Source organism: Neopsephotus bourkii, unplaced genomic scaffold (genome assembly GCF_033783945.1).
Source record: "Neopsephotus bourkii isolate Nb327-2 ecotype Australia unplaced genomic scaffold, CSIRO-AGI_Nbou_v1 NB_716, whole genome shotgun sequence".
In the NCBI taxonomy this organism is placed as follows: Eukaryota; Metazoa; Chordata; class Aves; order Psittaciformes; family Psittacidae; genus Neopsephotus; species Neopsephotus bourkii.
In genome coordinates, this window is record NW_026901215.1 from 2,397,411 (window position 1) to 2,469,499 (window position 72,089).

General features: G+C 37.0%; 1 protein-coding gene across 3 annotated transcripts; it reads right to left on the reverse strand.

Annotated features, from left to right (window-relative positions):
- Window positions 1–8,800: 8,800 nt before the first annotated feature.
- GABRA1 (gamma-aminobutyric acid type A receptor subunit alpha1) lies at window positions 8,801–51,991 on the reverse strand. Of its 3 annotated transcripts, none has more exons than XM_061354079.1 (10): window positions 51,793–51,991; window positions 49,269–49,350; window positions 45,395–45,507; window positions 35,627–35,694; window positions 29,711–29,931; window positions 27,994–28,076; window positions 23,506–23,649; window positions 17,932–18,084; window positions 14,764–14,966; window positions 8,801–11,617 (listed from the first exon to the last, which is right to left on the reverse strand). In XM_061354079.1, exons 1-10 carry the CDS (start codon window positions 51,848–51,850, stop codon window positions 11,309–11,311), a joined length of 1,434 nt encoding a protein of 477 aa, XP_061210063.1. In that variant the 5' UTR covers window positions 51,851–51,991; the 3' UTR covers window positions 8,801–11,308. The 3 variants fall into 3 exon arrangements, with proteins under 3 accessions (XP_061210063.1, XP_061210064.1, XP_061210065.1); XM_061354080.1 differs by having other exon boundaries at window positions 51,602–51,930; XM_061354081.1 differs by lacking the exon at window positions 51,793–51,991 and adding an exon at window positions 51,458–51,595.
- Between the last annotated feature and the right edge of the window lie 20,098 nt (window positions 51,992–72,089).

Sequence of the window (72,089 nt, forward strand, 5' to 3'; positions counted from 1 at the left end):
CAGGTAGTTTAGTTTAGCAAAATAGAGGGAATCTGCAAGGAAATTCTATTTCAAATATTTTGTTAACATCGCAGAAAAATGTACTTACATGACTTATTTTTCTTTAACAAGGTATGTCAAGAGTGAAAAATCAATACATTTCAGCCTACATGGTTCAAGACCTGAACTCATTTGGAGGCCCACATTCCACGGGTTACTCACAGTTAAGGAAGAGACAACTGGCCATCACGTGCCCAGTCATCATATTTAGCCACCTTAATTTTCCTGGTTCACATGATGACTCTGTCTAGGTGAGTACAGCTTGAAACCTAGGCTTGTAGAAAAGCACAACAAATGCATTAAACCAAATATGCACATATAATGATACAGTTACTTCGTGGAGGAAGGAGAAGAAAAGATGGCAAATCAGTGTAATGAAGCAGAATACAGACTTCTGCACATATCACAAGTCGAAATATCCATTTAGAATCAGACTTCCAAGTTAGGTATGTAATTGCCATTCGCACATTTGAATAGTTCGTCATTTATCTCCATAGGAAATTGGAACAAAGTTTTGGGGGTTATTGAAACGTGTATCACTCATGGAGTGCTCACTCTGGCTTGTTTAAAATTGTGATTATATCTCCAGTCACAGATACAGAGATTGATTCATCCCAACTGTGCTGAAGCTCACAGCTTGCTTTCAGCTAAAGGCATTCACAGCAAATCAGAGGTGTACTCCAGCTGGGTAGATGAAATAGTGTTAGAAGGCACACTGGCAACAGCAGTTGTCATGCCTAGGTCTCAGTGGCACTGAGCAGTAATACTCGAGCATGCTGTTTTCAGGTACTGAAGATGTTAAAACATGATAGTCAAGGTTAAATATTGTATCAGAAAAAATACTTTCAGAGGGTCTTGTACTTTGTTATCAGAATGCTAATAATTACAGGGAGGAAAATAAGGGATTTTTTCAGGTGATAAGTCTACGAAAGTCTACAAAAAGAGATTAATAAACTTAAACTAAATATAGAAAATCAAAGCTCATCATCTTAGCAGATGGTGCAGCCATTGAGTAGTGGGATGTTGTACCTGAGCTTCTAACACATTTCACTCCTTTGAGAAAAAAGCAAAATTTGACGTGGGTGTCAAACCCCAAACTTTGCATTGATTTCCACAGAGTTTAGGAGGAATTGTGGCAATGTTCACACTTCTCAGGAAATTATGTAATATGGCATTCTCTACATGAATCCTGCTATTATTTGACTAGACAACAAAGTTTAAGTACAAATTAACAATGAAACTATGGCAGAAAGAGCCACCATGTGAAGTTGGAAAGAAAAGTCATGATATATGTGTATATAAATTTATCTACATTAAAAATATCTATTAATAGAATTCTAATAATTTGATTACAGACTTAGAACTGTTTCATTAGGGCTGAGAGATCTCCTTTAATTATCCCACAATTTAAGCTCTAAATATATCTATTTAATACATACTATTTTTCTCCAAGGACATTCTGCCCTTGGCAGAGTCCCCACAGGTGATGCAAATTTGTCTAAGGGTTAACAGATTTCGCACCCTTTCTGTAATGTTAGCCAAGGCAGTATTTTAATGTATTTTATTCAGACATATACTCTCCTATTTCCCCCCAAGCAAATAGTAATTAGAAGCAATGGAAAAAAAGAAAAAAATCTTATTCACGTTGACTTGCCATAGGACTTGATTTTATATTTACTGAAGATCAGTCTCAGAGTGTCCTCCTTGGAAGATTCAAGTGCCATAAGGCAACTGGTTGTATTTAGCAATCTTCTGCATCAGTACTTTTGCCTTTTGGGCTCCAGAATTGATTCTTTATGACTATGCCACTTGACCTAGTGCACTGCACTGGCCAGCAGTGGCATGAGTGGCAGAAGAAATGTTAGTTAGACTGGTGATTTCTGGGACATCAGAAGTGACAGCTTCATGAGTAAAGGGAGTTGAGACAGGTATTTTAAAATATATTGCAGCTGGGAATCAGTCACCACAGAGGTTATTCAGACTTAGGAAACTTTCTTCTTTATGAAGAAATCGCCTGCAAGACAGGAAATGTGTCTGTGCTGTAAGTACACAACCCAGAGTTCTTTTTAACACATTATAGACTTCTGCTAAGATTTTCTTAAAACTGTGTGAGAGCTGTTTATCTCAAAATTCTTAGATTTATTTTATATTTAGGAACATGCTGGATTAAAAAGGCTTCCATAAAATGTGTTCTTGCTTTATTTAAAATTCCCTTTTAAAATTGCCTTAGATATTCCTGTAAATATCTCGGATAAAACTGCCACAATATTCTTGTACACTGTTGTCTAGGATAGGCTAGACTTTTGGCTATCAATAGCACATTCCACAGCTGAGACTTCTAATGTACATAAATGTAACCATTACTATGGTGAGATTTCCACCTTTTCCCTCTGTCTGCCTCGTCCCTCTCTGTACAACAGTCACTGCTGAGAAGTCCCAGTCACTGAGGATTCTAGTTGCAGTTATAGCTGATAGCAACAATACCTAGCTGATAGATGTAAATTTTTTTTTCCTCAGCAGAACCTAATGGTAATACAAGAAGTCTTTGAGACCAGAGTGGATCCTTGCCTGATCTCTTTAAATCTAGTGAACTGCAAGATAATTCTTCCTCTTAACCTTCATTTGTTTAAAGAAGGAAATAAGTATTCCAAGTGTTTATTTGCATTCACTCAGAAAAACAGTAATTTAGGTCTTTGGAGAGTTAAACCACACCTAAACCTGAGTTGTGGTGGTGTGACTGTGGTGAATATTTTTCTTTTGATAGTGTGGAAGTCGACAGAAAGTTCCGTTTAGATGAGCAGTTTCTTAAATCCCAGACGTCATGAGTTAGCAGAAGGTTGTGGTCTGGTCTGCCCTTTTTTCTCAACTATGGAAGTCTGTTTAGTTTCTTGGACAGAGAAGTGATCTCTGCATACATCCAATGTTAACGGTTTCTTGGGCTTTCTGAAGCACATTGGTTTAACTGTGGAAATTATCAAATGAATACAGCACACTTTTAATGAGAATTTTTCACTCGTAGAGAATAATGATTTTGGTGGGGTCTGCTCGTCCCCCTTTGCAGCAGAGTGGATGAGGACAACCTTCTGCAGCCCTTTTCAGCCTTATTGCTCAGTGGTGCCCCAATGCCCATTCTAGGGAGACCACAGAGACAATCCCATGCTAAGGCTTTGGGTTTTCCGCAGAAACCTGTTCAGCTTCCTTCTCAGTGTCAGGTCACTCAAGCAGGGATATCTATTTGGGCTGTGGCCAGGCGTGGTCAAGGGAAGCCAGGCAGTTCAGTGTGAAGGGGAATGCTACCCAGGATGCTGGGACACAGAGTCACTGGCTCCTGCCAAAGCCTGGCCTGACCAGGAATGGCAGCTGTGGCATTGCCTCCTCCCCCGTGATACAAATGCACATGTTCACTGTTTGCTAGCCTCCCCTAGCCTTCTCTTAAGCTGCTTTACCTCTGGCTTCACAGCCCTCTTGCCTTCAATTCCTTCTGTTGTGCTATAGGCAAGGTTTCTTTGTGTCTGTACTTTTCCTCCATGTGTGCTAATGAGAACAGTGTGTCCATTCTAACTAAGCCAAGGGCTGGCACTCTTTGGGTAATGCCCAAGCAGTGGAACAGAAATCTTCGGCAGTTCTCTGATACTATACAGAAACTAAAAATAGTAGATATGTTTTTAATCTGGGATTGGGGTTGTGCTGTGTTGATTTCTGTTCAAGGCCGTTCGTTGCATTGACCTTGAAGCAAGTTTTCTTTAGTGAAGCACACTATCCAGCCACAGTTATGATGACAAGAGAAATGGGTGATTATTTGCCATTTGCACTGACCATAGCTTCCGATATCATCAGTCTTTTTATCTTTTAAACGTGCATTCACAGCCATTAAGTACTAGATATAATAAAATAATAGCTAATAATCTGTATAGCTTGCTTGCAATACAGAGGTGTAATAGCTTGTCTGACATGTTTTAGAGCTAATATTTACCTTTATCACTGGTAAGTGCCTCCTGAGACTCATTATTCATGTAATTCCAATTAAGAGGCAGTAGTAAAACAGCCTGTTGTCTTACAACTCGTGTTGTTAAGTACACTAGTAATAAATACGTCAGCTTGTGCTACACCAGAGAATTATTATTTATCTCTAGACATTTATAAATAAATTAATCATGTTTATTTATAGACTTCTTTCCATTTACTTCTTGCAGTAGCCAGATAAAACTGCTTTTCTTTAGGTATATGGACATATTTTTTGAATCTTGATACTCCCTTTGAACCTAAGGCTGTATCAAAATTAATATTCTTGCCTTTTATATTTTTGCAATTAACCAATAATGATACATAGGAGTAAAAGTTTTATCTAAAGATAAATTAGTCCATTCTAGAATAATGTGGTAGAAATACTTCACAGAATTGAGTTACTTGAACTTCTGTTATTTCCCCTGCTATTACTAAGGCCTGTTATGGGAAGGTAATAATTAACTTGTGCCTCTAATTTGCTTGATCAATGGCTCCATACAGATCTATGACAAACCTCAATATAAATTTCAAGCTCTGTTATATAATTTAGAAAATCTTTTATGACTGTAACTGGGAATTCTTTTTCTCTTTTAAATACTTACATCGTTCTAAACATGGCTAGAAATTTTGGGTGAGCTTTTCAAATGCACCAAGCACTCATTTAATTCTGCTCAAAGGGTTTTTTTGTTGTTCTATTAACTTATTTTCTAGGAAAAGGCCAGGCTGTCTCGGGTGGGCGACTGGATGATGGATGGTTAATCATCAGAACTAAAGCTAACATGTGGAAGTGAACTTTCTGGTTTACCAGTTCTCTGTGTTATCCATAATGTTTTTTTTCTCTTCTGTCTGTGGACCTAAAATTCATATTCTCAATTGTTATACTTTTTGGAGTTGCACTCAAAAAATCTTTCATTCAAAACCTATTAAATGGAAATGCACATTTTCATCCCTGCCACATTTTTTGGAGAAGATGACTTAGGTTAGAGTCATTTACAAATGTTCATAACCATTGAGATCCAGTAACCCAATGACCAGAACACAACTCCTCTGCATTCTTAGACAGCTTCTACTGAAGTAATGGCTGGGATCCTATTTAACTGCAGAAAGGTTTACCTTCTCCGGAAATCTGGCTGTTTTTTAGGGGAGGAGATTACATACGAAAGAGAATAGAAAGAGAAGTACATTCAGGTGTGAAAATTTTGGCTTTGCAGCCAGTTAAACATTCTGTCATACATGTATTACTCTCATAATATGCAGTGTGTGTCCTTTTAAGCTGTTGAAATGGGATATTGTGCTATTGCTTTATTTCTTTGCCTTCCCATAGATAAATTAGGAGAGAATAGTCATTAACAAGCTGGGAAAGGCCCTAATGAACCCAAGGCTCCATTTTTCCTGGTCTAAATTAGCCCACTTCTTTACAAATCAAGTGCTAGTAAGAAAATCAGCAGGCTGATTGACAGTAAGGATTGTCTTTTGAATAGCTGTAAGGAGCAGTTGTCTTTTGAAAAAGAAATTTGATTTAGCTTTCTCACATAAATGAAGCAATGAAATCCTATCAAGCCTACAAAGTTTTACATTAATCTGCATACTATTTTGTTGTGTCTGTGAGGCTTAGCTGATCATTACGTGTCATTATAAAAATGTTTCACATTGTCATATTGAAACTCGTATTTGATCTGAGACTCCCATGCTGTTATTTCCTGTGATATGCACTGTTACCTTTGAGACCTATCCCCCTCGCCTCTTTATGTCTGCTGTAGCCACTCAGGCAAGAAAAAGATGAAAACTGATGCTTTCATGGGTTTTTTTGTAGAAAAACAAAATCAGAGCAAAACCCCATATCTAAAACACCTCCTGAAGGTATTAAAATTAACAATTTTCTCCAAAAAGCAGATGGCCTTTTAGTTTATTATGGTTAACTGAAAAATGTTATTCTTTCTTAAATTCATGTTTCTACAGCAGGTCTTAACAACTGGCAGAGATTTTTACTGTGGCCTCTGTTTTTCTCTTATTCCAAAGTATATTAATTTAAAAGATTCTTGGCTGAAATCCACCTTTCTGGTTTTTGTAAAGTATTTCATTTTAAAAAAAAAAAAAAAAAGAAAGCTATTTCTATTGTAACTTTGTCAGGTTTTATTTTTTATTTTAAATGACCATAAAAGTTTTTCTTCTGGTTTGTTTTTTTTTTCTGGAATTTTTCATACTCTTGCAATAAATCTGTTGCTACACTACAATGCAGAGCAAACCTAGAAGCTTACAAACCACTTGTTTGGAAGTGTGGTTCTGCTGCTACAGACAGCAGTAGAATAGGACCTCTTAGTGTGGAGTTTTTAAAGAAATTTGCATGAATCCTATAGCAGCTGAATTATTCTTTTTCCCAGGAGGCACTCAAGTCACCCAGTATTAAGCAAATGATGCATGTATGTAAAATTATAGCATAGCAAAGATTATGCATTCTGGGCAACCGTTAACAAACCACTTCTAAAGAAATTTAGTATCCATGCCTGCTTCAGATCCTTAGACTTGTACAACTTGAGGTTAATTAAATACTTCATATGTAAGAACACTTACAAACACAGATGAATTTCTTTGCATTCAATTGTCCTTGATTGTAGAGAGTTCAGCAAACGCATTTTTCCTCCCTTGATGGCACATTCAGAAAAGCAATGCCCTTTGTTGGTCTATCTGTCTGTCTGCAGGTTTTTGAAGGGAAATGTCTCTAGTCTTTGGGTGAAATCTATGTAACAGCTGTGCTGGAAGTGCGAAATCCACTCAAAGCATCTTCAAATGCCCTGAAGCAGTTTAGTCGAGTAAGTTTATCAGCAGCTGTGAAGTCATCCTGCCTGTTTGGATGGGCCTATAGCCCAAGTGGAGGAGCCTATGGAAACTTGTCGTTTCAAGACTTTTAACTATGTTGTTGTATTTGACGTAGTTTGTAATCAGATGCAACATGACAGCAACAGCTTGACAAGCTGATAATACACTTCACTTGCAAAATTCATGTGCTAAGACTACAAACACATTTTTATTTAGGCTATGTCAAGTTTATGCATAGTAGGAGGATTTATTTTTTTCTTCTGTGCATCTGCTATAGAAAGTCTGAGGAGATCTTGAGGTTTTTATCTCTTAAAATATGAGTGATATTTTTACAACCCCTAAGAAAAAGTTTGACTTTCCCCAGTCACACTAATTTATTCGGACAGTCATTCAGATACAACGCATATATCTACAAAGCTGAAAGAGTTTCTCTTATTATTTGCTTCCTGAAGCATGTGTGCCCCATTTCCTAACCATTAGGGTGTTTCATAAGCTTTTATTATTTACCGTAGTGGTGAAAAATAGGAGATAGAGAGAAAATAAAATCAGAGAATTTCTTTTTTTTTGGTCAGTCTGAGAGAAATAATATAATCCATCAAGTCATTGGTGGGTTTAAACCACAACAGTGGCGTATAAAAAGTTCTTGGTCATGAAGAAAGTCCCACAGTAGCTTCTAGGGATGATCCAAGTGAAACTGAAGGAGTTTCTCCTACTGATGGAGTATCAGAGAAAACACAGCAATGCTGTGTTAGGGTGTCATGCTGGACTGCCTGGTATCTGTGAATGTGTCATCTGACAAGGCTGTTCTTCCACTCTGTGAAGCTGAATAATGCGGTATGTTTTTCTCCGAGTCAAATCCTGTTGCATATAGCCCATTTTACTTGAGTAAAATTCTGCCTAAAACCATCTGAGCAGTGACAAGGGAGATTTGAGAATCCCCATGTGTGCTCTGTATCTGGCATGTGAACACAGGATGTGGGTGTTCAGATGGTGTCACTCACCAGTTTCTTTACCATACTCCTCCAGAAAATCCTGTGTGGGTTTCCATAGGGATTCATCTCTGTGTATTTAGTAATAGGAGGCAAAGAACAGGGATTCAGACTGCATTATTTTCACCCAAAATAGAGGAAAGCATAATAAGTTAATAAAATCTGAGTCTGTATTAAGACATTCTTTCCTTCTGTTTTGAAGAATATGTCTGTAGGAGTCATGCTTGAGAACACTACAAATATTGTTATATACTGATATACACTTAAACCAGATTTTCCTGCTTTGGAAGCAGGAACTGTGCCTGCAGTCAGTTGTCTCCCACTACATAAAAGCACAATACTTGCTTTTCAAGAAGTTTTCCAAGAAAATTTGAGGGCTGAATGCACTGGAGTGACTTCTCCTGTCTCTATATTTTTCTGTGTGGGAAATAAGGAAGAGCTGAGATTTCAACATACATGTATGCTTGTTTGAATGCTACCCCAAAACTCGATAAATAAGTGAAATAATATTACTTTACATAGCCTGAGGTACTCTTCTAACAGTCTTTCTTAGATATGTGCATTTATTTAAACAATGAAATCTGTAAAATAAATAGCCACATTTTTACTCTCTCACTCTCCCATTTTACCTCTGAGACAAAACATTTCTGTTCTGACCCTATATTGTATTTGCTGTTGTGGTACTAAACATTAACAGTTGTTCATCTGATTCAGTTGTTTTATGGGATACACATTGTGTAGACTGAATTATCTTTTTTGAATGTCAAATGAGATTTTGGAAACATTCCTGTTATATTTGTGCCTAGAAAACACTGGAAAAAAAAATTACATTTATTAAAACTGCATTCATTACCAAATCCACAGAAGCTAAGGTATTGGATGAATAGCAGTTTATCAAACAATGTGTCGTAAAAGGCAGTAACTAAAGAAAACCAAAGTAAAACATTCACTTTCATTATTGAACATTTTTAGCTTTATTATTATAATAGAATTACAATCTGACATAAAATAAAGAGCTTTTGCTAAACTCTGTAAAGCAATACATGCTTCTGCCATAAACAACCTCTGTTAGATTTAGGTTTTATTGCCACATCACTGCACTGAGGTGCAATAAACATTCAATGTCATCTTTTTAAAATTATCCCAGGAGTAAACAGAAACTGTCCTCTATAAGAGTGTATCATTATTTTCAAGGAAGACTTACTATTATTACATGGTTTAGCAAAGCATTGTAAAAAAGCTACATAGAGAATACCTTGTCTTTGATAAACTGTGCAATCAAGTTTATACAGTATAATACTATTGGCATAGACTAACTAAGAGGTGATATAATGCAATCATTGCATAGCAAAAAGCAGACTAGGTAAGTAATATTCACATCTAATGTGCAAAATGCAGACCAAAAGGTAGCTATGGATTGCTGGAAAGTTAAAATGCCCTAAATGAACACACTAGTTTAACGCCAAAAATAACAAGATAAACAAGTACACAGAAGTTAAAGAGCCATAGTTTATTTTTTTCTATACATATATCTACACGATACCAGAAGATGAAACATCCCCTTTAAATAAGGTCCAATCAGATAACTTATCAAGTTTAGACAGGACTAAATGTTAGACAATGAAGCATTATTAAAGAAAAAAAAATCTTCCCTAAATAAAACATTAACTATTTCCTTTTGTAGGTAGAGAATGTCAACTTTTTATTGACAGAGTTTAGAAAACATTGCCTAGGAAATTTGACTCACAGTAGCTGTTTCTCTGGCGGCTCATGTAGCATTGTTTTAAAATTCATTCAATACCGTATAGTACTTTTTTTTTTTAATTGATGTTTGCAAATATCTACAGTTTTTCCCATCTCTTTGAAAAACCCTTATCTGCATTTTTATTTTTAAGAATCAGCAGTAAAGATACTAGAATTTTTTTAAAGGGGCATGATAACCTGCAAAATGGAGATCTTGTATTTAAAGCCCTTACATATTGTTCCTACAAATATATTGCTACAGTAAAAATGAAATGTAGTAAGTTTACTCAATAAAATCTATTTTCCTGTACATTCTTTTATGTATGACTTCTTTGTATTTAATGCTACATATATTACATCACTTATTGTAACAGTTATGTATCAGCAAATATAGCAGTAATATACAGATGAACTTCTGTCTTAACAAATATTTCACCATTTTTACCTACCAAATATAATCCCATACTTCAGTATTTCTGCATGACCTGAGCAGACCAGTCATTAATCTAATAGTATACATTGGATGACTTTGTCAAATTGCAAGCTACTGTACGCTTAACCACTTTACAAATGGAATTAATTCCAAGCACTTTCTGCGTATTTTTTAGGCTTTCCAGGACTGCTGATTTATTTATTTATCATTTATTTTTCTTCAGGCTCTAAATATGTTTTATTGAGCATTTAGCAACATATTAAGAGCTAAGAGGTGAATCCTACATGATGTTTTAAGAACACAACTTTAAAAAAGTAAAAAATGTACAATCTCATGCTGCGTATTTACATATATTATTTAAATATTATATTTTCTTTCTGCTATCCATAAATCTCAGTCTAAAGCTTCTTTTTAATGTATTATTTTATAAAAGAATACATTCAACATATCTAGAGCTTGCAAAAATTTTGTTTTGTTTTAACTCTCTAAAATATACTGATGAGTAAAAGCTATCTGTAAAAGCATTCAGGAGTTGTTTGGATTACACAGGTGATAGAGGGAATTTTGGGTCTGGACTTGATTGTGCAACTGGCTTGAAATCTAGTCTAGTGACAACTTAATGCTTAGAACAAGGCTGCAATAAGACAGCAGATTAAAGCATTTGTTACCATTAGATCTTATGTGCTATACAGTGACAAACTGTACCTACAGTGAGTAGATTTCCTTTTTCTTTAAACACCATTTAATGTTATAATTCAGGTGTTTTGAATATAGAAGGGAAAAGGGATTAGGAAAATAACATCTCTTATTTGATTCAGCAAATGGAAAGCTTTACATCCTTGAAAAGATTATAAACAGTGGTTGAAGAAATGGTACAATATAGAATGTGCATCAGGAATATCATAAAGAGTATTTTCCCACTCCCTACAATCCTTAGAATAAAAATATCCTTTTCATGTACATATACAATACCTCTTGGGGATGTTCAGTACTAAGCTACCTACAAATAGTTCCTTTTTTTTTTTTTTTTTACCTTTTTTTTCATTACTCTACAACTCTTTCCCACTTTCAGACTCACTTTTCCAAAGTATATAGCTTATATTGTTCTCTCCCTCACCCACAGGTTTTTAAAATATACTGATATATTTTACCTTTTGTTAAATAAAGAAACCTTTATTTTTTTTAAGACAGAGGCAATGAAGCAGATGGGAATTACTGTATGTGAAAACGGGAAGCAATTCCCAGAGCAAATGACAAAACAGAACTGTACAAATAAATGAGGTTATTGGTGTGGAGTTGGTGCTTTTAACTGGGGCTCCCGATTTAAATAGGTAGCCCAATAGACTAAGTTGAAGATTCCAAAAAGCAATGGAAAGGCTATTCTTGATAGTCGATCAATTTTACTGACGCTGTTAAAAGTTTTCTTGGGTTCTGCAGGTTTTGTTTCTGGCTTAACTTCTTTGGGCTCAATCGTTGCACTTTTAGCTATGGTTGCCAGCCCAGGGTCCCTTGCAATATTAGGGGTGTAGCTTGTAGCTGCAGCTGTGTATGTGTTATTTTTCTTAATGAGAGGATCCTTCACTTTCTTTGGCTGAAGAAGAAAGAAATGTTTTATTCTCACTGTCTTCTCAAAACATACGATTATGAAAAAGTATAATAAAATTTTCCAATTAATCAAATTCGTACCAAATACTGTAATAATCTGTAAGAAAGAAGTTAGGGTCTGGATACATGACTTATACAAAATATTTAGGTGAAGACAAAATAAAAATCATTAGTCTGCATTACTTGCATTAGTTAAACCAAATTAGATGATGGATAAACTGTAATGAGGGCTTCTACTGATAGCTAGGCTCACTGATCAACAAAATTACCCTTAATGTTAATCATCAGTGACTCATAATTCAATATTCCTTTAATCAACAGGACCGAAAGTTTAAAAGGCACTGAATTTCTTATTGTAGCTTTTCGATATTAAGGTAAATAATGAGTTACAATGCATTCTAACAGTTTTTATACATTAAAATATAAAATAAAATTATGTGACCATGTACTAAAAGAATGGATCATTTAATAAACTGCAACGCTACCAGTAGTCTATTCATGAACAGTTTTCACCAAGCACACATGCATTATGGAACAGAAAATTTTCTTGTTTGAATGTTACAGTTGGATCATAGTGGCTGAAATGTCATTCCATATACAAGGATTTAAGTGGCTGTATCATTTTTTGCATCCACCTAGCTATCCTGCTAAAGTAAGAATGTATTGAAAGTCTTTTAGTGGAGAAGAACTTACTGAGCAGAAAGAAAATCTAGATTTTTTTCCCCAGTAGCATTATGTTTTCTAGTGTTCTAGGATCTACTTTTAGGAAAAAAAAAGGTAATAATAGCTGTTGTATTACTTTTTCATAAGTTGAAACTGACATGATTCCCATCTGACAGGAACACTAACTGGAATTCAACTGTCCTTGCTGCAGACAGTCCAAACCCTTCCAACAGCCACTGCACCATGATAAACATGAGGGATGTACCAGATCTCTAAGGTGGTGTAAAGGAAAGCATCACTTTGCTCCTAGTGCTCTTAGTTTATGAGGAAACAAACAAACAAACAAACAACATAAAAAATCATAACCAAAAAATCCCAAGAGCTTAGAAAATCTTTAGGCAGTTCTTGGCACAAAAAGAGCAGCCAAGTGTTATCCATTCTATGGTCTTCTAAGGAGAAAAGGATTTAAACAAAAATAAAAAATGTCTACATAGAAAAATATCAGCACAATGTGATCCATTATGTTGTTTTGCAACATAGTAAATATAGTTCTCTGTTTTCAAGAAGCAGCTGAACAATGAAGGCAATATTTTTTTATAGTCACAGTACTTTTTATGATAGATCAACTACAGACTAATAGTTACATAAACTACCCAGTGGGGGGAGTTGCTAAAGGGTTCTTGTTCAAGAGAGGAAAGTTTCAGGGAGCAGAAATACTGTATTATTTAGAATACTTCCTAGTACAAGCAACTGTCTCAGCATTAGTGCTCAAGTATAACCAGGCTCCTGCAGAGCACTTGGGAAATTGAAGGGAAGCTGCAAAAGATTAAGTGGGCAGAGGCTTTTCAAAGAATGGCGTGGAGCCCCTTGGGGTTGAAAAGTTAAGTTTCTGCTACTTAGGAAGAAAAGAGGTTCACATGATGACTGATGTAGATGCTCTGTATTTCATGACAATGACATTTGGCTTAGCTTGAGGCACAGATAAGGCTACAAACTGTCTTAGAATATTTCTGCTGAACAGGAGGAACGAACAGGTTGAAATAAAAACTAGAAAAGAAAAAGGGCAATGTCAGGAAGAAGTTTTAGTTATATGTTTATTCCTCTCCTCCTGAGCAGGAAGGCTGTTAACACGCTTGCTGAGTATGAAGCCAGGCCTGTTTCCTTAGCTAGATACTCTAGTGAGCAGTAATACATTCAGCAGCCAAAGTACTGCTTCACTGATGTTTCAGGAGGATCTTTCCATAGATTTAAATCTCATGAGAAACCTGATCTGCAGACAGCTCTGACACCAGTCAGGGTCTTAATATTTCACGTCAGATTCAAGTTATGAAAAGGTAATACAAATCTAATTAGAGTTCTGAATTTCATTAAGGTGCGATGCTCTGTTCATTGTTAGTTTACCTTCCTTGCTTTTCCTTACATCTGCAGATAGTGCATGTTTTTGACTTAAATCAAATGCCACATAAAGACCCTTAGCTGCCGAGGAATGCAAAGCCATAAATCTGCCAACGTTTCAAACAGTGTTTGAATATTGTGTTTATATGGTGGTTGCTTGTTTTTTTTTTCTGAAAATGTAATTTTCTTTGAAGCAAATGAAATGGCTGATTATAGTAATATGTTACAAGGTAGGTTATATTGGCAAGGCAATATTTAACATATAAGGATCTTGTTCTTCTAATACAGCCTGTTTTTTACAATGGATATGATGAAGATAGGAGAAAACAAAGAATCAAATAAATTATTAAAAAAAATAATAATTTCTCTCTCATCCCCTTCAAGTCCTCAGCAATTTCTTGATTATCTTTGGTTTACAGACCATGTCTGATCCCAGACAAAAGGGAGTCATGGAGGTATTTATCAGCATCGCATAGTCCCAGCAAAACTGTAAATGCTTTCCCCCAAACAAATCAGTTTTTCTTATAGAGTAAGATGTAAAAATACTATTTCTAGTTATAAAAAATAAGGAAACTATAGGAGGCAAAAGAAAGAAGAGGAAAAGTCCTGCAGTGATTTAATTGATCTGATTGTACAGCAGTCCTCCTGATAGTCATGTTGGGGAGCAATGTACTTAGGAAACTGTTAAATATAGTAGCCACAAGTTTTTTTTTTCCTATGTTTATACTTGAGGCATCCACTTTTTCTCTTACTTGCACACTAATTGCCAGCCTTAAAAATAAGATGCTCAATTATCTTTTCTGCTTAGTAGCAGAAGTCAAAATCTTAGTAAAATTTTAAATTACTAACAGTATTAAATATCATCGAGTATGTCAAAAGTAGTATTTAAGTACTCAATGTCTAAGTAATTATTGTTTAGGTGTAGAAATGCTGTGTGTGAATACATGAGGAAATTGTTTGGATTAATTACTTCCTATTCTAAATAATAATAATTTCCAACAGAGTAAAAAACCCCATGTAATGATGAAAGATGGGGCAGGATGACCTGTTGTAATAGATATTAAGTGGTGTTACCTTTTCAGGAACGACGCTTTTGCCATCCCATGCATAGCCTCTCTTTGTGAAGTAATTCACAGTTGCGAACTCAATGAGTGCAGAAAACACAAAGGCATAGCACACGGCTATAAACCAATCCATGGCAGTGGCATAGGCCACCTTGGGGAGTGAATTCCTTGCACTGATGCTCAGAGTAGTCATTGTCAGGACAGTTGTCACTCCTGCAAAGCAAAACTGTTTAGTGTCTTTAAATCAGTGTCCATGTTAACTGCCACAACAGATAGGAAAGCCGTGTCTTCACCCCTAATTCTTATAAACTTCCCCACTTAAGTCCAGTTGTTAATTGAGGAGATCAGAGTTCAAGTTCTGTGGGAATTGCAGGATCTGCAAAACATCTTTTATACCTTTATTCTTTGACATTGTTGTAGTAGAATAACATTTTTAAAGTTGTACTGGAAATTATATTTTGAGATGTGGACTGGATACTACTTTCTGCTTCCTGGTATTTAGAGAATCACTGTTGCTGTTCCATATTCATGCCCTGTGAATTGTCCTACAGATGAAACAATTCAACATTTTTCATTCTTTTTTTGGAACAGTTCTAAGGTATTTAGATACAAAACTAAAAAGGTTGTTTGCATTCAGCTTATTTGGTATATACTCCTTCAAATATATACTCAAATGCACTAAACTTGGTGTGATTCTGCATTTGTTTGTATTAACGGGCTTAGATTTCTGACCCTTTATTCACTGTAGCCCTGAAAACAGCAAAGAATTTATGTAAGCACAATAATAATGTAATTTACATTTCTGGTACCAGAGCTTATCACTGCTGATGAACATTTTCGCTTAACTAGCCATGGAGAGCAAGTGGGACTCATTGAACTGACTCTGCTTGCAGCTGCTTGAAACAGATTCTGCAAGTGCAGGCTGGGCGTTTACATCAAATCACATGTGCAGGAGTTACCTTGACAACTGCAATGTCATGTATTGGATATGTCTTGTGAGCTCATCTTTGCTACACTGTTAGTGAAAATATGCAGTGGTCTAAAATAGGCAAAATAATAATGAGCAGTGTATTTTTGTGCTGGTGTAAGGAGCTTGAAAGAGGAAGCAGTTTCTCTTCCCTGACAGATAACCTAATTTTGTCTTTGACCCGTTACTGGAGATCTTACGTTTCACTTACATAGTAGCAAATCAGGATTTATAATTTATATAAACTGTTGTATCAAGTAGACTAACAGGTATAAATTGTGTTTCTGTATGTATGTATTCATGCAAAACTGTCTGCAATACTGTTTCACTGCCATTAAGAAATGAACAAGCTATCTTGATACATAACCATGGAGTAAATGCAAGACTATTTACTAAGGATTTGTCTTCTAAAAGGAAAACTTTCAGAAGTATGTGGGTTCTTGAGCCTGTGAAAATAGCATCTTGAACATTGAGCTTGGAGCACATGTGAAGAAGAACAGCTGAGGGACGTGGGGGGGTTATTCTGGAGAAGAGAAGGCTCGGGAGGGGACACCTTATCACTCCCTACAACTGCCTGACAGGAGGATGGAGCCAGGAGGGGGCTGGGCTCTGCTCCCAAGGAACAAGTGACAGGACAAGATGGAAGGGCCTCAAGCTGCACCAGGGCAGGTTTAGATGGAGCTGAGGAGCAATTCCTTCCCCAGAGGGTGCTCAGGCATTGGAACAGGCTGCCCAGGGCAGTGCTGGAGTCACCGTCCCTGGAAATGTCCACACACCTTGTAGATGAGGCCCTCAGTGCCATGGGTTAGTGGTGGCCTTGGCAGTGCTGGGTAAGGGTTGGACTGGATGACCTTAAAGGTCTTTTCCAACCCGGTTGATTCTATGATTCTATATATATTGTGAGCTTACGGAATGTTAGAAATTGTTCTCCATCTAGGACCAATAAAGTACAGCATTTCAGACTAATAATCTGATATTTCTTTTTAAATGGCATAAGCAAAAAGAGGTAAAATAGTTACAATTTCAGTAGCTTTGATTACAGAGGCCCATAAAAATCCCAGGTTAATTATCAGTGAAGTTGATGATAAAAACTCAGGACTAATTTCAGATGTCAATCTAAACAATATTATGCAAATCAAATTTAATTTTACTGTGATCTAAGCCATTCTTCTGTAAATACACATCTGTATATCAACAGAAAGCCTCTACTTGGTTCATGAGGTCTAAAGCTATGCAAGTTGTGATTGATTTCCAGAGGCAATGGGAAAATAAAGCACAGCTGTAAAGACTGCTAGAAAAGGTCAATAAATATAGTTCTTGAACAAGCATTTCAGAGTCTGCATTTTTCAGCATCAGTCCTTGTGACTCTCTGGCCAATGTAAATGGACAAGTGCTCTTTGGCAAATCAGAAAGATGCATGGGTTCCTGTTCCAGCAGTGCCTTGAGGCAGGAAAACCTGTGTAAAAGCCAACTTGGTTGTGTGTTCTTCCTCCTCCTCCTGTCAAAGGTGTTTTTGTGTCCCATCTGAACATCACAAAAAAGACTAGGTCACAGCAGAAATCCCAGGCTCTGTTTTCCTTAATTGAAGATTTTTTACTTTTTTTAATTATGTACTTGACATGGATTAATATCTCTGAAGTTTATGCTAGTTGTTTGTTTCTAATTTTAAGGTGTTTGCAAGAGGTGGTTAAAGCACTAGGGACCAGCTGTGTAAACTTCAAGATTACCTTCTTACTGTATGTGTCGAGTGCATCTATTCACTGCTGTAAGCACAATAAGCTGTCACTGATTCCAAGAGCAGACCTTTAGCAGCAGCCTGCAGAAGGGATTGATGGATTAGATATTTTAAGAATTTTCAAAGGGCCTAAGGATGTCAAATGACCAACACCCATTGATTAAAACCTTTCTGACAATCCCCACTATGAGCGTCATTGCTGTTGTCAAAAATGATTTATTAATACAATTCTTGTTTTGGAAAAATCAAACTGTAATGGGTTGCTGAAGGTATTTTCAGGTCTTTTCACAATCAGTTTAAAAGCTTTGATCCTTAAATCAGTTTCTGCTACATCTTTGCAATGAAACATGTTAGCTACTGTGTACTGCACTATTCTCAGGCTTGTGCTGTTCTTCAATATCATGTTATGCATAAGCATAAAATTTCTTAAGCCTATTTGGCTGATGATTGCCAAGCAGGTTATATGTCTTGCTTACCAAATACAGTTCTTGCTGGAACAGATTCTCTGTTAAGCCAGAAGGACACCTGCGAGAGTATCACTGTCATGATGCATGGCAGATAAGTCTGGATGACAAAGTAACCAATCTTCCTCTTCAAATGAAAATGTGTAGTCATAACAACATATTCCCCTACAACCAAGAAAAACAGGAATATTAAAGCTTTTATAAATATCCAAATTAGAAGGCTTTATAGGAAATACTTTTTTCATTTTATATATATGTATATATATAATAATGATATTATAAAAAAGGAAAAAAATGTCCTCACATCTAATTGGGTCAGCTTTGAAGAAAGCATTTAATAAAGAAGGTTCTGAAGTTCCACTAATAATACAAAACTAGACAGTTCTAAGAAATGCTAATTAAACTTACATATTTTAATCTCTCTGAGTAGTGAATGAAAGTCTGCATTAGAGGCTGTTTAGGCCTCTTGTGAAAGGTCTTGTTCCATTAGAAGATAGAAAACCACCATAATACACATGTGTAGACATCAAATAAAAACTAAATCAAGACAGGTTCTCAGAAGTGCTTCAGGGCCAGGCTTAAGATATACTTGATGTGATTGGGTCTGCATTATCACTGTCTGTGCTTTATGTACTCTGAAGATTTTGTCCCTGTTCTGCTAACTCAGTACTTTACTAAATGAGTATTCTCTCCTAAAATAAATGGGCAATGAAAGACTATTTTTATTACCACTAACGTTTTGGGTGCTATGAAAACATATGAGCTGAGTATTCTAACTGCAACTGAAAGAAATCCTAAGTATTTATATAACTCTATAAATCTTTTGTGCCAGAGTACAGCAAATAATGCTGGATTTTTAAAAGCAGTATATACTCAAAAGATTGGGAAACCTATTGTTGTGACCTTTTTTTTTAGTTGATTGTTTCTTCTTATTATGCAATAAATATTACCTTAGGAAAGGAACAAGTGGACATGTAACTGAATGGAAACCTCTGTCTAGATTAGACATGACATGTGAAATTACTGTTATTCTATTTTAAAATGTAGGCAGCTGGAAAGAGAAAGTTGCTCTCATACAGGAAAAACTTAAATTGGATTGAAAGTCTATGTCTAGACAGTGACTGCTTATGCACCAAGCATGTCAAATGCCCTTTTCTTTAATTCAGAGTCTAGATGAACATTCATTTGAACAATCTTGCTCAATGTATAACCCTCAGGAAAGTTTATAAATAAGATGTGACAATACTCCTGATATGATTCAATATAAAAGACAGTAGCAAAGGGGGAAAAGAGAATCAATTATAAATTGAAAGATATGGCAAAGGATATACAAGAAAAATTTTCTTTCAAAAATAGGACTGGCAGAAGTAGTATAGCAGGCATTATTACTTGAATTTTGCCCACCTTTAACTTTCAGTGAAACAACTTTCTTTTCTTCTGTACCAGAGATTATGATCTCAAGAACAGTGCCAGCCTTGGCTAGAAGAGTTAATAATTTAATTTTATCTACAAAAATATGACGTGGGAAGCTATTTTAATGCAATCAGATATAGAATGCTCACAACGGTATGTCAGCATTAATTCAGTGATTGTAGATGGCAAGCTAAGAATACAGAGTGAGCACACCACTGTACTCTGAAGCTTTATTTAGCTACTTAAATTATCAAAGTATTTTTAACCTCTGGAAAATGAGAGCAAGATTCAAAGCATAAAGGCAATTAAAAAGACAGGGATTACTCTCATCTGTTGTTAAGCATTGCAGCAGGTCTGAGCTAGAAGTCAGATAAAGGTAGTGCCACGAGGAATGAAGGCAAAGCACAGGTCTTGAGTAATGCCTACAGTTCAGTTGGGAGCCAAACCCATGTTTTCCAGTATCCAAAGTACCAATGGACTGCAGTCATTTATTAGCAGATAATAGGACTTTGAGATTATTTAAATAACTACTTAAATAACTGCAGGACATGAAAGTACTGTTATTTACTGACTCTTTAGCTTCCCACATTTTATGGCTTTCTCTAACAGAAAAATCTTTCTGCTGACCACTATCTAACTTCCCAGGAATTCCTCCATAATTCTCTTCAAAGGCCATAAAATTCCATACAAGCTAAAATTTCAAATAGTTCTTGAGAAAAATTTTCCTATATTCACATTGTCCGATTCCTAGGCTTTCATAAGTTGTAGTGCAAGGTGTAGTTTATGCGTCTTAGATTCTCTTATCTCCTATTCTGTTGTCAAAGAAGTTAGAACAAAGGTATTTCTTTTTAGCTTTCCTGGAATTCTGGAATTATTCTATAAATGTGTTGATCAAATAAGTTTGGTTTTCATTTTATTTGTTCCTTGAAGTTTAAATTAGTTTATATGTATTTCAGAATATGAAGCATTTAAAATTGTGAAGCAACTCCATCTATATTAACTTAATGTTTTGAATGATTCTGTGATTTCCGCATTTGAATACTTCCAGTGCTCTGGCTGGAGCTTTTAACTAGACCTTAATTCTGTAGTGTATTCCAATGCTCAGGTGGTATAAATTAACCTATGTCCTTGGAAGAAAATAGTTGATAATTCAGTAATGTTGCATCAAACCTATTACTCAGTGATCCGTAAACTATTTCTAATAAACCCAGTTTATCAGGTGAGCACCTAAAATCGATGTTCAGCACATCAGACATAAGATTTGAGCTGGAGACTGTTAGCTATAATAATACTTCTTCTATCACTGCAGGTAGGAAATAAGGCTTTCCTTGTCACTAATTTTAAACGTAGCATTTCTTATTTATTACTTTTGCCATGTAACCAAAGAGAAACTCAACAGCATCTCTCAGAAGGTTTAAGGAACAGCAGAAAAGAAAAAAAAACATTGTGAATATAAATCCTGATAATTCTCAGGGCAAAGCAATGTTTTCAAGGTTACAAAATAATTCTATGTAAACAGGAACTTGGACAAGCCCTTTAAGCATCTGTCAAGGTGCTTACAAAAAAAATCACTTTGACATCTTTCAGAGTCAATATGAGTCAGTAGTTGGAGACTGGCAGGAGTTTTACAAACATAATCAATCAATTAATCAATCAGTCAGTCAATCAGCATTTGTAGTTACCTTGTTCTAGATCCAAACATAAGAATAGCAGATGGCTTTAGCAAAGGAAGAAATTAAAGGCGGGGAGGGGAAGAGGGGAGGGAAAGGACTTTATGGGTTTACCAAGACACTTAATATTTTTGAGAATGTTTAGAGTAACCCACTTACACCCAAAATCTTGGAAAATATGTGTCTGGAATTACAGGCAACTGCAAATATTATCTTAAAATTGCCCAAGATAATGTAGATTTCTTTAATGATCCAATGAAACAGCAGCACAAGAGCTTCATTTTCTTGCCTAATAAAGGTGCTGAGAGTCTTAAGTGATGATTGTTTTCAATTCCTTTTCTCTTTTTGTCAGGCGAGTCATCATCCATGACTCTGAAATCCCTCTGTGCTTTCATAATTTTTATTACATATATCATATCTTAAAGCAGAGATGATCAGAGGATAAATTTTTGCTGGAGGATTCTGTTGAGACTAGCTGCTCACTTACCTGAATGAGGAGAAAAATGATTATTAACCACTTCCAATCCCCAGCACTACTTTGAGGAAGGCAAAGCGTTTTCCTTTCCAAAGCAAATCAAGAAGAATTTTTTGTTGAGACATTGAATTTGGAAACAATAAATATGTTTGTTGTACATTTTTATCAGGTAGCAACTAAAGAGGATTGAAAGTTTGGTAATAAAAAAATTCTTTAACGGTTTTCTGGTTTTTTGTTTGTTTGTTTTTTGTTTTGTTTTGGGTTTTTTTGTGATAACCATTGTAGTTATTTCTTTGTAATGTTATTCTGCACCTAGCAGACAGTATCTTTATTTCAGCAACTATTAACTATAGTGTATTTAACTTCACGGATAGGCATGGTAAAGAGTTTCATAGGTAGAAGAAGGAGGCAGATTTCAAACCTAGGAAATACTGTCAATAGAACTATTTATTTCTTCATAGAAACACAGGAAGAATTTTTACATTTAAGTTTGCCTTCAGTTCTGTTTAAAAATTTATCATCTGCCTTTCTTAATTTATAGGGTGCTTCTCATGTTACTATCCAATTACCTTGAGCTATACCTGGTACTGCTTACTGAGATTAGGTATATTCCCATGCTTACAAGTCTCTTGTGATCATCCTGCTGCCTTTGTAACACATACAGCCAGCAGAGAATTGTCAGTGAGTGCAGCAGCACAGTCACACAGGCTGCCAAGGTCTCCATGAACAAGTAGCTTCAGAAAAGAAAGAGTGAAGAGCTTGAGATCCTTGCTTTTCCTCACAAATCCCATTGACTTTTCAGCAAAGGGCAGCTGGGTGAATTATTAGCTCCACAAAAGTCAATGGCAACATTTCTAGCTGTGGCCAGGCCAAGAGATCTCCCATTTTCCCTTTGCTTGTCTGATCCATGCCTCTCTGTTTAGTAGTGGAAGCAGTGAATCTGCAAGAGCAGTTGTGCTGATACTGCCTTTGCACCCTTAGTACTGTTCTTCCACTTCTTTTATGATTACATTAACTGAACAGAAGTTTCCAAGTAGTAAGCTGAATATTGGTCCCCTAGAAACTTTTGTCTGTGAGAAATTCTGTTGGCTTAATAGAGCATATGAATATGCTTTGGCAAAGGAACCATAAAATTCAGACGTAGAGTATGATTCAGCTTGAAATTATTCACTTTTCCTTAAATGTTCATTGACTTTATGAATGACACATTAGAAGGTTTAATTTATGCAGGTCTACAGGTCTTTAGTTTAGTTACAAACTTGGGTGCATTCAAAGCAATATAACTACTTCTAATGCAGTGCTTCTTTTGATCCACTGGTCAGTCTAGTCAATGCTTTGAGCTCTTGTTCATGTTTTATGCTCAGTTTCTTACTCTATTTGGGTCTTCATGCCACTTCCAACTTATTAGGAAAACAAACCCCAAACAAAACATCTTAAATACTACAAAGTGAAAAGCAATGTGTTTTAGCCAGTTTTAAGGTTACAAGTTGGCCATATTTCTGTATCTCATTACTAGTTTTGGGGGTAAAGCTGGTGCTAACATTAAGACATCTAAATCCTGTTTGAATGTTCCAGATGTTTTGGTATTTGATGACATATTTTTTTCCATTCTCCAAATACCTCCCTGAGAAACTATATGCTGGCTTTTAGCAACTTCACAGCCTCCAGGAATGTGATCCTTGAGGATTCGTATTTTTATGCAATTAGTTTTCTTTAAGCTTATATAGTAAGCAGACAATAAAACAAAGGTATGAGAGTTGCTTCTTTATAATGTAGATTAATGTTTTTCTGGCTAGATCTGTCACTGTGGAAAACTTTTTAATTGGTCAAATATTTTAACCACTAGTTGAAAAAGAATCCCATGATAAGTTGTCTTTTCAAAGTCATGGTTTCCTAATCTGAAGCACTTTACCTTCTTTCATTCTTTGGTCTTTGCATTTTTTCTCCTGCTTTAAATTATGTTTTGGCAGTTAAATATGACCCTTAAAAAAACAAAACCAAAACCAAACCCACAACTTTTTCACAGACCTGTACTGGACTGAACAATTCCAGAGTCCACAGTTTGTCCAAGGAGATCATACTGGTTCAATCGAGAGCCATCTTCAGCCACAACCACTGACCTTGCTGGTTCCCGTGTCCATTCATACACAACCTCTGCTCTCGTATAAGCATCTGATTTAAAAAGAATACATTGCATTTCAGCTTTGCACCTTCTGTTGCCATATGGTTTTATCAGAACAATGTTTTGAGCAGTTGTTTTGATACTAAATCTTCTTTAATTATCTGTAGAAACCCACAGCTAGTTTACTGGAACTTTTTATCTAAGGGGAGATAAAACTGATTTTACAGGTCTATCCATATGATGATTAACTAAGTTAACTGTTGTAGGGCTGGATTAAGGTTTGTCCTCAATGGCATCAAAATCTTTCTCTTCCTTATATCATCTCTTCATTTGGTTATCTCCCCCTCACATTGACCCTGCTGTGTAACAAACATAGCAGACATTTCTGAGGCTGCCTAGGCTTGGTGAGGTTAAAGCACTAACCTAATCTAATGTTTTTGCTTTGGTTGTTTCTGAGAAATGCTCACACTTGAGTTCACATTTGTCTGAGACCAGAATAAAGCAACAGAGAACCACTGTGGATTCTGAAAACCTGAGTAGTCTAGTATGTTACATAGGTGATCCAGTAGCATCCCACATATGCTATCCAGGTTGTTTTGTGCTGCTATTTGTACATTATTTATGTTATTTCAGCAATCAGACTATATATCAATATTGTTAATCTTGGTCCCATTGTAAAATTCTGCTGTTATTTTATGTAGTCTGAAGTGTGACACTCTTGCTATGAGCAGTTAGGGTGGGAGTTAGTTGTCTGCGTAGAGGCATCTAGTGTCATTCTTCACACCTAAGGGTATCCAAGACATGTATGGGACAAGAATGTGTGATTAGAACCTGCACAGAGCTTGCACCCTCTAAAGTCAGCTGGAAACTGGGTGGGACATCTTAGGGTGTCTAAAATGATACTAGGCTACTACCTAGAGAATGATATTTTTCCCTTTTTTTCAGTACTGGCAAGCAGGAAAGGAAAGGGAGGAATCTGATTCACTTGACTTCATTTGTGAGTTAGTAATTTTATCGATGTAAGAGATAACAGTAATTGAAGAGATGGTGTTGAATGGAGTGTGCTGGTAAATTAATTGCATGGCATTTGATCCTGCCTTATTGAAATGGAAGGGTGCTTTTACCCTGACTTCATATTCCCCAAGCACTGTAACATATACATAGCTTTTTAGAATCAGTAATAAATGCAAGTCTATGTCTTAAAAATATTGGCCACACCAATACAAGAATTGGTTTGCTAATCTAGTCACATAAAGTGGCAATAATATTAATTTTGAAGCATTTTGCTTATTCTGGAGCATGAGAGTAATTTGGAAAAAAGACACTGATCAGCCAATGGGTTGAGAGGGAAGGGAGTACACTCATCAGTGCTGGAAATGAGTTTGCCCTGCCCTGTACTTCCCAATTCAGTGCTCTGTTCAGGTTCCATCCTCAGCTTTCAACTCACATATTGCATAAGTCGAAGCACAGTCTTTTGCTCCTGCCACTGCTGCTTTCCAGAGTGGCCTTAGTTTTAAACTGACAATCAGATTTTTGTGCTAAGAGTTGAGGAGAGCATCTGCCTTCCTGATTTTGTTTTGCCAACATGTGGCTTTTTGTTGTTCCAGAATCTCTTTAGCATTTGTCACATTGAATTTATACTGGAATAACCTCTAGCTTAAGCTGCTATTTTGGCAAATCGCTTTAGCCTTGGAGCTGGGTCAAACATTTATCGGCCTCTACAGTATGGGCAGAGACCATAGGAGATGTGCAGCTTCTTCAATATGAGGCTTTTCTGAATCCAGCTCCAATGTGATGAGTAACAGTGAAGGACATGGAAAACTCATCCAATTTAATCCAAAACAAACAGAGCTGGGCAAACACTACCCTGGGGAGCTACTAAGTGTAATATTGCAGTCTGCACTTTGAGCATGGCTTTCATGACAATTAAATGTCTTTTTCAGTATTTTTTTCAGTACATTGTGATGATTATATTGAACTTCAGTTGTTTTACATAAATGTCCCAAAAGTATTTAATATGATTCCCACTGAAAAGTGGCAATTAAATATAAGAACTGTTCTTTTTCTGTGTACAACTGCAAGTCCCATTTTCACATCATTCTTGAGTCCAGCCATTTGTCCCATGGAAGATATTTCTATTTAAATCAGTAGCTAATTATTGAGACGACTTTTCTATAATCTGTTAGTTATGGCATGTAACCTGATGAGAAGGAGGGGAAGGTCCAGCTTTAAGGGCCTGTTCTGGACAGTTAATTCCCATGCAGTGTTTTCATTAAAGCCACGTTACAGAAGGAATTTCTCTCCACGAGGATCCCAGATTAGAAACTCGCCTGAATTTAGTAGGGGAATGCAGTTTTGCTGAAAACTCCTTGATTTTGTCTCATGGCCCTTCCCAGCACTTGGAGTTACTTGCCTGGCATAGGCTTGTTTAGGACAGCTGACACGGTAGTCAGATAGTGATCAAAACGGAAAAATAATGAAGATAGCCTGTAAAATGTGACAGACCATGCCTGCACTCTGACCTTAGAATGCCAGTTTTACCTTCAACTTCAGTGTAAGAAATGGTCTTTCAACGAGAAATATCACAGATTTTATTTTTTTTTAATGTTCATTTAAGGAAACTATGTATAATACAATAAAAATATTTTGCAGGATAAAGAGGAAAACAATTTAGGTACAAAAGACATACAGATATACTTGCAAGTCTCTGCTAGCTTGTTTTTATCTTATGGTGTGGTTCTGGAGTTGTATTCAAATCCATATTATCCAGCTCTTTTCATTTATAATTTCTGCATCTTAATCATTTAATGGAAGCAAGATTCTAGTAATCTGGAAAACCATGCACTTTGTGAGCCAAGAGTACACTAATCTGGGACACAATGGGCCAGAAAGAAATAAAGGTAGGGAAAACATGGGGACTATTGTGCAGACTAGGGAGTGTCTGGTGTTTAGGCTGTGGCTCAGTGATGCACAGATGTGGTAGGCTTTATATCCAGTCTACAGAACTTCAATCTAATAGTTCTCATTTGTTCAAAAACTGTTGATGGTTTAACTTTGCATTAGCAGGGTTTATGCAGGATTAGCCATCTTCCCACCTCCCACATCCAGCATGTGCTCCCCATAAACACTGTTATGGGCATTTCAAAAGAAATTCGATCCTGTGAGCATTCCACATCTAACTGGGATCTCAGGTGCACAGATCTCCCATTATTAAAGAGCCCACTGCAGCTATTTGCCCTATTATTAGCCCGAGTAAGGCTTCCCCTCCACCCTCTTCTGTTTCACAGGAGATTTCTAAAGATTTCTTGTAAATGCTGTAAGAAAGCTTAAGGTTCAGGAGTAAACTGTTCTTGTCAGTGACACTACAAGTGTGTATGAGCTTTTGTTCTCTACATCTTATCTAGGAGGCCAGTAGCTCTTTAAAGACCTAACACCAGTCCTTTCTCATGGTAAACACAGAGTAAATGATCTCCTTGTCTAGTACCAGGAGAAGAATGAATCGGGTGTTCTGTATGTTGACTTCTGAAATTGATCAAGCCACTAAGTACCCATTATGAGTGAAACGACCCATTTCTACTATAAAAAAATAGCCATTGAGGAAACAATATGTACACTATCACATCTTCCACACATTTTGTCTTCCTTGTTTGTGTAGAGCCAACTACAGTGAAAAAGCTTTTCACTTTTTTTGTTGTTGCTGTTTTTATTTAGAATTGGAGAGGCCTGTATTTAATTTTTTTTAATATTATGTTTAGCTAAGTGTGACTGCATCAGTGTCAGGTTGGTTGCTGTTCAAATTAAAGTTCTGGGGGAAATTCTCAACTTACAGACAGCTTTGTCAATTATTACAATGATTTCAATTACATTATATTTTGTCCAGTATATTGTCTGATCATAGGTTACAAATGTAACTAAATGCTGCAAGTGTAGGACTCAGTTTGGAATTTGTGAAATCAGTTTGTGAAATTTTTCATTTCCAGAAATGTTGCATGATTGTAATATGAGCATTTTATAATCTCAGGCAAAATTTTGTTCTAAATACTCCAATAAGGGAATTGTTTTCAATTAAACCAAATCAGTTACCCATGGTCTGTATTTACTTTAACACTGATTTGGGGTCTTAACAAAATAAAGCAACTATAAGATTACCAGTATTTTCTAAGTACCAAACTACTTTTCTAAATGTTTAGATCGCTGCCAATTTTCTCTTTTGTGAATGTCCAGGCATGACATTGGAGGATATTAAAGACATAGAAAAGGTTAATTATATTAACTATAAATATATACAAGAAAATAAAAATACACAAGATTAAAACCTTGAGGTTTTCTCAGTTGTGAAATACTTCTGTAAACTGGCCTGAAAAGGGAGAAACCTCAATTTAAAATAAACTTACAGCTTCCAAATTTCAAGGGGCAAGCATGTACATCCATAGGAAAGTCTTCTAAATGCATTGGACATTCTGCTCTCACAGTCAATCTATAACGGATTAATGAGCAAAAGGACACATTTATTCTAGTTTCATAGAAATAGCAAATAGACTTCTATTAAGATACATAGAATAAGTATAGCATAATATCTGTTATGTGATTAATTATCAGCTAGAACGGGACCCGAATTGTCTGGCTGGGGGTGCCAATAGGCATGTGTGGACACAGCAGTGCAGCTGGGTCTGGCCCTCTACCACATTCACTGTACAGCAAAGACATGCTCAGACTTCTAATTTGGCATGAGGATTAGAATCTATTAGCAACTGAACTTGGTTCCTTGTTGTCATCATTAAATTGGTGCACTCTGGATGCTCTGACATTTACTGCAATCATTGCATTGTTATCAGCTTGGGTGCAAACATGTTTCTCAATAAAAGAAATTAAATAAACTATAAACAGTCACATACCACACATCAGCAAGGAACGAACAATAGTACTTGAATACTGGGCAGAAGATTGCTTCAAGGCACTTGCAAAGGTGAGCAAATAGAAATGGTTATGGTCAAAAAAGAGATATATGTGAACGATGTGCTGCCAAAATAAATTAAATCCTTATCAGTCAAGCATTTAGGAAGACAAGAAAAATTGACCTGGACTTGTGTAACTACCAGCCAAGCAGATTCTACCCTATCCTAAGCAGTCTTTAAAGATGTAGAATAAACTGAACATATTTGACAGACTCCCAAAAGCCTGGAGACTCTGTTTTCTCCAAATACTTGTATTGCTTTTAAAAACATCTTTAAAATTGTTAAAAGAAAACTCAGTGTTCACCGATGTACTAAGCTTTTTATCTTGACCTCAGTCAACAGAATCACTTTGTGCCTTGTTTGATTCCATGGAGACATAAATGAGGGATGTGTACCTCTGTAGAGACAGCATACTGTTATTTTTTTTCATTGTTTCATTTGCAGTCTTTTAATCCAGAATGCTTCCATGACTGTGTATCATTATTTCAAAAGGATTTAAGTCCTCTGCTGAAAACTAGGTAGCCAAAGTTCAGTTATCCATGAAGAGAAACATATATTTCCAGTAAAACTGGTGCCAGTGCAGAAATAATTTTGTCTCCTAACCTTCCAAAAGCTTTAGTGAATTGTTTTTCCTGTTATGAATGGAATAAGCAATGTCTATTTTTAGATTATCATGCTGTGTATTCCCAAGCACGAGAAATATGAAGAATGGGCAATGAATCCTCTGTGCGTCTTCTAGTTCTTAGAATCTGCTTTCTATAGGATCTAAAGATTAACACCCCTTGCATACCATCTAATATTCTAGATTATATTAAATTTTCAGGCTTTATAATACTTTGCTAATGGAATCCTTGAAAGCAACTCCAGAGTAAGGTCCTTTGCAAACTGATGGATTCGCAATACTATAGGTACCTTTTCAAAATCATGCATTAAGACACATCCAGGCAGTGTAAAGGTAGCACAGCAGGAGGGGAAAAAAAGCCATACCAGCCTAAATGCCTGTTTGTCCATCATTCCATGGCCTATTGTGAAAATAACTGTGAAGCAGGAATCAAATAATGATCAAAAAGAAAACCTGTTACCTGCTTGGAAAATATGATGCTTTAACAAGTTAAATTATGAAACTAGAAGAAGGAAATAATGTTTTAGGACTCACCTCATTGTGTATAGCAATGTCCCATCCTCTGTAATTCGTAATAGTTTATTTGGCATTGTCATGTTATGAGCCACAGACTTCTTTCCATTGTGGAAAAAGGTATCAGGTGTCCAGATTTTGCTAGCCATTAAATTATTTAGCCGGAGAACAGTCATAGGTCCTTTGAATTTTAGTCTCTCATCTTTCCAGCTTTGACGGAAAAATACATCTATAGTGTATTCCTACATCAATTCAGAAAAAAAGGGAAGCACTTGTGAAACCACATGTTGCAATATGAGAACTTGAAAAGTATATTTTTACTGTTTCCTAGAAGCAAGATGACTATTAAGGAAATCAGTAATTACCAGAACGTTTCTTCTCTATATTACAATGTACCTGAAGCATTTATTAAACAGTTACAATATCATTACTGTGTTCAACAGAATAAAGGTTAGGGAGAACAGTATATCAAGTTAGACAAGAACGTGAGATATAGTGGAAACAAAATAATTCAACCTTTTCTCACTTTTCCTTCGCTTTCTAAAAAATTGTAATTTGAAGCTGTAGATATGCAGCCAGTATGCACAGCCCAGGAAGAATATGTCTCTCAGAATAAAACAAGCTTTGTGAGACAGGGTCTTCCCAGAGTCTTTTGTTCTGTTTCATTAGCATAAACATATAGTCAACCTGCAAAAAGTTCACAGTTCACTTAGAATTATGTGTTTCAATTTATGAGATGTTGAATGGCTTATTGGTCCAAATCACTGGGCTATAGCTAGCACAAGGTGGCAACAGCTTTGGACCAAGAGTTATAGTTGGTTATGCAAGGACTAGGTCAATGGGGAAGAGATGCAGTGGCTTACTCAGTGTACGTAGGGTGAATCAAAATAACCAGCACTCACTGTGAAATGAAAGAATTATTTGTTACAAACCAACAGGAACAAAGTTAAGAAAGAGAAGATGGGAAGGAAAAGTATGTTGGAGCATTATACTATAAATACAGAAATACATGGGGTGAAAGTGGGGAAAACTGTGGATGCAGTGTGGTATAGTATTTTCCCTGGGAAAAATTCCATTCAGTCATGAAAGTTAAGTATGGGATTACCCTGACCCTTCCAACATTAATGGTTATGCTATTGTGATAAACATAAAAAGTAGCTGTCCAAACACTGTTCAAAATTACCCTGAATTATAATCTTTTGGCTGAGAAACTGAACTTTTTCAGGGATCTCCTGCCAATGGAGATGGCAAATCCTGAAATGAAGGAAATTCCTGTGTATGAAGGCACACACAGCTATACGGACAAGGAATATGTTACTAAATAGAAACATTCCGGAGCTGGTATGCAAAATCTGTCTGTGACAGACTCTCTTAGACTTGTAATTTTTCTATTAGCAAATGGTAACACTCCATACAATATATTTCTTGTGTAACTATCATCAAGTAAGAATGGTGGTTCTTACTGATGGTGTGTTTTTTGTGGTTTTAGGGCATGAGATAGCTAAATAAATTTCTTGTGGACTTGGAAATGTTGTAGTTCCATGGGGTGTTCTTAATTTGGGTTTGTTTGAGTTTTGGAGTTAGGGATTTTTTTGTTGTTGTTTTGTTTTTTTTTTTTTAATTTACATCCCATATCTGTGAATCATTTAGGTGTATAGTTAACTGTATTTCCATTTTTTAAGTATGTGCTCAGTGAGCCCAGATTTGTTCAGCTCCAGTGACAGCAGTTGTACACTTACAGCCTACTACTTGCTTCAAGAATTTCACTAGGTCAAGGCTTTAGGTTGAGCAGTGTGCAAAATCTTGTCCAGGTGTGCAGCAGAGTAGCAGAGAAGGAGGTTCAAAAGGCAGTAGATGGCATGAAAATATTGGATTTTCTCCATATTTTACTATCTCCAAGGAAAATTTCCTCCTACACACATGGGGAAGGTAAAAGACATACCCAGAAGGTGACATCATTTCAGCGTGCATGTAAACCATTCCCTTTTTTATCTCTTTCAACTGCAAAGAAGGAGGTAAGTGGGAGGTGGTACAGGTTGAGAGAAGGGAGTCTGGTTCTTCACTTTATATGAACACAAGTTTCTTACGCTGGGAAAGAACATGGAGTCTGAGAGATCTGACAGCCTAAGACAGAACTCAATTAAAAAGTAGCTGACAGGTCATGTCTGGCACAGACTGAATCTTGTCCCAGGCTGTTGCAGTATAGAGGGTGAATTCATTTTGGCTGAGATTTCTCAACTCTTTAGCTTTCACTACCCACTTTAATACATACAATAATTCTCCTCAAATGAATCCTGACCGACAGCTGATCTTTAAGATTAAGTCATCGGATACTTTAATTATGGCTTTCTTCTAAAGGAAGTTGCCACACAGAACAAAGGAACAGAAGGATTTTTTCCAAACCATGTACTATAGCAGTGGTTTATGTACAAATATATGAGTGAGGTGAAATTTAGAATAAATTCTCCACAGTAGAGACTCTTCATTCCTTATTGTGCAGGTAAAAAAAAAGATTCCTGTCTGTGCTTTGGCAGTAAGTTGAATGATATTAAATATTTACAACGCTTTGACTTAAATATTCTCTGATTTACTCATCTAATATCTCTTCCCAGAAACTGTAAAGGAATGTAGTAAGATAAAATTAAATTCCTGAGGAGCTTACAGTACAGAAGCAGTGGGAATGAAGGTTTACTAGGAAAAAAAAAATAAATAATGTCTTTCTGAAAAAAAAAGTTAATTTTAAAATGCTTCTTATCTGACATAATATACATCAAATATTTCACAAAAGTGTGTCATGTGAGAATAGCCAGATATCTGTTGAGTACTCCAGTCCGCCATCTGAGAGAGCAGGCCTCAAAACCTGCAAAGTTCTTCCAGGAAAAGATATTTTTAAAAGTGCCTTTTTTTTTTTTTTTTTCCTCTTTAACTTTATTCACAAGTTTAAGAACAAGCCAAGACATTCTCTTTATAGATTAACAGGTTATGTCTATGCTGCTCTTAAAAAAGTGTATTGAGAGTGGGTAGGAACACCATGTACTCCCTGATATATCAACCTACTATCTATATAGCTGCCTCATTGGATTCTGCAAACAGATGGTCTCTAGGTATGCTGATGTCTCACTGTGGCTGTAGTTTCATAACACATGGCGTCAGCTGGAAAAGCTCATTGCTGGTTCCCAACCATCAGTCCCAGGCTCAGACAGCAGCACATCATTTCCCCAGTGTGTCAGTACCGCTGCGTGTGAGGCCTCTCTCTTACCAAATCCCACAGCCCAGGCTACGCTTACTGTAAATCTGCTCACTGGAGCAAATTTGGGGTAGCCCTCAAGTGACGGTGTTGACAACCAACCTGTAATATGCACAGAGGAATTTGCACTACATGTACACAGGAATTAATATAAACTTTATATTCTGCGAGTCCTTAATTTTATCTTTCTCCCTCTGCCTCTGATTTCACACTTATTTCCTTACGCTTTCCTTACGCAAAAGAGTTAGCATGAGTAGGCAGCACACACATTACTTTTTAGGAAATGTGAGTAGGAGTTTTATACTAAATACTCTTCTGTAATTCCTTAGTTTCCAAAACACATGAACACCTGCCTGTGTGTTTCTTGGTCACACACTATATTAAGAGAATGATGAATTCTTTCTCCTGTTTAACTGAGAATCAGGAGCCATGTGGTATGGGCTTTTAATTATTTTTGACAAATATTTTGGTAGGTAGTGATGGCTCATAGTACAGTAATTCAGCTACACTGAATTACAGTTGAAGTCAATGTTTTGGGTTTGGTTTTTTTTTAAATATGCCTATTCCTATTTCTGAAAGTAGATTATTTTTTGGCTTCAGTATTATATTCTTCCTTAAAACTCAAATCCCATACAGTTTGTCCTAGGAACGACAAATTAGCTTTACCTTCTACTTAATAATTAAATCACCTGAAACTAGAAAGTAGAAGTAGCTGCTGAAGTCCAAACATTACGTAGTCCCAAGTACTTCAGCAGGCCTATCAGTTACTCAAGACTTATGTCTACATGTAGGATAGCATCCATGTCCATTTGTTTGATTGCTATTCGTTATTGGAGTTTTCTAGTAAAAATGACTCAGCAGAGCAAACAATAGCTTAGCCAGCTGACTTACAGCAAACAACACCAATAAATATTAATACAGAGCACACATTCACCCACATACATTTATTACTCTTTTTTTCATTGATCTCTCATAAACATCTACATCCAGCCCAATACTTTCAATTGCATTAATTTTCAGGAAATTAACAAGAGGTCCGTCCTGAAAAGGCGGGTTTCTATAAAACTGCAGCAGCCTCAGATCACTTACAAACTGCAGCTGCTACAGTTTGAATTCAAAGACTATTAAATTAAAGTTAAAACATAAAAATTAGTCACAAGACTGTTTGAAATTTCCAGTTTGTCCAGTGGTGATTGGTTACCTGTTTTGACATAGAAATGGGAAAGCAAGATAAGGTGTTTTACCAAATACAAATAGCATATATCAGATGTTTCTATCAGTCTTTAATCCAAGGAATGTGCCCTCTTTTAATGTAAAATTTAGAGTAATAAGTACACATGGTAATTTCACAACATTATCATAGAACAAAAAAGCAGAAATCATTTATTTATTTATTTATTTATTTATTCTTCATGGTATATATACTGCTTAGACGGTATTGTATGTATGTGCTGAGAAGACAAATCACCAATGCCGTTATTTCCCTAGATTACCCTCCTATTGTAAGCAGTCTCACCAGAATGACTGGTCAGAACTTTTGTGCTGCCGCTCAAACTATCCATTCTCATTTAAATATGACTGTAGTTTTATAAATGCTATTTTCCAAGCAATCAGGAAAATGGTGTCTGCATAAATCTCATTCAGGAAAATAAACTAGCTTGTAAAAGTTATTTCTGTTATTCCATCCCTTAACATTGTTTTGAGTAGTCAGAGACTTGCAGTAACCTGGTATTTAAGGCCTGTCTACAGATTTTGTTTGAATTAAAAGACTGACAATTTTGTGGTAAGGAACTTGTTTCCTTTCCTGTGATAATGTGTTGAGGTTTTGTTGGGTTGGTTTTTTTGTTTTGTTTTGGGTTTGTGGTTTTTTTCCCCCGTTTTTATTTTGGTGAATGTATTTAGCTAACTGTAGCCAGCTACAAGGTTGAACTGTTTTCTTCATTTAAATTAATGAGGATGCTTTCAGCATTCATCCTAACACAGAATCCAGCAGATACTAGTGAATGCAGACCAGGCTTTCCCTGTCAATAGCAAACTATTTGTGAGGACCTCATTTATATGCGTAATTTCACACAACTTTTAATATCTCTTAAGACCAGAGCTCACAACATCTTCATTCAGAGTTCTGAACTCCTCCATTCCCAGCAGTTATCTAGCAATTTGATTTTAATATTTATTCCATGAAGAAGTGACACTAATTCTCTCATTAATCTTCTCTCTTTCAGCAGCCAAGATCTGGAAAGTCACTTCCCATTGATCAGTAGCTTTTAATATAAAACTACAGGTTAGACTGTATGAATGTCACACTGTAGGCATAAGTGTTAATTGCATTTTAAGATGATGATCTTTCTCAGCAAATTGGATCAGTGATGTGCCAGCAAGGACCTGAGCAGTCATTCTCAGAAGAATGTGTATCCAAACCCTAATGCATTTCATAATATATTATGTAGCAAATAGAAGGTCTGTTAAAACGCTTATTAAAGTCTCTGAGGCTGCTAATTTCAGGGCACTTAAATGCAGCCACAACTAGCAGGAAACGTTGCATATAAAAGCTGATGGCATTTTGGAATCCAGGGTTTAATAAAGGCCCAGCCTTAAAAGGAGTAAGTAAGTTACATATGGATCTTTCATCCTCCAAATTAAAAAGACAAGACAAAATGAATGCTATAGAAATATAGGCTATCACTTACCATATCATGGTCTGAAACAGGCCCAAAACTGGTGACGAAGATGTCAGTCTTCACTTCAGTTACACGCTCTGATGAAGCAGGAAATTAGGACAGTGAGTGCCTATCAACAGTCTTCATTAGAGCTAACCACTACAAATTCTCACAATAAATAGAAAAATTATTGGCTTTCATTAGCCATTCTAAAATTGGTCTACAATACAGTCCTGGTAATTTATTGCTTCTCAATGTAATTTCACAGTCAGTATTGTCAGCAACAGCCTTTTTATTGCAGTGGTTTTGAACACAGAACTTTTTGAGACATGGCTTGTGATGCCAAAGTACAGCAGCCATAGCTTTGCTGTTGTGTAAATCTTTTTACTCTGACTAATAAATCTTCTTGTCTGGTAACATAAACAGTGCTGTGTATTTTACACAGTACTCAAAAGTCTTATTGGGTACTCAGCGTTTCTGGGGAAGCTGAATGAAGGTCTCTAATAATTAACCCTGGGCTTAGGAAGTTTGTCTTTTTTATTGAGATGCAGGAACACAGAAGAAAAAGAGAGAAAATGCATCAAGGTGTGTAAAAACATACAGATATTTTATTGGGCATGAGTGAAAAATGGCAGCACTGCCCTTAACTGCAACAAAAAAAAGGAGTTAAAACTTTCCAAATAAATACCAGCTAAACTTATCTACTACAGTTTTTCACTTATGTATAAACATTATAGTTTGTAAATATTCAAGGTTGTTTTTAAACTGACACAGGCATTAACAACAGTAAATTTCTCAAGCTACTGGATTTTTTTAATAGGTCTCAATGATAGGTTGGTGTAAATGATGATTCAGAAATCTAGAACATGTACATAACACAGATTATATGTATTTACTATGCCATAAAGCTGGACTTCTCTGTGATTTCAAAGATGTACATTTGCTCCATGGCACAATGCCCTTGTCCACTTCAGAAGGATATAATGATTTTAGTCGTCACAGATGCTGAGCCTGAGACACCTAAAATGGTGCTGATCTATTGTTAAAAGTCACTTTGAGAAACACAGTTTAACCTTCCTCTTCCTCTCCTTTCCTCCCCTGCTACACGCACTTTGGAACATCCTGGTATTTTCTAGGCCACACATCATGAAATATTCACCCAGGATGGCATGTATCAAAATCACTCTACTGATTTAAATATAGCCACAGGGAGTAACACCACCTGGAGGCATAAATTCAAACAGCTAACCCCATCAGCTTTCAGAATTTACAGTGATGTAAGTCTGAATACATTTACTATAGTGCTGTACAAGCTAGCATGGAGGTTTTAGTAGAAATTTCAAATATGGAAGGAGTGATACATTCTCAAATAACTTTAAAAAAAAAAAAAAGAGAGAGAGAGAAATTTAGAATATGAGAAGTAATCCTAAAGAAAAAAGGCTTACAGAGAAGTACAGGTATACTAAGCAAAAGTCATGCAGCAAGCAAAAACTTTCATAAGATTAAGAAATGCATCTATGTAGCTATCTGTATAATGCTATTTAAATATTTTAAAATAACTAAATTTAAAACCTAGTATAATGCAACCTTCTGATTTCAAAAGGCTTTGGACTGCTAAAATATGATTTGTTCCATCTAATAAGAAACTTCTGACAGAAGTGAAATAAGGAGTCAAGATTAAGCAACCAGTAACAATATACATCTCTGTATTTAATGAAAAAGTTCTAATGAGAATCAGTGTTTTACAGGGCACATGCAGGTTTTTCACTTTCATTCAAAACGTCTACAAATTCTAAATATATATATGTAAGCAGTTTAATATAAGTGTTTGATATAAATACAATAAAATATCTCCTTTTGTGAGACAGCAATAATCAACATATAATATTGGACCTGATTCTACTGCCATTCTAAGTAATGCCCCAAATGAGAAACGTTTTCTGTTAGTAAGTTAATGCAAAAATTAGATGGTAGCAAAGTAATCTCCAGGAATCATTATAAAGGTTAAAGTATGAAGTTTCTGATGTGCTACACATAATCACAGAAAGTAAAATACTATAATGTGACTGAATTGCTGATAATATTGTTTTTGTGCTTTATATCTGTGACTGAGATGTGTACAAGCTACAGTGACTATTGACAAAAGCATGGGATAGGTGAAATTTCTTCCTTGGCTGTCCAGTGAAATTAATGTGTGACCGTAGCATTGTTTATAAGCTTTAGAGAAATTTAAGTAATCTCTTGAAAGCTAATTGGCTGTGATCTTAAAGAAGTTCTTAGTGAGAATTTAACCTTCTATTACTGGAAGAAGCATATGGCTGTCCAGAAATTGCTTGGCTTGGAAGAAAAGTATTCTCTCCTTCAGCCTATCACTTTAACAACAGTTCAAGAGGCTATGATCTTGTCTGAAACAGCTGGCAGAAAAAGGACATTGATATTTCACAAGGTCCAGTGGAACATTGCTGAATGGATTCTTTTTAAGTTCCAGCTACTGAATCACCTTTTCTTTAGACTGAGAAACTAATAGTATGAAATCTATTAGCGTTTTACATCTTGAAAAGAGAAACTCATATGACTTTTTTTCAAGATCCTGACTGCCTGTTTCTCCATCTCTTTTCAATGGAGGCACTGGTGTGATTAGGGGAGAGAAAGACACTAGATCCTCAGGCACAATCCATCATCCTTCAGTAGTGTAAACTTGAGTCTCAGCTCTGAGTGAGCCTCTAATATAACATAACTGACTGATTTACCTTGCACAAACAAAGAATATGCTGTTTGAATCAGTGGCATATTATGAATTCTAGCTTTTGGAGACATATGGTCAATCACTCTGAGAGCACAAAATGGAAACCAAAGACTTTGGCAGTAAGATGGAAGATTTCCAAGGGAGTGGAAAAATGAGTGATGCCTTTCATTTCTGTATAACATTGAAGATATTTTAAGTGGCATGTAAGGCATAAGTAATAATAGAAAATTCAGACTGTGAACTCAGAAGAGATTGTGTTTTCTTCATACTGATTACACTTTTGCAGAGCATCTAATCCCAGTTCTCTTCAAATGCAGATAAAGCACTATACACATCACCAAATGATTTATTTTTTCTTTGATATGTACCTCTTTATCAAGAGCAATGAAAAATTGTGTATGAACACACAGGAAAAGATTAGCCCCTCCAAAGCCATATGGAAGTTTTGAGATTTATGTTTACTGTTTTACTAATTAGATGATTCAACTGTGCTTTGTTAAGGGCTTCAAAAGTTGTGAGTCAACCTTGTACAGGACATGTGTTTACTCATACAGTTGGGATTTATATTTAGAATCAAGGTTAACCATGTTCAGTCTGCAGCTTGATTAGCATGGGAAGGCTTAAACTATACTTCAAATGCCCAGATGCATTTTTTTCAGGAGCCTCAGCTCCTGAGCTGTGGTCAAAACCTTCACAATATCCTTAAGAACTAGAGAAAATTATAAATCATTGAACAAAACAAGCTCAGATCAAGAGCTGATCTCACTGCTAAGGATAAAGCCACTGCTTGTAAAGACATGCTAACCTGTCTCTTGATTACAAAACCTACCTCATGAACCAGGACTAAGTAATACAGAGATATCTGTAGAAAATGTAACAATTCCAGAAAAAAAAAAAAAAACAACACAAAAACACAAGGTAATTAATGACTTGCTAATTTTACTATAAAACAACCATAGGGTTCAGTAAAATAGCAACTGATTACCACACCTTGGCACTCTGGAACACAGCCTCAGGCAATTGATCCACATATAGCTATGAAAACAGCAGTCAGTGTCAACTACTGTAATTTTACTGTTTACAAATACTGTGTTTTGCTAATGATGCCAGACTAACTTAAACTCTCAACATTAATAACAATAAATATTTTGATTTAAACTCCCAGGGAGCTCATTAGTGCTAGAATTGTGATTGGATTACAAATTGAGAATAAAAATAAGAAATACAGATTTATTTAAAAGGCAGGAAATGAGCCTATTTATCATAGGAAACTATATATTAACTGTTTCCCTTTCAGACCTGCTGGTATTTGAGCATAAGGCTCATTTGAATTGCATATTTTGGTGGTTTACATTAATTCCATCTCATTTGGTAACGCACATGTTCCCGCTGCATGTTTGGTGTGTGCTACAGTTATTAAAATGGAAAAGACTTCTCCTATGGTTTTGAAGGAGAGGAATTTGGATTCCTGTATAGCGTACTCTATTACTGCTGAAAAAAGTCACGTAGACTAATCACCCTGGCTGCATCCTGTGACGTATTTTGGTTTACGAACCACAACAAATACACGCATAAGGATTTTGTGGTGCTGCATTTGTAAAAGTAGAAACCAAAAGGGAGAAGTGTGTGCTGTCTTATGATTACCTGCTATAGTCTGTGCTTCAGTCAAGGGTTTACTGAGAGCTGTGCAGTGTCATGGCAGCTTTCCCTATGACAGGGCTGTTCATATTCCTCCGACCTCCCTATTGTTGTATTAGATCAATTTTCCTAGGGTCTTCTGTGCCTTTTTACAGTTGCCTTTACATCAATGTGGTGTCTACAGACTGGCAAAAAGACCAAAATTGGCCCTTTCAGTTTTTATGGAGTACAGTATAGCATCTAGTCCTTTTTTACTTAAAGAATTATGTGTAGGAGGTCCAGTATTGGACTCTCTTTTAATTTAGGGTAGAAACATTTATATTTAACTGAATTTTTATTATACATGTAGACAAAACCTGTATTTTCCTTAGACTTTAAGTTAGCCCATATACGAGTCGAAATTCAACAGTTTCTATTTGGACCTCAATCACCAAGAGATAAGTTTATAATATATTTATAGATAATGATCTCATGAAAACTGAATTCTAAAGCCTAATTAACATAATACTGTCAAGTTTATTTTCCATCACTATAAACATAAGCATTCTTTGGAAGCGATGAATTGCCGGGATGGGCTGATGTTCCACTTAAGAATAGTCACACTCAATTTTGATAAACATCACACAGGAGAGGTCAACAAATAGCTTTTACTGATAGCATAAACCGAGTATAACTCTGTTCAATACTTAGGTAATGTGGATAATCTACTTGGGGTGATCTAATAGGCATTCATCCAAACTGTAAATGCAAGTTTCATTTTAAAAGATTCTTGTTTGCCTTATCAAACCCTCTCTTAGTTCTGTATTGAGCAACCTTTCCACTACAAAGTCTGTCTCAAAGGGATAAACCACATTTACAATTGAAAGGTCACAGACTGTGTGGTATCCTTTAGTTTTAGAGAGGAGATGTGTGCACTGCAAAAGTGATAGCTTTGAAAAAAATCTGTAACTGCACCTGAATTCATGTTTATAAATCTCAGCAACAGTACAACCAACATGCCCTGTGCAAGCCTGGTGAAGCCACATGAAGACAACCCACAACAAAAGGCAATGGCATAGCCATTTCTCTGAAGAACTTGGGTTTTCCACCATTTTTTTGTTTCTTTTCAAGTCTTTTAAATTCCCACTCTAAATATAGTAGCTTAGTAGGAGAGGTCACCAAACACTGAGATGAAATTTCCTTATTTAACTCCTTCCCAGCACAATCTGATCCTTTATTTTGTACAGGATTGTGTATTTGAAAAGAGAACAGCATCTTTATTATCAGGATACTTTTTATCACCTCTGGTTCTAGGATCCAGATATTTCCCACAGAAAATTATGCTATTACCTAAATGACTTCACTGTTCATTTTTTCTTTTAATGTCTAACATGATTTCTTCTTTTTTCAGCTTCAATATTTTACTCTCTGCAGTTCCTCCTCCTTGCTTTTTGTAAATTATTATCTTCTCATAGAGTTAATAGTTGTCATCTAGTATGATTCAGAACATTTTTACATTCATTTTTTAAGTTTTATTTTCCAGGCACAAATAACTGTAAATGTAGTTATTTGTCCATGTTTATGGATGGGTATAACAGATGCTATTTCCTGGCAATGTCTGAGTAAGTGACTATGCCCACATATGAAGGAGGCAAACATCTAAATAACATAATTTATATCAGTAATTATTGATAGGAGGTGTAAATGTGCCAATGTGTAACACAGTGCTGTGTGTTTCTTTTAAAGAAAAATCAAATTAATTTTAGCTACAATGCCATTTTTAAAATAATGACCATATTCAATCACTGTAACTTTTCACTCTGGGCTACCTACTCCTTTATTTATTTATTTGTTTGTTTGTTTGTTTGTTTGTTTATTCTTGTTAATAAGGAATGACCTCTGTTTAACAGCAAAATGCTCAGAGCTACTCAGTTAATTTCAGATATGGCCTTACTGGGTTATCTGAACAATAATAATTTTTATTCCCATAACCTTTAATGGAGCATATGCATGTTTTATTTTTCCTTTAGAAGTAATATTCCAAAAGAAGATCTGAAAAAAGGAAAGGAAGGATTTAATATTAATTTAACACTGATTCCATGCATACTGAAAGAGTGATTCAAAATTCAGCACCTCTAAACTTTTCATTATCTTAATGCTCCACCTTTTAACCTGGCTTCCCAATGAATATGTACTATAGCTCCAACTTTGTAATGAGATCTCTTCAGGATCTTGTTCCTGGCTTCATGGTGCCTCATCTGCCTCACCAGGATATTTATTTAAAACTATGAATCTGTTCATCACACTATAAGTTTGCAAACTTAAGATAGACAAATATCATGGCACTTATTTCAAAAAGGAGGAAATTACTCTTATAAGTAAGGAGAACCATATCAAGATCAAACCCCTTTCACAGTTCGATACAATTTTTCAGTAAACATACCATTTTGTCACTGAATTTTTCATGCATAAACACAAGGGAAGAGAAACAAACTGACTGAAGAAACTGTCATTTACTTTTTCTTCTATAGGTGGGAAAGAGAGAAATTGGTTCTCTTTTCTGTTTCATGCATAGAATTCTGTTTTCTGTAGGCGTATATATTTGAAAAGCTGCACTAAAGAAGGAGAGGTCCTACAGGGATAAACAGTTTTTTGTAATATGCCCCGTTCTGTAGAAGAAAGTGACTGTACCATGCAATGGGGTACTTCATCTATTGTTGATGAAGGCATACAAAGACATAGAACAGGATAGATATTTCTTAGATATTTCTGGATAACTGCAAGAGTGCTGTGGTGTAATCAGTGCTACACAGATTACACCAGTAGGTACACCAGTGTAAAATTCATTAATAGAACATATATATATATATATATATATATATATGAGGGTCTCTAATCTCTTAAATTCTCTGATAGCCATGTCACAATTAATATGAAATGAATTCGACCTAATTACATATATCTAAACATGATACTATATTTGTGCCTTTCTTAACTTTCTCTTTAAAGTAGATAAAAATCATGTTCTGACTGAAATATTTAAGACATCCCTGATGTTGGGAAGAAAAATGAAATCATCGCTTTTACATTTAATTTTAACATTTCCAGCAACAGACAATGCTATAACTGAAGGCTATTGAACTTCCAACTCCAAAAACATTGCTTTATTTGATATATTGATTTAGATTTCTCACTAGATATTTTTCCATATGGAACATTTCAGAATACATTTCCACATTATACCAAGTGTCTAAATCAAATGTGTCAGAATTGAGTCATCTTGAGGTTCTTAGCTCATATTAGGCACCTTAGCAAGAAGGTTTTTCAGAGGTGAATTTCAAAATTCCTGAGCAAACCCTTTAATTATAAATTGGTACCAGAATTGAAAGCATGTTAGATGTTTGTCTCTAGTGTCTGAAATATATAATTTATGTCTTTTGGATAACATATTATTTAACACTTAAAAGACTAAAGATACTTCTTACTATATTTTATTTTAAACATTAATTTACTACCCAAAATTTGATCAGATGTGGGATTTTTTATAACAGATAAATTAAATTTACTCTGTTGAACTGGCACCATGAAACTATAATGTACTAAGCAACAGGGAAATCGTGATATTCGAGGGGTTTGGATAAAGGCAGGAACATGCAACACAATTCAGAAAGGGAGGGATGCAAAGATTATTTAAACTTCTCTAACCTTTGGTTAGAGAAATTATTCCAGCACTGCCTTCCCTCGATCCCATATTTCCCATGCTCCACTCATTTTTGCTTTTAACTGATAGTGATGCAAATAGCTATTAAAATTTGTGAAAAGACTCAGTTCCTCCTATAGAAGCAGTTACATTAAACAATCTTGCTCTCGTGATCAAATTTTAGCTGGACTGGGTGATCCTTTAATGAAGTATTCAGACCCGTTCTCCCAGTACACCCTTGAAGTCTGGTTTCAGAAATACAGATAGAAACACACATATGTAAAACTCTGTACAGATGTTCTTGGTTCTCTACTCTGCAATCCAGAGAATGAAAGAAAATCCTTTCCCTGCAGCTCCCTTTGTTTGCTTTTCTAGTAACAGTTCAACAAAACATAATAGCTACAAAACTCATATAAGAAGTCATCATATGCTCAAAATTTTCCTGTAGACATGTACCAGACTCTACACAGTTTGCAAAGTTTCATTTATTTATGGCCTTCTCTGCTGTTTATTTTCTACGATACAGTAGCTGACTGAACAGTTGCATTAATCAAAGGAGCATTTATTTCTAAACCAGACTAAGTGTTTACAAGTAAGCAGGCAAAAGTACTGGTAGATAAAAGTAAAAAGTGATTCTTATTTTGTTGTGTATTACCTGAAATGGCACACAAAAACTTAGACGAACACATTTAAAAATGCATTAATAACAGAATTTTATCTTTGGCCATTCCTTGAAGTCAGTGAAGACAAATCGTTGAAGAAGTTGGCTCACAATTCAAGAACTGTTGCAAGGTGATAGCCTCAAACCATAGGATAAGCTTACCCTTAATTATCTTCCATTTCATCCTCAGGAGATGGTTTAAAATTCTAATGTAATACACTGTTCTTCTTATAATGCAATCCCTCTGAGAGCTATTACATGGTTGAAGTATACTTTGTGGGGTGGGTTGCTCTGTTTTATTTTAACTGATGAATCCAAAAGGAAAGATAAAAAAAAAATCTGAAAGAAATAAATCCAACTTTTCCATGCACCAGAAAGACAGGTTTGTGCCTGTGTGTTCAGAACTTTCACGTTTGTGGACAACAAGCTTTTAAGACCTAGTTTGGGGATTTTGTCAGAGCAGAACAAATCAGAGGGAACTTAGGGATGCTGATAAAGACAATACCTTCACAACAAGGTTTTTAGAAATATGGAATTGCTATGTGGTTTTAAACCTTTTTATGGATTCAGCACCAAGAGCAGAAGAAAAAAGACATTTTTATCAAGCTGTGAAGACGAAATGTTAGAGAAACAAATGCTGACATACCTAACTAGAAAAAAAATCTTATAAGCTTCTCTGAGACTTTTATGGCTAAGGCTGATTGATGCTTTCACTTCTAAAATGAAATCTTCTCATGAAAGTAGTCATAGATAGATGTGCTATTTAGGCCTGATTCATAAACTTGTCATTTGTCAGGTCACAGGTTATATTATATTATATTTTATTCTTCACACAATTTAATACATATTCAGAGGTCTTCTTGAATCGTGAACTATTTTCTTGTTTGGGGTGTAAGTGTGAGAAAATCAAGTATGTGAAAAACAGAGAAGGCATGGCATTTTTGAAAAGATGGATACTGCATGTCAGCATTATTTTAAGTGTATATAGAAACAGAATTGGAACAAGTATGTAATAGGAAAATAGCATTGTTTTACCTAACACATAACCTTATATAAAATTATAATACAACACACCTCCCAGTCCTGGTCTCAAGCGGTTGTCATAGCCATCCAGCAGACGATCCAATATTCTGGTAAATACTGTGGTATTGTCTTTAAGTTCATCTTGTGATGAGGTTTGTCCATAGCTGAAATACAGAACCATGAAGACTGAAAAACAGTAATTCACCAATAAGCTTAAAAAGCAATTCAAAATTCTGTTTAATCTTGCTTATACAGGGTTTACATTCACAATATCTCCCCCCTAAAACAATACTGTAGTCTTTATAGGGTTCTTTCACTGACACATTTTCTTCTTAAATAGTACATTTTTTTGTAAAATCCTTGAAAATCAGTGCCTCTCTATAAACAGTGAGCAAATGGAATGTCAGTTCCTCAGTGTTCATCTCATTATTCATTAATGGTTATAATGTTCTATGTGTTCCTCAGGAAAAGGCTCATTTGTCAGCAAAAGATAACGTGTTTAATTCATAATAGTTATAAAGGGTTTGCATACGAAGAAAGATACAGTAATTTAGAACATTGACACTTAAGTACTGAAATAAACTCTAGAATAAGGATAAAACAAAAAATACAGAGATGCTTACCTTATGAATATAGAAGACAGTCAAGTGAGTATTCATTTTCAAGATATAATTTTGCTTTATTTCCTATTTTCCTTTAGCAATTAGATTTGGGGGAATATGTCCAACTTTTCCTTACAAATGTGTAACAAAACCATCTGTGGATATGGAAATCTCTTATGTCTATCAAGCTTCACTTACGGATCCTTTATGTGTATCTCTAACTCAGGCAAGGGTCCTAAAATTTTTCTTGAACAAGGATCAAATTGAGCTCTTTGAGCTCAGCTACCAAAATCTTATTTTCATCAATATAAATTGAATGGAATCCTTGGGCTTAATGGTTTCTGTCTGCTGTAGGTTACATCAGAATCAACCTTTTTCTTAAATCTGAAACTTTTACCTGTCATAGATGATTCTCTTAATCATAGATTACAGTTGTCTTAAAGCCAAACCCAGCATTGTTTTTTTCATTCATTGCTGGGAATACTTCCATTATAAATCTGTGTAGTCATCATGACCAAAAGCAAAACCAGTGCTTTCCAAAACATCATTTTGTTTCAAACATTGCTACTGAATTGGATAACCAGTAGAGTGCCAAAACCTGTTGTTAGGATTGGGTCTAGTCACAGAAGTGATCCTTCCATTGGGCAGCTTGTTATCCATACAGCTACGGCGGTCTGCAGCTCTCAGTGCTCTGCTAGTTGTTCCTGCTCTGACCAGCAAAGGCCGTCTTATGAGGAATATACTGTTACACAAAATTATCTCGTTCTATTGAAATGCCTACAAAATTATTTTCTGTTAAGCTTCATCAAACATCGTTTATGTATCACATGTCTGATCCACTTGTATTTAATACAGAGAGAAGGAGAAAAGATAACCTGAATGTAGGTGCTCTGGAAATGCTTCCAGGCTATTTTGCAATACAGGTTTGAATACGTAACACTACAAATTTAACCAAGTTTCAGAACAGACACTCTCAGAAGTTTTACTAACTTTTGTTTATTTCAGTAGGGTGTGACTTTGTAGAGAACAATATTCAGGGGTTTTAATGCATATAGAACACTGTTTCTAATGAAGAGACAAAATCTTTAACAGTTTTAAAAAATACTATTAATCTCGTCTAGACATATCATATAATTTTGCTTTAAAAAGGGTTGATTTATATTTATTTTTCATACCTACAGTTGAATTTTAAGTCACAGTCATTAACATTTCTTTTTCTTTTATGCTTTCTATATGTTACCAAATAGCAAGTTCTCCTGCTGTCTCTAGTGAGCATTATCTTTCAGAGGATCATTCCTCATACGCCTGATGTAGAACTGCAACACAGGCCTTTTCACTGGATTAAATCTTACATTAACACTCATTGTCAATAAACAAGCTGCTGTACATACATATCTCAAGGATAGTAGAAGGTCATCAGAATTAAGGTGGCAAAAGGATATAAAAAGACTTCAGAAATTGTAGTGGTAAATAAATGAGCATGTTTGCAGAAAAGGCATCAGGAAGATGGACTAGTGGCAGTGCAGTGGGCAAGGATGCAACCAAATGTACCGCTTCCATTCTGGGTGTCACATTTGTCAGTACCCTTACCTGTTCTTCCCACCATTTTGTCAGAGGTAAAAAGCACCCTTAGGGCTGGTTTTAACTGACATATGGTCACAACAGGAAGAATCTGAACATTTGTGTACATACAAAGTGAACTGTAACTCCAGAGGGATTGTGATTTTTAATTCAAAACACATATATTAAAATAGTCCTAGTGCTGCTTTTTATGACAAGAAGAATGATATGGGAAGGCTGCATTTTTCTATATCACAGACACTTCTAATTCATCATTCTCTTTTATCTTAAAGGATTAACAGCACTCCAGAAGAATAGGCAAGGGAAGTTACTATGACACAATGGTTTTAAAAACAGATATATTTCATGTAAGGTGTGTACATTTTGAGAGAAAGGTGACTGCAAGCGATTGTGTTTTCATATTAAAACACAGTATAATAAAAAAACTGTGCACTAACTCCATCTACAGGTCATTATAATAGTGACATGCCATGTAATCTTTAAACACTAGTCCAATGCAGTTAAATTCTCACTTCAAAAATGCACATGCATACCTTAAATATATAATAAATACATTTACACATGTATATGTACACATAACTATACAATAACCATGTTTCCACAAAATTCTCTAGCTAGGCCAGATGAAGTACTTCATGAATACTTTGAATCTCACTTTTCTTAATATATTATCAAAATAAAGGTATTACTTCTAAAGTGCCATGTTTATTCAATGCAATTGTTACATGAATCACCTGATTTTATTCTTTTCTTTGTAGAGGAAATGCTTGTACAGATGAACCTTTGCCCACCCCAGTCTAGCAAAAATCTGCAAGCTAGCCAGAAGGTAAGTTTATCTAGAGCTGCAAATGCATAAGGAGACACTATGGAGGTCAAGGCGCAAATACACCTTTTCGGGATCACTGTTGACAATATGTAATTTCTAGTGCTTTTTGGTTATTAGGTAACATTATTGATTGGACTTTAATATGTTTAAAATACAGAAATATGTCTATGCATCTTCTTAAATATCTTTACTGGATTCCGAATTGCAGAGAGTACTTCAAGTGTACTCTAAACTCCTTGACGATCTTTAGTCAACTTACTAGTTGTTAGGTGAGGTGTTGTATGATTACAAATTGTTCTTAATACTGATGCTGGTTTTAGATTATGATTTCAATATATATTCCATACACATTCAGTGCAGCATGGTCTTTCAAATACGAACTCTTACAGGGTTTGAGCTTACAGATTCTCCTTCATCCAAGCAGTCTCCCTTTGCTAGGATGGTCTACTTAAGATTTGCAAAAACAGGTACTAAGTTAGGACACAATCCTGACCAACAGACAAGTAAAAGTTTTGCCTCTTCTTGCAGGGACAATAAAGTTACTAAATAGCATTTAAATGAGGTTAAAAAAAAAAAGACTTGATTACACTTTTTATTTTTCCTTTAAAGAAACTTGTATTTCTGAGCAGTCATTATCAGAGTAAAAAGGATTGCACAGGTGTTTAAGAGGTATTTCAATTTGTTTCAGAAGGGCTTTGCTTTTTTTCTTCACAATATCTAAAAAGAGATGTTATGCAAACAAATTGTAGTTTTCTTTCAGACTTCCTTTGGTTATATTTAGCTGGGATTTGAATAGGGATTAACCTCCCCCCAGTACACGTAGTAGTAGTGCAGCCCATGCAGTACTTGTCTCACGCTGCTGTGTTAAGTTAAATGTTCCAAAAATATGTTAGTGCATTAAAAAATATCTCCCCACCTTCTTTCAGTCAGTGCATTCAGGAGGAGGCTCCAGGCCCAGAGGCAGTCACAAAGCACCAGGAATCTCTTCATGGTGGGCTCTGAAACTAGAAGGAAAATAAGCATCAACAAACAGGTACTGTGAAAAAATGTCCAATTTAGGAAACTTTTGCAGAATAATTTGATGTCAGGCAATGACCTCACAATGCTACAGCTCCTGTTATCCAGAATAAGGGAGCATGGCCTTGGCTGTTCTCATTTACCTTTTACTTTTAGACAGAGGTTTAGGGTGGGATTTATTTTGCAGTAAGGGCGTATTCCTGTTTGCATTATTCTTGAATTTAAACAAAACCAGTTGTGAGTTAAAGCTGCTGTTCCCAAACTCTGTACCAATTCTCAGTCAGTTCCCTCCTATGTTGAAAATGTGACAAGGAGCCTCCATAACATTTCCAGATAACCAAGTGTAACTGGTTTTTGTTTGGCTTGAACCAGCCTGAGTACTTCCAGACCTCTTGGAAGATGTCAGTGTGTGGTAGTGTGACTCGGGAGAGAGCGGTGCTTCCCTCACAGCCACTGCTTTGCTTTGATGTGGCGGAAGCAACTTCTTACAGATATTACTACTCTTCCCTGAAATAGTGGCATCAGAGCAGGAGTAAAATGATCAGATTCTGACTCTGTGATCTTCTACTACATATGCACACTAATATTTTTGTTGGGCTAAAGGGCACAATTCATAATCAAACCATGTGCTGACAACCTACACACATCTCCTACCTCTCTACCAGTCTCTGCTGCTAGGAAATGCTTTTGCATTAGCAGCCTTCTCATCTCTTCCAGTCCTCCCTCCAGACTTCCCTGAGTTACTGTCATTTACCTTTGAGTAAAAAGTAACACAACTTGGGTTTCTTTCGCTTTCTAATAAACCATAAAATACAAAGTTAACTGGTATTTGTGGAACCCGTGTTCCAGATTCAGCTGATCGCCTGGGAGATGCTGCAGGTCCCTTTACTTATCTGTGTGCTGGAATCCATATGATTTTTAGTATTCATTACATTAAAAAGGGCAACAAAATAAGAAGTCTGTATTCCCCCCCCCCCGGCAGTGAATTGGGGCTTTTTTAAATGCCTGAGAAAGCAAAGCACTGTACGTGCAAATGTTGTTGTATCTTTAAATAAAGCTACCCCAATTCACTGCACACTCTCAGGGACAATTTGAATCAATAAAATATCATTACAAAGCGGCATGTAAGCAATGAGATATAATTAATGCATTTATAGCCAAATGATCGGCAGATAAGCATGGAATGGGGCTGAGCTAATCTCACTGGGTAGCAAAGAGCTGGCTGTGACTGGGAAGCATGGATAAAGATCTTCAGGGACGAGACTGCATCTTAACTTGCCCTGTAACCAGCCCCCTTACAAAGGGAAAGGCAACAGCTGTAGCTTCAAAAATCGCCTTCTCCCGGTCCTGCCAACTTCTGCCTTTGCAAAAGGCTCCTCGGGATAAAGAACGGAAAGTGAATTATTCCCAACTATCTTGATCTGTTGAGCTCCATGCTTGCCCCCCTCCCTTCACCACCCCCCACTTCAATAAACCCATACAGGCGCTATAAATCCTGGAGAAGGAAAGTTTCTTGCAGCTAGAGAAAACAAATGTTAGCAAAGACTTTAAAGGAGCATTGGACCCCCGCAGCCCCCCAGCCCCTGGTCGCCAACTACCCGCACCGCCTGGGGAACCAGCTCGGGTGTTCCCATTCAAAATGGGAGAAAGATCCACGTTTTGGGAGAATGTCAGCAGCGCCCGCTGGAAAAAGAAAAAAAAAAAAAAGGGAAAAAAATAAAAAGGAAAAAAAATTAAAAACAAAAACGGGGGGAACAAGGGCACATTTTGATGCAGTTTTGAGTCCCGGTGGGAGATTTGCCCATCTCTGAGGCGCAAATCGAGACTTGTTTTCCTCCCGGCATTTCAACTTTGTATTTCCCCCTCACCCCGAGAAAGCCACCCCTCCCACCGCCTCCCGCGGAGGGGGAAAAAGGGGAAAAAAAAAAAAAAAGAGCCCCAACCCCAAAAAAACCTTTCCCAAGCGACCGGTGGAAATCAGTCCACGCTAAAAAATAAATAAATAAGACAAATTACAATGCCCATCGATCGCTGCGGATTTTCAGGCTGGAGGGATAGGGAATAAAAATCCCACCGACCCGGCGGTACCTGCGGAGAGGGGAGAGGAGCTGCCTGCGCGCCTGGACGCGGTGCCCGCAGCCGGGAGCGCCCGAAGGGGTGCGGGTGTGTGTCTGCGCGTCCGTCTGCGTGCGGGGCTGCGTGCGCGGGGTGCGAGCGAGCGGCCGCCCTTACCGGAGCCCCTCGGGCGCGGGTCCGCGGCGCAGCTGCCCGGCTCTGCCCGCCCGCGCGGAGGCTGCGCGGCTCCCGCTCCGCCGCTCACTCCGCCTCAGCCATCGCCGCCGCTCCGCTCCTCCGGGCGCAGCACCCGAATTTCTCTTCCCAATATTCCGACCGCCGCGGTACAACAAAAGCTTTCTCTTTACCAAGACAGTAGTAATACGTCCCAGGGTAAACCGGATGTGAAATAGGCTGTGACTTCATGCCAGAGAGATTTTATTTTAGAAAGGAAGGTGGTACCAAGCTCTCATCTAGAGACCAATCCGCCCATTTTTTATATGCAGCACAATTTAACTTCCAGTGCTCTCGCCCTAATCCCTTTCTCTCTGGCTGCAGACTCAAATCCTTCTACAATCTGCAGCGTTATTATTATTTGGGGGGGAGGCTGCGCGGCTGGGGGGAGGCAGCACTGGGATTCTTTAGACACTTGCTTTCACAAAACAGTCTATTTTAAGGGTCGTACATTAAAAATATAACAGATCTGCCTTAGCGTTCAACCTTTGATCAAATATTTCATCGCGGCATACATATGAATGAAGACTAGCTGTGAATGTAGAGGATGCAGTACCATGCATGTGCGTCTATAGACTGTGCATACCTACGGAGCCTAGCCTGTGCATGTACCCAGACAGGGAATGCTGTGCAATCCTAATTAAACCCAGGTAACATGCATTTGGAGCGAGACCGGGAGGCGATCCGCTCCAGGACCTGGTGGCTCTCCTACACTTCCACTCGCCTTTACCGGGTGGGTGCCACCTCTGCCCGCAGCGGCCCCAGCGCTCTGCGAGGGGGCTCCCGGTCCCCGCGGGGCCACCGGGCAGCCAGCGGCAGTTCTGCCTCCGGCCCCCAGGAACCGATACCGGGCCGAGGCCGGGACATCCCTCCCGTCCCCCGGTGCCCGCTGCAGGAGAGGCGCTCCTGGGTGCCCCACTTCCCTCCCCCGGGTCGTGCGTGGTGGCCCGGCCATGGCCCACCTGTGGTCGCCGAGGGGCACGATTCTGCTTGAAGTTAACGTCTGTTTAACCCCCAAGCAGCGACCGTCCTCTCCTCAGGTGTGAACAAACTGGGAGAGCTCGGGCTGTGCTGGTGCATCTGCGGAAAAACAAGGAGAAAGTTGGATGCATCAGGTAGGAAGAGGTGGCTGTAATGGCAAGAGAACATCACTCGGCCCCTCACCTGCCTACCGTGCACAGGTCATCATGCCTTTAGCTCATGGCACCTCTCATCAGCTTCACGCCTTCTACAGAAATGTCAGACACTGCTAACTGCCACAAACACAGCGTGGTCAGCTCTCCTGGCTCTGGTTAGTGTAAAGATAAAATGAACTCCTCAGTCAAAGAACTACTAGCATCCATAGGGTGGAAAAAAAACGTACATCAAATCCTTACAGTCCTTACTACTTTCCGTCTTCCCCTCTCAATGCCATCACCAGTCCAGTTTCTGCTCCCTTCTCTGATGCTGCTTCAAGGGAAGTAAAAATCCATATATTTTGTCAGAGATAACCTGAATTTGTATCTTACGTTACAGTTAAACTATCTGTTGCAAGCTATATCCAGATTTTTAAATCAAATATTGCACATTCTGCGCATCTTCAGGAAATACATGATCTGTTAGTAACAGTATGGGGAGGATTTGATATGACCCAAGAAACCAATGACATTCATAGCTAAGGCTGGCAATAATTTCCAAGGTGGCAGTCATTTTGGATAAGTGCCTGACTTATAACAGTCTAAACGCTGCAATGATTTCCCTAAGCACAAGGAAAATAGGAATTCTGTTTATCAAAGTCCCTTAGTGCACCAAGTTCACACAGTCATTTGTGTTCAGCGTTAAATAGCTACAGGTTATTTTAAAGACTCACAATGGGCTGTTTGCTTAGTTTCCTGATGTTTCCAATGTAGTTCGTCCCAGCTGATTCAAGCTTGTTAACAGTGCACAGAAAAGTAGGAAATAGAAAAACCTACTGACTTCCCAAGGAAACTGGAAGTAGTGATTTTTCAAATCACTAGCTCATAGACACATAGCGGCTAGAGCTATTTTCCAAATATGCAATGTTTTCACCTTCATTTGCTCTTAGCTAGCATAATTTGCTAAGTTTTTATTTTTACACTGAAGCATGAGAGAGTTTTGCTTAAGCAACAAGTGGGTCCTTGGCTCAGTTTACAAAAACAGCACAAGCGGGTTTTATTAAAGTACATGGACATTGTGTGGCTGTAAACCCACTGAGCTTCCTTGCCCTGTCACTACAGCAGTAATTATATTATCTACAATGACCTTAAACTGTTTTTCTTCTAGATTAATAATATATGTTTGCAAAAATAAATGTTCAGCATAGCTTCCATATTTCATTTTTCCCTTCATTCCTCATGGTGGGGGGGAGAAATTGCAAGTACGCTTGCTGTATGTGTGTCCGTGACAGGTAGCTAGATGGGAAGATGGGCTGCAAAGTGAACGATTGAATGGCTACACGTCCATGTACCTCTGTGTACTGAAATCTGAGCAAGTGTCTGGGCAGCTGATGTAGTCTCAGAGCCAGTGAGACATAACTGTGCATCCCACAGTGTTCTTTAAATCCTATAGTTTTCTTTTTATTTTAATTAGTGTATGAACAATGGTAACTTTTTATTTTTGTAAAGTGTCAGGAGTTGCACAGGATGGTCTTTGCCTCCGTGGACACATCCTCCATGTGCCAAAGGTTAATGTGTTTTTCTGAGTTCTCCCTGGGTGAAAATATTGCCCTAAAATTAGAAGTTGCTCATTCTCTCTCTAATTCTCATCTGCTCAGAAAGTAGGACAAAACTATTTTTCCTCCATGGCTGAGATTGCTGTCCATCAGTGCTCACACGTAACCCAGATTTTCTCTGTTCTTTCAAGGCTGTTATCACAGTTCATGTCATTCCATAGTAAACACTAAAAATATTTAGATGTAATCAAACAAATAGGCTGGTTTATGATGGATTGTGGTAACAAAATGACTGTTTCTTAAGGAAAGACAAACTATAAAAGAAAATAATTTGTTGTCAGCAACAGAAATGCTCTTTCAAAGAACGAGTGTTAAGCTGGAGATCACTGTCTTGCAATTCCTACTTCTTCCCTTTCCCGTCCAAATTCCACTGACCTAATCCAAAGACTACTACAGGTAATGCATTCGTCAAATAAGTCTATCTGTGGGTTTCAAGCACCTAACTTACGAAGATATTTTTTTAGAATGTGAGGCTATATAGAGGAATACACATATTATCAGTGAGTCTTAGGGTGATATGATGTAATTCTTGAGTGAATTGTTCAAATGAGACAGGAAAGAGGCATTTGAACTTAAGCCTCCAAGTGACTAAATATTAGGTGGTATGCATACCACTGTATGGTTTTACAGCACAATAGGAAGATGTCAAGAAGACCTATGCTTTTTTCAAGCCAGCATTATGACTCCATAAAGTTTTCAGAAAGAGGCTGTGTCATTCACGTTACAAGGTAGTGTAGAGCTACATCCTGTAAAAAACAATTTTATTAAATCTAAACTGTCAGCCGAATTGAACTTGGCACAGCTACTACATACAACGCATTGAACCTTGACGTTAGTGCAAGTGATTAGTAGCAATGAAGTTAAACCAATTTAATCCTATTTTGGTAAATATATTCATTAAATGATGGATTAAAATTGACATGGAGAAAGATTTTTAAAGTAGTTAGAACTGGTTTTGCTTTTGAATTTCTAGTAAGCACTTTCTGAATTCTGACCTATTCCTTATGTGCCTGCATCCTCTCTCTGTATATAAACATAATATATATACAAAGAATGTAAATAGGTCACCAAGGAAGAATATTTTTTCAGTGTTGTGTTTTTGTGTTGTTCTTTGAGTGTACAGAATATACATATGTTTGATTTTAGTTTAGGAGCATATATAAACCAACTGAAATTCCACAGCAGAATGCTTTGATACAGTGTGTCCTGAATAGCCAAGGGATTTGAATAAAGCAAATGAAACTCAGAGATTTACTGACATACAGCAGATCAGATAAAGAATTAAAACAGAAAGACCATCTGCTCCAAAGCTTTGAACTCTGTTATTTACAAGTTTTGTTCATGTGATTAAATGGAAATGTTTTGTTAAATATATGATATCCATCTGATTTCTAATTTAATGTGTTCCAGAAATATACTGAGGAATAGCTGTTGACTCTTTGGTAGACATAACGGAATCCAGTTGCTTAACTTTTTTTTTCTCCTTTAATTTACAGCCAATGTCAAAACCCAGGACATATAATTGTCAGCTAGTGTTTTTATAAAAGGTGCGTGATGATATAAGAAACAAAGTTCCCTCTCATTATGCCTCTTTCATTTTACAGTGATGTTTATTCATTCCATCTTTCTGCTTGAAAAAGTTAGTAGAAAGAGAGGAAGTTCAGGGAAATACAAATGAGAATCTTCATGAAAACAAGTTGTGCTATTTTCAAAGAGTCAATCTGAGATACAGTGCCCATTAAGGACACATGAATGTTCTTTCTAGATCTGTGTTGAAAATTGACAGTGGCACTTCTTTTGAACCCATTTTCTATTAAAAATGGAATAAAGATGTAAAATAGCTGATGCTCAGAAACTTAGAGATGATGATTGTCTCTTGAATTTTAAAGTCTTCAAATAATATGTTTCAAACAGAAAACCCAATTACTTATAAGTTTCTCAGACTTTCTGATCCACAGAGATAACAATTTGTTATGCCTTGGCATGCTGTTGCCAAACATCACCACAAAATCCAATCTGTAACGCCAGGAACGGATTCTTTCCTAGATAATAACAGGATTTCTTGTCTGATGTCAGAAAGGAAGAATGGGATAATAACCTGTTTTCTAAAAAAAAATCCCACCACTGTGGAATTAATGAAAACCGCCAAAAAGAGCACAGGTTGCAGTCAGGAGCTTGTGAGGATTACAAGAGCCTGGTAAATCCAGTGGTGATCATTGGTGAGATCTTTTTCAGGAGGCTTTTCCTGCAACAGCTAGGTTTATCTACAGTGGATTACAAACACCATATGTGTTTACCTCCTGTGCTCTAGCACACTGCTTCAATGAGGCCTAGTCTTGAATAGAAATCTAGAACCTCATGGAGCTTTTATACTACCTTTAGTATAAATTCAGCACACCTACAACTAGGAAGCTCTCCACACAAAAAGGGAGGAAGGTACTCTTGACATTCTGGTGTGGATGTAATTCAGGTACCCTTCAAAAATTTAAGTTACTTTGTGGCTTACTGTCCTTCCTGTGCTGCATTAGGAAGAAAAGATTGTTACAGACTCAAAATTATGGCCTGCAGTTTGATATACTTAATGACAGTTCATATTCCTGCAAACCAATGAGCTAATCTGTAATTTCATATTTTCTTAAGCAACAATATTGTTCCATAATGATGATTTTCCCTAAAACTGGATAGGCTAAAAAGCTCTGTAAGCAGAAGTTCTAGATTACCCAAAGTTTGTGAAGGTTGATACTTCTTTCCTTTTATAAAATGATCCAACAGTACAATGTTTAGTGCATTAATAAGCCATTTTTACTTATTATTTGTGGGTGAATAAAATAAGTAACAATGAAAAGAGAGTGAGCAAAGTAAAATAAATATTTACAGAAATAAGAAAAAATTACAATACATTTGTGAGAATTAAGGGAAAAAAAAAATCAGTAGGGAAAAAATTCTGTTCACCATTGCCCTACTATAAATACTTCTCTTTGAACCAAAAGATGTAAAGTCAGAATATCTCAGCCTGAATTTAAAGGGATGCTTAAAATGTGTTTAAATCCAGTCTTATTCAGCCAAACACTTAAGAATCCACTTAATGCAGTGGGTCATAAATATTCGTGAACTTAAATGTGTCACACTCAGCTGAATGTTGCTGCTTTGGAAGCCAAATACCCTGCTGACTTCCTAGGTGACCTTAGACGTATTTAATTTCTCTCCCTGCGTTGGTGGCTTTATCTAGAATGAAAACATTGCAACCTGTGAAGTTCAATTAGCCAAATTCCGGTAGATTCCAGTGCACACAGTGCTAAGCTGAAGCTTTCCTGCAAATACTGTTTAGAAGCCACAGAAAGTTTGTAACACAAGATAACACGCAGAGTAGTTTTGTCAGGTAGGTGCTGGCTCCCGCTGTCATTTAGAAGCACAGTGTTTGATTCTGCCATTCCTCCTACTCCACTGCCTTTCTCACTTCTTAGAGATGGTGACAGGGAGGCTCTTCAGGTGATTTCATCTTCCATTTGGACACACTGTGTTCTTCCTGACTCTGGTGCTACTGCATGGAGATATACTTGCTCAGTTGCTGCACATTGTCAAAGCACTTTTGATGAATGCTGTCCTGTTCTAGAGTTTGAAGTCTGCTATAGAAATGTGATATTCAGATTTTAAATTTATTTCTTCCGTGACCTGCTTACTGCTAAAAATCCAGGTGTAGTCAGTTGGGACAAATGCAGATGAGAAGTACACTGGGACAGTTGTTAACAAGATGGTGTTGTAATGGTATGAGTTTTACATCTAGCTTTTGCGCAGTTTTGTACTCTTGAAAGAGACACATCTCTTTCAAGGTCTTTGTCCAGAAGATACCAACATAACTCTTCTGCATTTTCCTTCCATTTTAAAATTATTTTTGTTTAGTTTTATACATACTGAAAATGAAACAGACAAAACACCTGTGTAATTTTCCCAGCACTGCTCTGCTGGCACAACTAAAGGTCCAGGTGTTAGTGGGAAACTTTTACAGGCCATATAAGAACAGGGCAGGGTGGATGCGACCTTTTCTCAGGCCCAGGGCTTGTGAAGGACTCATCTAAGGTGGGTTCTTCCTGATTTATTTTGTGTGTTTTGTTGCTTGTTTTTACTGTTACAGATTAAAACCAGATTATATGCTCTGAATTTCCTTGCAGAGCCCTCGGTGTTAGGTAGAACTGAAATTGTAAAATGAGGTAGAGAGCTACTTGATGAATTATTTTTTTCTTGCCCATTGTAATACCCTGATTCAACTGCATTTCTTGTTCCAGCTATTTCATTCATAGAAACATACCTCACAATTGTCTTTTTATGCCAAGCATTGAGACATGAAATCTACATCTACAATAGTTTGTATATGGTGTTCTATTAGGTAATTATTCTCTTCATTTAGAAGCAGCTGAAATAATGGCTAGGCTATGGAGGCAAAACCCTTAACAATTAAAAATCAATATTTTCTGGTCATTATCAATGCATGTAGATATTAGTTAGAATTGAAACTGTGTTGTAATCTAACTCTGTGCTTTAAGGAGAGCTATAATAATATAATTTCTGAAATTCTCTGATAAGCCAAGATGATCCAAAAGGTATTTTGGAATGTAACCAATAGTTTTGGATGTTGACTGGCATAAGCAATTTTGTAGGTGTCAGGATTGGCTCCCCAGCACATGTAAATGGGCTCAGATTTGCTGAATTTAGCTGGGTTGGTGCCTCAGCTTTGGATCTGATCTCTGCCTGTCTACCTTGTTTAAACAAACTAAGCAATTGGAATGAACAGCTGGGCTTGCTCAGGTAGTATATGAAAAGGCAGCCAACTTAATACAAAGGGTTATGTTTAACCTTGGTAGTCTTTCCTGTCTGTCTTCATGAAGATGTTAATGTTTGCCTCATCTTTGTAGCTTGGATGTTGGTGTGCACTTTTACCAATTTTGAAATTCTGTGTACCAATATTAATCTGATTTTGTTTTAGAGCTCAGAATGTTTTTTATGAAAATTGCTAAATGTGTTTATGTAGAAACAGCACCTCTTTAGTCAGTAGTGGCTCTATAGAAAAGAGTATTGAGACATTTGTCCTTTTTGCTGCTACCAATCAATGGACACTGGAACAGTATTCAGGCTAACAGTCACTGGTGTGACGGGGAGGAAAGCTACTTTTTCACTTGTGTTCTGCTCTGGGAGTAACTCAGTAGCATGGTTGTGACACTACCTTGATTACCACTGTCTACCCTTACTAGAGGAAATGAGCATGCATGGGCTTTGAACAAAGAAATGCTATTAGCAGTATTTTATGGGCTCACGAGAAACTTGTCTGACCTTCTCATTCTGTGGTAAGGTAGCAAGCAAAGAAGTCAGCCATTCACTCTGAAAGTAAAGCTGTGTTCTGCAGGTCATTAAAGGCAGGGTTTATTTATCTAACCCATCTTCAGCTGTGACTAACTAATTAGATCCCCAAATTCCCATACAGACATCATTTGTATTTAACAAAGTAACAAGATGACTCAGTTTACTTCTTTTTAAGAGGTTTTTGAAATTGAATTAATCATTTTTTCATATTGATGTATCTCATTCTACTAGACAATACTAATAAGCAGGTAGCTAAAACTTAGTTACATAAATGTAATAACGGATTGTAAAGGCAGGGCTCTAGACTATTGCTGCTCTGTTATAGCAGTTCTACTGTTCGGGGGTTTATTTGTATCTGATCAAGTGAGAGTTCAAGAAAAATTTACAATGCAACAGTATTTTGATCCTGAGCCATGTGTGATGCCATGATTATATCCTCAATTTTTTCAGGACAAAAAAACTTCCAACCAAATTTGTGCATGAGATCACTTCTCAAGTGAAAATACTTTACTCATTGCAAACTAAAAGCAGTGTTATCCACTAACATATCTAATTCAAGCAAGAACTTGAGAGGCCTAAATGTTGAAATGGCTGCATTATAAAGTCTGTATCATAAAGCAACTGGGATGTGACATTTATCTTCTCAGTAGTCTGCAGTAAAATCTTTAATCACTTCGTAGTGGTGTCATGAACTTCCCTCATTTGTTAGGGATGCCAATGTCCATGTGACTGCAAAACTGCTGGTATTTTCTTTGATTCCACATGATTTGCTCTAGTAGCTAAAATATATCAAAGTATGCTTTGCCTTGGATGACAAAGAAGGGCCTTTTTCTGAAGACTGATACAAACTGAACAAGTGGGACAGCAAACCAGCATGTGCCTGTAAGTGCAACTGCTTAGTCAGCAAAATTGAAACCACCTAATGCTAGCTCTTTGGCAGACCTCAACTAGAAAGGATCAGCCTTGTACTCCCACTCCCCATAAAGAAACAAAACAAGAAAGAAGTAAAGAAAGTCTTCTGAAGGTAATAAGTTCATTAGCACAAAATATCTGTTGCACAAAGTAAGATTGGTCAAATGTGGAAATAATTTCTATTTTACTATCAATTTTTCCTTCAAAGTAGATTATGCACTCTTCACACTTATTCCCCTTTTTCATAAACGTTTTCTTGTTCTTGAAATTGAGTAATGTAGAAAAAATTATCAGTCACCTAAGCCACTCAAGCATTTTTCCCTGATCTTGAAATACAAGTTCATCAAGCATAATAATTTCTAATGTATAGTGCTAAGGCTTCTTTTCCATGAATATGTTGCTGTATATGCACACAGAGTGGTTAACCTGTTGTTGTTCAGATTTTCCCATTACAGTTTGAAGGGTTTTTTTTATTTTCTAGGTAGTGTAGCAGGAATGCACAGATTCTACAAATTCTGTCAGTCTGATTGCTGAACAATAATAAAAATATTCAGAAGCAGTGAAGACTTAATTCTGGGAGAGGTCTACCACCTTTAAGGTAACAAAGGTGAGGTATTCCCAACTGTGCATGGCTTTGTGGCTCAGGCACATGTACATTGTTTGTGTCCACTAGAGAAAGGGAAAGTGCCAGGAATCATCTTAATCCTGAGTTCAGCAGGGCATCTGGAAATTTCTTAGTTTTCTTGGGGATTCATGAATTGGGATAATTAAAGCAGCAATTGTACTTGATTGCTCCTTCTGACCTGATGAGTACTCACTGGTAATAACAATGTCCACAGTAGAAAAGCACTTGTGTCAAAGATAGCTTTATTTAACAACTCATTATCTAAAAGATGTGCTTATGCTTGTGTCTTTGATGTTGTGCGGCCTTTTGAAGTAACTGGCTATTCTTGTTGCAGTTTGTCTTACATCAGGGAGGAGCCTTAGAAAATGGAAATTCAAATCATTACAGATGAAACAAAATCAGATGATAGTTTCCAGGAGTATCTGATATGCTGCAGCAGCTAATGGGTATTCAGCCCATGCGGCCTGATGAGAAGTAACCTTCTCAAAATGCATAAAGATTGTATGCTGACATATAGCATCAGCTGTTTTGCTCTAGATATTTCCATCTACTGGTTTATGGTACTGAGTCATGCAAAGCCAGCCTATGATACTGTCCTGGGTTCAGCAGTAGCAGTCATTTTTCTCCTCCTTAGTAGCTGGTGCAGTGCTGTGTTTTGACTTTCAGCCTGGGAACAGCGCTGATAACATCGATGTTTTTAGTTGTTGCTCAGTAATGTTTACTCTGACCAAGGACTTTCTGAGCCTTATGCTCTGCCCAGGAGGAGGGGAAGCCGGGAAGAAGCAGAGACAGGACCCCTGACCCAAACTGACCAACGAGGCGTTCCATACCACAGCACGTCATGCCCACTATATAAACTGGGGGCAGTTACCTGGAAGGGCTAGATCACTCCTCGGGTCGAGCTGGGTATCCATTGGCAGGTGGTGAGTGGTTGTATTCTTTTCCCTTGTTATTTCCCTTATCATTGTTATTATTGGTGGTAGCAGTAGTGGTTTTGTGTCATGCTTTAGTTACTGGACTGTTCTTATCTCAACCCATGGGAGTTGCGTTCTTTCAGTTCTCCTCCTCATCCCTCTGGGAGCTGGGGGGAGGAAGGTGGGGGAATGAGCAAGCTGCTGCATGGTACCAAGTTACCAGCTGGGCTTAAACCATGACAGACAGGTGGATATTCATAATAAAATTTGTATCAATTCACCATTTGCTGTGTATTTAGGACTGATATTATAGATACTAGGCATGACAATATCCTTGTCCCCAACCTTCAGAATTATTTTAGGGGTTGGATCTGCATATATGTGTGTATGGCTATGCCAGCTATGTGTTTCCCTGGTTTAGAATGTTGACTCTGTGCTAGCAACATCCTATGGAGCTCTGTCATCTCCCTACATCCCATCCACTGTTCCCCTGCCTCCTACACTCCTGCAAGAATAGGCCTTGTCTGTGTAGAATAGTCTGTGTTTTCTTGATTATCAGATCTGCTCATTGCCCTAAATTTATTACCTGTATACAATTTTCAAGAGGGTCCTAGTATCAGTTTCTTTTTCCCCTTCCCTGCTGTATGCTGGCTTTTTTTTTCTTTATATTAGGAAAAATGAGTTCAATTGTGCAGGTTTATTGAGCAGGTTCAGCTGAGTGCTTTGAGTAAGACTAATTTGTTGGGGTTTGATTTTTAACGCAACAAAAAGTATATTTTACCTAACTTGGACTGCCCTGATATCTGTTTAAACCAGCAAAGTCAAATACTGGGAACTGTTGGCTCATCTTTAGCAAGTCAAGGAATTTACAGTTATGTAGCCCACCCCGCATCTTACTCCCACTTGCCTTCTGGAACAGACCTTTCTGTTTATCCCAGTAGGACCAAAAGTCCTTCTGTAGAAGCAGGGTTACTGAGAACATCATGTGAAGTCAGGTAGTATGACTAGAAAGAGCTGGAATCGATATCTTCAATTATAGTTGTGTCAGTAGGTACTGAGAACTGGGACATAGTTTCAACAGCAGAGTAAAGTACTCTAAGTACAGCTTGAACAGTGCAGACCAGTATTAGGAATAAAATACAAAACCATTTTTGAAAGCTAAAGAATTACTTGGATTTTCTCTATTAATATTTGCATAATTCTATAAGGCTATTTATGTAATGAATTGATCATTTATTTGTATGACTTGGGATGCCACCCCTTCTGAACTGTTCTCTCATGTTGTTTGAAGGCAGGGGGGGAAAAGGCTGGATTTCCTTGTCTTCTATTTGTTTCCTTAGAAATATGAAGCAAATACTTTGACCAAAACACCCCACCCCCAGCAGCTTCAGCACCTGACAATAAATATCTCCTAAGCACATGTCTACAAATGCTATGCAAATTTCTGTTCTTAAGCATGTTAAGAGTGCCACTGAAATCAAGACTGCCTACTGTCTATGCCTGTGTTTTTTAAAAATAGCTGTTTAGGACTTTAAAAAGGTTTCTCAGATGTCTGTGTTGGATATTGTTGTAAGGGTTCCCCCCTGCCCCCAGAAATCCATTGAGAGAATGTATCAATTGTGAGATTTTAATTTCTTTCTGACTGTATAAATAATCACTAAAAAATCAACTACTATAAGAAAAAAAAAGCCAGTAGTTTGTATTTTAATTTATATGTGTCATTTTTTATATAGCAAGAGCTAGACATTTAAATACTGTGATTGAGCCTATTTAAATAATTCCAACTGGAAAAAAACATAGCTCACTCCTCAGCAAATTAATTTTCTACATGTATAAGTTATTGTCAGAACAGGACCTATTCCTGAAAGTAATCTGTAATGAATCTGTTTAGAAGTAGAATATTTCATTAAAATGTTTCTTGACCTCAACCAGATTTTATAGAGCTACAATCAAAGTACGTCTCTTCAACCATTGGACTTGAGTAGCTGCGTACATTTGAAACAGTCAAAGCAAATGTACCAATCCAAAACTCTTCCACTAAACAAAACTTAAATTGGCATTTACATATATAATGACGGCAAGGGTTTTTTTAATGTGAAATGTCTTCAACTATGACTTCCAGATTATTTAATTATGTGTATGCACTTAGAAATTAATTTACTAGTGCAAAGTCAGTGTGAAATGGCTTGTGTGAAAACCTCAAGATTAGAAGCTTAGTTTTAAGGCATTCTTTAGTCAAGAAATGCAGGATATTCTGTGTGACAACTGCTAGCCTGTACATTTTGAATTATTCAAAATATTACACAAAAATAAAAAAAAAGGATGTACACTAAATATAATTATTGTTATAGAGTGAACAATACTACTCCCAACAGAGAACAGGAAAACAAGTGGTTGAAAAAAAATCATGTGCTAAAATTAGATTATAACTTAGAGTGCCATTCAGCCAAACAGATTTTACGACGTTATAAAGAGAAATGTTTTTTGTAATTAGGGTGAATGAATGCATTTCTTCCAGTATACCAACTTAACACCCTTAGAGCAACTTCTGTGACAGAAAAGCTATTTAAAGGACCACTGCAATGAAGAATGACTTGCAATATGTTGCAGCACAGAAAGGACCTCATTAATTTTTACAGGAAGAGGGAATTGGAAAGCTGAAGTCTCAGAGGGCAAGAGTCAGCCAATGTAACAAGGAAGTCCTTATAAGAACGGTGCTGTTCACCTATTACATAGCAACTGTATTTCATTGCAGTTGAAATTCAAGTGACAAGTGGAGAAATGTGAAATATGTTTGTAAAATGTGCCATCCTCATAGAATTGTCTGTTACAGAATTTATCATAAAAATGCAGATGCAGACAAAGCTGTCTTCACAATGAGTAATAAGCAAATACTCATTTGCTAGGAGACCTTTTTTGATGGCAGTGATAGCATCATGGTAAGAATTAAGTAACATCAGATTCTTTTATGTCACTCAAACAATAGAAATAACTTGGGAGTTTTTTCATGCAATGCTTTGGAAGCTGTGCTTTATAATTGATAGTGAAATTGCTAAGCAGTAGTAAGGATCCAGAACTGAACAGGTATTTCAGATAACTGTATTAAATGTGCATTAAAAAATAGTAAAAGCCAGTGACAAATTTAAATACATGGTGGGTTTTTTTGAAGCTCTTTACATTTGCTGAAAATTATGCTGGATTCTCCCATTACTATAACCACGGAAGATACTTCGTCCATAGAGCGACAGGGGACGAGTCCTTTTAGTTTGCCTTAACACAGGTTTACTGCTGTGAAGGAAGAAATTTCAAGACAATGAAAAGTATATTCTTAAAGAAATTCTGAAGGGTGAATTGTCACCCTTTCTAATTCTGACCTTTAAGTATAGTATCCACATGTATTCTCTACTCCTTGGTAATTCTAGCAGACTTTTTAGTGTAGCATACAACAGTCCCTATTCTCAGCAGGGGAATGAAGGGAGATTTTATGCTCTCCCATATCTGACAGGATGTCTTATTTTAATTTTTCTTGCCTCACCAGCAGGCAGCACCCACAGGACTTGGTCCCAGCATGACCTATACAGAGGGGTTTGCGCTTCAGCAAAGGAGCAGGACTCCACACTCTTGAACTTGCCATAACAATTGTGAAAATAGCTTGTAACAGCCGAGAGAGTGCATGCATTCACTTACGTTGAAAGGATAGAACCATGAGACACAAACTTGATAATTTAAAGAAATTTTGTAATAAAAAGTGTACCAAAAAAAAGAAAGGCAAAGCTTGCACAGAAAAGAATAAGCAGAGGTATAGCACCACAGCAGGAGAGCCAAGGTGAAACATAGTCTTGATGTAGCTATTTCTCCTTTGAAAGTATGGGTAGCTGCGAACTAAATCATGCTGGTCCTTATACAGAGCTGTTAGACCTTTGGATCTAACACATGCTTCTGAACTAAGCTGAGAGTAGATCTAACAAGCAAAACATGTTATGCATATTGCTGTAACAAAACACGGAACATTGAAAGTCAAAGCTATACAACACTGTCATATTTGTATTAGAAAAAAATTGCAGCACTGTTAACAAGTCTGGTCTTGAAATTTGCATCCATCATTTTTTGTAAGCCATCATGATTATTAAATTCCTCTACAGAAACTGATTTTTAAAAGAGAATTAATATTTTGTAGTTTTAATGTGTGTATTATGTTCTTAACTCCTAGTCTTAATCTCCCAGCACCATTCTTCAACTATTAATGCATTCAGTTAAATAACGTCTTATAGAGGGCTAGAGAGTTAGTAACTGTATGCAATGGGTGAATTAAAGAAGCAATTAAATATCCTAAACTTTTATTTATATGGTGGCACTTTTCATCAACTCAGAATTTCCAGTTGTTTGTTTAGAACAGAAACTACTCAGAAATCAGGAAGTAAATCAGGGTTTCTGAAATTAAGTACCATATCATGAAAACTGATGTCTAGCAATTACAAAGGCTCAAGATTTTATCCTTGGTCTGGTTTTGATGACATAACTATAATGCATTTATATCTTACATTCTAGCTTCCTAAATCAAAGCTCAGGGATCTCAGCAAGATTGATTCATCTTGAATGCTCATTAGGTAGAGAATGGGTATGCTCTTGCTGTTAATGAATGTAGTTACAAGTGCCATTTCTGGCTTTTGGCCTTTTATGCATATTTTCAAAGTCTTGTGTCTGAATTCAGAGGAATTAATATATAGATTAGCTCATGATATTGGCACTCATCTTGCTCCCACTTCAAAGAGCCTTTCAAGGCTGTTCAGAAGACTAGCACAAGGCATGAGTAGACAGATAACTAAACCTTCCCAGGGAAAATGTGTATGTCTTTTAGGAGTGGCTGTGCAGGCTTTAATTTTTTTGTAGCACTACTGAGAGCTGCAAAAACTCACACAAAATACTCCAGTTTTTCTTCTGTATCTCCAGAATTTCAGATAGTACCTCCTAGCCCTAAACAAGACAAGCAACAATATTGAACTAATCTTTACTTTTTCCAGCAAAATCATTATACCGTGTCTACACTTTACTAACACAGCTTTTGACCAAATAAGTAAGTTGCAGTAAAAAATGTACACAAATATGAGTTTATAAAGCAGATTCTTTGTAATCACTATGTATTTGGTATAAGAAAAGGAAAAAAAAATAATTTAAAAGCCCCTTTTATTCTCCCCATCAGTACTAGGAGACCTGCTGACCTTCACATCCCATCTTGGAAGTGTGGTCTGGATGATAGGGCAGTGAGGTGGACTGTGAACTGGCTGAAGGAGAGAAGCCAGAGAGTTGTAGTCTATGGGGTGGAGTCTAGTTGGAGGCCTGTATCTAGTGGAGTGCCTCAAGGGTCGGTACTGGGACCAGTATTATTTAATATATTCATTAACGATTTAGATGAGGGAATTGAGTGTACTATCAGCAAGTTTGCTGATGACACTAAGCTGGGAGGGGTGGCCGACACGCCAGAAGGCTGTGCTGCCATCCAGAGAGACCTGGACAGGCTGGAGAGTTGGGCGGGGAATAACTTGATGAAATATAACAAGGGAAAGTGTAGAGTCCTGCATCTGGGCAGGAACAACCCCAGGTTCCAGTATAGGTTGGGGAACGACCTGTTAGAGAGCAGTGTAGGGGAGAGGGACCTGGGGGTCCTGGTGGACGACAGGGTGACCATGAGCCGACACTGTGCCCTTGTGGCCAAGAAGGCCAATGGCATCCTGGGTTGTATTAGAAGGGGGGTGGTTAGTAGGTCGAGAGAGGTCCTCCTTCCCCTCTACTCTGCCCTGGTGAGACCTCATCTGGAATATTGTGTCCAGTTCTGGGCCCCTCAGTTTAAAAAGGACAGGGACCTGCTGGAGAGAGTCCAGCGCAGGGCAACTAAGATGATTAAGGGAGTGGAGCATCTCCCTTATGAGGAAAGGCTGAGGGAGCTGGGTCTCTATAGTTTGGAGAAGAGGAGATTGAGGGGTGACCTTATTAGTGTATATAAATATATAAAGGGGGAGTGTCACGAGGATGGAGCCAGGCTCTTCTCAGTGGCAAACAATGAAAGGACAAGGGGTAATGGATACAAATTGGAGCACAAGAGGTTCCACTTAAACCTGAGAAGAAACTTCTTCTCAGTGAGGGTGACAGAACACTGGAACAGGCTGCCCAGGGAGGTTGTGGAGTTTCCTTCTTTGGAGACATTCAAAACCCGCCTGGACACGTTCCTGTGTAACCTTATCTAGGTGCTCCTGCTCCGGCAGGGGGATTGGACTAGATGATCTTTTGAGGTCCCTTCCAATCTCTAACATACTGTGATACTGTGATCCAACCAATAAAGTGAGTAGGCAGGATTAAAGCACGGAAGCTGGTACAAAACGTGAAACCTAATTTCTATTCTTTTCCCTTGCACATTTATATCTAGAAAACAACCTTTTTTTTTAACCTTAGTTTTTCTTGCCATTCTTTTCCTTCATGTGACTGCTGTGTTTCTCTCAAGTTGAGGAAATAACCTTTCATATATAGTATGATAGTATTAAGTGTCAGTACCTGGTATTTGCATGTCAAGATATAATACTTGTATGTATTGGCAAGCTTCTTCAGTGTGTTATTTTTTATCAACTTAATGAACAAGAACTACATACTGAAAATACTGGAATAATGTCCACTCTCTGCCCTTGATAAAATACAAGGACCTTGAGAAGATTGGCTCCTTGCCTCTAGAAGAGCTGTGAATAAAACCCCAAACCAAAAACCTTACGAAGCTGAACCTTGTGGTTTCTAGATCTGGAATTATGTGTTCAGGAGACTGTGTTACTGGTAGAACTCAGAACCAGGTTAATCTGAAAGTGTGTGTTATCTCAAAGGAAAATGGAGCAATTCTTGCAATGTTTTTTTGGTAGCTGAAGAACATTATTATAGCAAGGAAATATCTCTTACCTGTGCTATTCGCTATTGACAGACTGTATACATACATATATATATATATATATATATATATGAAATATTACTGACAGCCAAATGGCCAAGAAGCTTCCCCTAAGGGTGGTTGCAGCTGCCATTTTATGTTGTCAGTTTAAAAGTGGCAGAGCTCCCTCTTCCCATGGTCTGCAAGCATGATGTGATTCTGAAGCACAGGATATAGCCTATGCCAGGCTCCACACTTGCAGGGCCAGGCAGCGCAGCTGCTGGAAGCTATTTCACACTGGTGAAGTCTGAAGTGCAAACATATCATTAGTATTAATGCTCTTGGGGATGCAAAAGCTGTAGCAGTGAAGAAGTATTACATAGCTGCACACAAGTTTTCCATTTAAGAGTTTCACAGACTTACAACCTTAAGGGTGTAAGGGGAACATGTGTTTCCTCCCAAGCACTCGCTTATCCCCCAGGACCATGTTTCTTGTTGGAAATTTGGCAGTGATGTGCAGACCCTGAGGTTCTTCGGGTAAGGTTAAAAATGTAGTTCTGTGTTTAACTGCATTATTGTATTTTATAATACTTATTTATATATCTTAATTTTGAGCAATGCATTTATCATAGAATAGCTAGGGTTGGAAAGGACCTTAAGATTGTTTAGTTCCAATACCCCTGCCCTGGTTTTTGTGAAAGATAATGGTCTCTATAGGGTTCTTTGCTTTAGCTGACATGCTTGGTCATTTTCACAGGGAAACTCAGATCAATCAAAAAATCACAATGCCCAAAGATAAAATCAGAATCTCACAAGTTATCTGGCAGTAGATGCCTCTAGCAGTATGCTGGGGCACACCAGCCCTATTTCTGAGATGTCACTGATGAAGCTTGTTATACAGTGTTACGACTCTGTTTTGAAAAGTTTCTGGTCAATTATGTCACAAACACAAGTGAAACCGAGAGGAAAAATGTGCACTGATATCAGAGGTAGACAGACTTGGCTGGTTTTATTTTTAACCTGCTTAAAATACAATGTCAGCCAAGATCATGTGTGAAGACACTGTAATGTAATTGAATACATTTTGGGGAAGAGCTATTGATAACAAAGGTGCTGGAAAAGAATTTCCTGTTCAAAGGGACACATCCTAATAACGAGTACTTGTATACACTGGCTAAACATACTGCAGAAGTTGTAGCGTGTCTGGGTGTGATTGTATAAACTGGATGCCAAAAGTTGCTTATAGTCAAACTTAAAGCAGACTATCAAGACTGTTTCTTTATTTAGACTATAGCTCATGTTTTTAAATGCGTATTTTTGATCAAGTAAACGTATAAATGAGTCAGAGGTTCTCCATTATTGTTAGAGTTACATTAACATAATAAAAAGGCGATCTTGCATGTATGCATATGGAGTATAAACCCTGGTCTTTTTTTAAACTTATTATTGAATGTTCTTCTACATAAACATTTCTTTACCCCATAAGAGTATAACAATATTGTGGAAAAATACCCTCTGAGAGAGTCAAACCCACACATTTGCTTAATTATTCTCTTTGTAGGAAAACTTGATCAAGTTAGGGTTTGCTTTTGGGAGTTTTTAACAGAACTTGTCATTTAGTTTAAAACAATTCCCCATTATTTCTGAATTACCTTAATTAACCTTTTCTCAGAATTAGTAAAGTCATTAAATGATATGTTAACTACCCAACTCTTAATGGGATATTCCTCATGTCAAAGATTGAGTGGGGAATCTGACATCAAAGTGGTTTCTAGCTCTCTCTGTTACAAGGACATGCAGGTTCCTTAGCAGGACTTTTACTTCAGGAATAGTGGCATAATAGGTTCACTGAAGTTCCAGGTAAGGCTTCATGGGTTGTAGTAGAAATAATACACTTTAAAAGTGTGCAATCACAATGAGAAACAGTCAAGGAAGAATTTATTTTTCCTTCTATTTTTATCTAAATTTGAGTACTGAAGAACATCCTCAAAATACAGTAAAGTGTGAGTAAGTATTTTCAGAACAAATCTGTTCTGGTAGCAGAGTAGTAATATTTAAAATAGAAGAAACAGTCTTGCAGATATTGGTGTCATTGATCTAATCACAATTAAAAATGCTGAAATGCATATGTATTTTTCAGGATGAGATGCAAATGATGTGATAAATAGATTGAAATTGGGCTGTCTATAATTAAAACAAAACCGAAGTCTTTTAAGTGCTTCCCAATTTTAGTCAATGGCCAGGTAGAAGTGTTTGATTTGGATATGAGATGCTTATTGCTTGATTCTCTGATTAGAGAGTACAATAATTAAAGGCTGATGAATGATTTAACAGTTCCCTTGAAAATATATACCATTACTTTGGTTTTTAGCTTCTGCTGCTGTTCACTTGCTGAGCTAACTATAGATTTGGGGGTTCTGCCAGAGATTGTATTGTCTATATTTATCGTGCTTTAAAAAAGGTGTCAGTATTTTAAAAGGTATTTTTCATTAAGCTTCTATTCTTTTCTTTGTTCGTCTCATTCCTATTCTTTGCTCAGCATAATCAAGTATAAGCACCTATGAGTAGTGAAGGAGGAGACACCCACAGTGTCTTGATGTTTTCCATCTGCTTCTCCTGTGACTCTAGCTGTGCTGGCTGGGACAGCTACACAGGCCCTGGACAGGGGGCAAAGCCTTGTTCTGCTCCAATGTCCCTTGCTGGCTGAGCTGCATTCATTTCTGTGCAGTCAGCTTGGAGATCACATCATGTGGGGTTTATGAAGCCCACTTACTTACTTCAAGTCTGAGGTGGGGCCAGAGGTGGGCTTGAAAGTGATGTCTTTCCAAATTAGTTATCAATATAGCCATAGTGTTCTGTGGCCTTTGGCCTGAAGCATGTGGTTTATTAAAGTATATAAATAGTTCCAGTGAACTCAAAGGAGCTGATACTTAAGTATTTTATTAAACTAAAGCATTAGCCTGGATATTCTCTCACTTGAATTGTCTTCT

Excerpts from the sequence above, each read along its gene's own strand:
- GABRA1 (XM_061354079.1), bottom strand. The coding sequence starts at position 51,850 with ATGAAGTCACAGCCTATTTCACATCCGGTTTACCCTGGGACGTATTAC. Across the intron at positions 45,508-49,268 it reads AATGCACTGACTGAAAGAAG|CTATGGACAAACCTCATCAC; the intron begins GTGGGGAGATAT and ends TCTGTATTTCAG. Across the intron at positions 29,932-35,626 it reads CTGTTTCAGACCATGATATG|GAATACACTATAGATGTATT; the intron begins GTAAGTGATAGC and ends GAATTGATGTAG.